At 35.7% G+C, this 72089-nt stretch overlaps 1 protein-coding gene across 1 annotated transcript; it reads right to left on the bottom strand.

Annotated features, from left to right (window-relative positions):
- Window positions 1–57041: 57041 nt before the first annotated feature.
- LOC131072222 (small ribosomal subunit protein uS17) lies at window positions 57042–59827 on the bottom strand. The gene is made up of 8 exons (XM_058008335.2): window positions 59544–59827; window positions 59374–59455; window positions 59193–59238; window positions 59012–59052; window positions 58793–58893; window positions 57580–57724; window positions 57396–57485; window positions 57042–57278 (listed from the first exon to the last, which is right to left on the bottom strand). Exons 3-8 carry the CDS (start codon window positions 59202–59204, stop codon window positions 57185–57187), a joined length of 483 nt encoding a protein of 160 aa, XP_057864318.1. The 5' UTR covers window positions 59205–59238; window positions 59374–59455; window positions 59544–59827; the 3' UTR covers window positions 57042–57184.
- Between the last annotated feature and the right edge of the window lie 12262 nt (window positions 59828–72089).

Genomic DNA, 72089 nt, shown 5'->3' with positions numbered 1-72089 from the left:
CAGTCTTCAACCTGATGCATAATTTCATTGAAACAATGACCAACAATAAAACAAATACCTCAAATACAAAAGAAAAACCTCAAAAATGTAAGAGTGGTATGTGTTACTATGTAATGTCCTCCATTAATACACTTCAAATTGCTCAGTTCTATCATATTATAATGAGTCAACTATGATATAATAAAAATATATGAGAAAATACCAAAACAAAAAAATTATATACCGAAAGTAATCATCAAACAAAAATTCTTGCTTAAAAAAAGAAATAATATGCAATGCAAAAACACTAATGACCATATACATTGAAAACCATGACTTCATACACTTAAAACAAAAGAAAACATTATTTCAAGTATCAAAAAGAAATATCAAGTTGGGATGATGATTCAGGAGAGCAATATAGACCAAGTGACCAATTATGCATCCAAGAAGGAATAAATAAGCTTAATGTGCTTTAATGGTATTTTAAGAGACACTCTTAGACGTCAATTAGTTTAATAAGTCTGAAACTTAACTGGAACAGAACAAATTTATTGACTATATCTGGATGAGAATAAAAATGTCAAAGATAATTTTAGACTAATATGCTTTTAGTGGTTATAGACAATTTTCTTTTAGTTTTGATAGGAAGAAAGACATAATTTCAAATAAGGGTGTTTAACTTAAGAGCCCTGACTGATTTTCTTATGAAGAAGGAAGGAGCTTTTGGTATGTATATATTTAAAGAGAGAAGTAGCACCTCTGAGCATTCAAAATAGCATAGCAATGCAGCTATCTTGAAATTCCTGTTTGCCTATTTCCCTTGCAAATCTGATCTTGAGACTACAAAACATTTATATATTGCCAAGCCAATGTTCTGGTAGTATTCAAATTATAGGTAAGATTACAAGAACAATCTCTACGGAACTTGAGTATGAGTATATTTGAGTAAATCATTTGGAAAATAATATAAAAATATCAAATTCCTCCCAAAATCTGCTTAGATTCTCCGTGAAAACCTTCATTTTTTTCTTTTCTCAAAAGAACACACTCTTTTATGCTTTAGAAAGATTCTTGGTGGAGCACATGATTTTAATAAATCTTGGGCAAACAAATTGATTTTTTTAATTTTTTTCAATCTATCTTTTAAGTGTACCTATGTGTCTTATAAAGATATTTCTCCTAAGAGTTAAGAGACATTCCACTGAGATATGAGATATCTGGAGAATGCCAAAAATGTCTTTGTCATCTTCTAGGAAAAGCCAAATTCGTCTTGCATCTTAATAGATGTCTCTATCATAGGAACATTGCCTAAGAACCATATTAAACATTGACACGAATTTACATAATTATCATGGTACAAACTTGAGATAACTAAATATGAAAATCATTTTAGAATCTTGTCAATTAAAAACACAACAAACTTTTGGCATACCTAAATATCATCATTGAAGAGAAAGTAAGTTGAAGAATACTTCTCCAGCAAGGCAAAGACATTGTAGTTAGTGAAGTCGTCAAACTGTCACAATAGCATAATATAAATTAATTATATAAGGTTCACAAATAATTAACTAACAAATATTATGCAATTTTTTTTTTTTCTTCTAATAGCTAAACATTGTAGATGAGGTCATAGTTGAATATGGAACTATTACAAAAAATTTGTGTTTGTATTCACTATCTCTTGTTTTGGGGAAAGTAAAAGTAAAAATTAGCCATATTCTTAACCCGATTCAAGAAAGAAAATATCAAGTTAAAGATTTAGTTCAATAGAAAATATGAGTTCTCCACCCGACCTGAATAAGGACTTTCTCTTCATAAGCTTGTTTGACAACATACATGAAATAGTGAAGAACATCACCATATTCCTTTAGAACATAATAAAGCTAGAAAACTTGTGCTATGAAGACTTGGACCATAGAATTAGAAAAGTTAAGACGAAACTATTATTTAGTCAAGAGGAAAACCTGGCTTGTAGCATGTCTCTGCCCAAGCCCTATGTAGAATACAACATTCAACAATGTTCATTGTTGGTACCAACATCAGTAGTTACTAGAAGGCACTGCTCACATACAAGTTATTAGACCAAAGTTGGGGATATTAATGGCTATCATGCAACATAATTCAGATCCCCATGACCCAAAATGCATTTTTACTGTAGAAGTCAGTGCCAACATTTTGAAATATACACATGAAAAAGGTAATATTTGGATACATTTTACATGGCATCTCACTAGCTATAATCCAATTAACACAAAATGAATTATGCAAATTTGTGCATGAAAATCAATATAGACAATGCTCCAATAATCAAGTTCTAAAATCAACGTCCTCTACCATATTTTAAGGTTTCATCCCAGGGGATTGCTAGATTTTACCAGTGCTTCGTATGCCCAAAAGAAACAATGCTCAAAGCATTGTAAATGATTTTTGTCTGTGTTTATCTTCTATAGTATCATGGAATTTAGAATAACCAAACTTTGTGATCCTTTGATTAACCTTATTATCTTGACTTTTAAACACTTAATGCAAATGAATGAAAGAAAGATGCAGAAACACAAAATAATCAACAAAAACACCATAACACTAGATTTTATATGTGGAGAACCCAGTTAAGGGAAAAACCATGATGGGAGTGAGACCCACAATATAATTATACTCTATTAGAAGTATAAGAATATTACATTGGGAATGCACATGCATTCAAGCACATTGCTTAGAGCTCACTGCTCAAAGAAAGAAGGGCAACAACCTTGAAAGACTCACTGTCTTACAAAATCTTTTACAAAGATAATTGGAATGTTTGAATTGAAAAATAGCATCTACAAATGCCAAAGTACAGTTTTGGTTAAGCACAAAACACTTAATCTCTTGCTGCTCTGCTACACTGCTTTGTTCCAATGTTTTCTTTATCCCAAAGCACAAATTCTTCACTTACGCACATGAAACTGTGCATAATCAACCACAAACACTTTTCACACACACACACACACACACACACACACACACCTATATAAAAAATGATCATATCCATTGGTCTTTTATATTTGCAACATGGAATTAGATCTTCTACATGTCGGCTTCAAGAGCACTATCCAAAAACGAAACGTGCATACATAGTCGACTCAATCGGAACTCAAATACATACACGAACCCAAAATAATTATCCACACACTTTCCTGATGTTGGTTTAACATCCTCGAACACAAATTTTTTTTACCAAAATTACTCTACCAATTCCGCACAACGATCAATTAACCAAGACATCCATACCACACTATTCAACTCAAAAACCTGTACACCGGATCTTCTATCTCACTCAAGAATCAATACCAGAGGTTAAGATTCTGGAATAAGGTAATCCAAAGATCTAACTATCTTCTAACTCTGTAACACGAGATCTTCAACCAAAATTAAATGCCAACCAAAACACTACATTTTGCCGGATGCACTGTTCTAACTTCACTGGACCTAACCAAATCTTCATTCTGACTTCCGGTAGAAGCAAATCATGAACTGCGGATGGAATTACTGACATGAGTTGCCATCAATGACAACACATAACTACCTGTGTAGTGTCTCTTGCCAACAATCTCCCCCTTTGGCATTGATGGCAACACTTAGTGAAAAATGACTAAGTGTCAGACCAAGTATGAACATAACACTGCAAAACTCAAAATCAGAAAATCCCAAAATTCTGGAACTCCCCCTAAGATAAATGCAACATTTTTCACTACTCTACTCTCCCCCTTTAACATCAATGGCAAAGGTAGGGATCCAGATGCCAAAATTCAAGCTCAAATTCTATATACAAACCGCATATGTACACATACCTTACTATCTTACAAAAACTTAAAAATATTTGCAAAGTGTTCTTCAATGGGTCCAAAGGGTTATCCCAACCCTTCTTAAGGCACTCTAAAATATATATAAGATCACTGAACAGGTAAGCTTGAATTTTTGCTAATTTGAGATCAAAAGGTTCACAGGCAACCTGAGCATCCTTCAGAGCACTGAGAAATGTCTCTAACTTGGGAGTGATTTGACTCCTAAGTTTACCAACTCTTCTAATAATCCTTTCCCTGTCATGGGTCAAACTCTTGATTTTGTCAAGTAAGGATATTACCTGACCTTCTTTACTACTCACAAAAAATGACAATGGATCAAATGACTAAGATATACCAGCTAAATTCTTTTCATGCTCCTTGGATTCCTTTTCAATATTCTTAGTGAACTTAGACAATGATAGACATGATCTATAAATGTTACCTCCTTCGGATAATGCATCTTGAACACTCATAATACAAGTATCCAATGTGACTCTATCATCTACAATCATTCTTTTCAATGTCTAGAGCCTTTTTTGCATTAAACTCACTGCGAACCTTTACCTCAACAAACTTCTCCAATGACTCAAAATGAGTGCTCAACGAATTGATCAAAATATTCAGCTTTTTGGATGGAGAATTAGATGTATCCTTTTGAAATGTAGGCATAATTTTCTCCAGGATACCAGATGCAAGATTCACAAGCTCACTATCCTCAATGTGTGATTTTAAGATCTCCTCTCTTGCCTTAGCTTGAACAACTGATGCTAACTTTAGCTTTTGGATAGGAGAAAGAGAACCTAAATTAATTAGACCTTGTGATAGTGTCGGGTCATCAAAGGTTTGCTTGTTCTTCTTAATAAAATCTTTTACATCATTTGCAGTGTCTCTTGCTGCATCCCTTTTATCATCTGCATCTATTTTTGTCTTGACCTCTTTAAGGCCTGCATCATCAACAACCGAAGCTTGATTCTCAATTAAGGATGTTGTAGCCATGGGTTGTTCTGGAGGATTTTGTGTATCCTCATACTCATTACCATTACCTGCTTCTCTTTCACTCTTGTCCATTGCATCCTCATCTCTGACATCTTCTGTAACATCCACCTCTACTTGATCAATTGTCTGCACTTCTGAAGTAGAGAGAGTATCAACCTTTGTCTAATCACCTTGGGATGGCATGCTCTGAGTTTCCGGACCAGATTTAGGAGTGTCATCTTGAGTTTTCTCAGGGATAACCTCATACTAATTCTAAAGAAATACTTTCTTCAATATTGTCTAAGTATCTTTTATGACTTCATCAGTTTTGCCAATCATTATCTTATTGACTCTGGTTTTGCTCCCGAACTCATTCTTAGCTTCCTTAATAATTCTGTTAATTTATTCCTTAGATATCATGGAGCATATATTGAGTAGCACATATTCTCTTAATCTTTCATCCTCCTTATTTGCAGTTTGTCTTCTCATTTCTAAAATGTCATACAAACTTTTGGGGATTTCGACCATTATTTCTATTAGAGCCTTACTGAATTTATTCAAATATTCTATAGTTGCTTCCTCTAAAGCCCTTTTTCCATTATCATCAAAATTGTCATACCATTCAGACACTGGCTTCAAATTTCCATTCTTTACAACCTCGTCCACAATTTCATCTAATGACATAGGAGGTTTAATTGTGAATCTTAATTGCTTAATTACCTTGTCTATTCTAGAGGTTTTCTGTTTCTTACTTGGCTTGTCTCCACCAAATGGCTTCTCCAAGTAGCAACTTTAGTAGCTTTAGTGCCCTTTTTCTTTACTTCCTTCACAACTTCATTTGACTATTTCTCCTCATCATCCTTCATAGTCACAAATCTTACTTTCTTTTTCTTTTCTTCACCACCGGATGATTTGGCTAGAGATTTTATTGGTTTAGCAGATCCAGAGGAGGGTGCAAAGCTCCATATTTTCTTTGGCTTAGGAACAATGAATTTTGGTTTAGCTTTCTTTTCCTTTATAGACTCATCAATAGATAGATTGTTCCTCTTTCTTGCTTCCTGGACTGCCTCTTTAGAGATTCCAATGCTTTCCACATATGCCTTTAATTCCTTTCTCACTTTTCTTTGGATCTCTGGATTTTTGAACTATTGATGCAGCTTCAAGCTCTTCTCTACATAGGTATTAAATCTTTCCTCAGAAGGATCTACTGGTTGACTTAACAAATATTGTGCATATAGCTTAAGAATGTTCTCTTCAACCTCATACCCCATGGGCATGATCCATTTAGTTCTTGGCTCAACAACCTTCATCATGCATTGGTCAGTATCCACCATGAAGCAAATAGTGTCCTCATACTTCTCCACCACCGACTTGGGGATCTTCTCCCTATCATGCATTTCACTCTAAAAATTCTTAAAATAACCCCATAAGATATCTCTCCAGGCCTTAGTGTCACCAACCTTGTATAATAATTCTCTAATTTGTACTCCCACGGGTATGTCATAAGCCCATTGGACTTGGCCTACACCCAAAACTTCACTCATGAAATAGAAAAACAAACACAGGATCAAGGTGCCATACTTGAATGGATGTTTCTTGTCCTCCTTGATCTTCTTCAGGTTCTTCATGAGCTCACTCTGGAGAAAATCACATAGATCATAGTTCTTATCCTCCCCCACCATCTTGTAGGAAGCATATATAGCAATTTTGGATACGGAGTTTGTTGGCAACAATAATGAAGGAAAACTGAGAGAGAGGGGGGGGGGGGGGGCCTGAATCAGTTTTCTACCAGATCTACAAACTCAACCAAAAATACAATTCTGATAAACTGTAGCAACAACAAAAATAAGAAAATTGATAACACAACACACAACACCAATATTTTGACGTGGAAAACTCGGTTAAGAGAAAAGCCATGGTAGGAACCTACCCACAATAAGATGATAATCTACAGTAGTATGTGAAAATATTACAATGGGGAATGCACCAGCATTTGGGCACACTATCTAGAGCTCAAAACTCAAGATACAATAACCTGGAAGGCTACAACCCTCAGGGAAGTCTCACTGACTTACAACAAGATTCAGACTACAATACAAAAGAATTGAACTATAATAATAGCATCTGCTAATGCCTTATGACAGTTCCAGTTAAGCACATATGTCTTCTCTGCAACACCAATCTCTGCTCAATACACCACACCAAAAGATGAATCCTTTTGTTCACACATACACCACTTTCTGATAATGCAGACACAACCTCGATACCTAAATTACATGACAATATCACCTATTTATACAACTCGTCAACCTTGACAACAAGGTCGACTAAACCATCAACTTATAATTATAAAATTGCATCACATGATACAAAGATCGATCACCAGACCAATATAATGATATACATGACATAACATGGACCCAAATCAAATTTCCAAACTCTCATCACCACCGGTAATCACGACAAGATCAACTGCAACACGCTACACCACCAGGAAAATCACATAACACGAAGAACATCACCGGATCAACAAAATCACCAAAAACTCACGCAACAAAAAATGTAGATCATCAAAACAAATAGGACACAATTAGGAAACACCAAAAAACATGTTAGAATCAACATTAACAACTGCACCAACACCACAACAAATATTCATTGATCAACATCTAAAACTCAAGAATACTCAAACCACAACAACTGTCACGAAGAAAGATAACTTGCGTAGCACCAAATCATGAACCATCTAAAATGAAGATACACAAGACCATCCCAAACAATCTCCCAAAATATTAGCTCAAGGTTTGATCACACCGGAATATACCAGAGGAAATACTGAACTCTGCAAAGCACTGATCAAAAAAACAAATTGCAAGCCAAATCATATGATATGATCAATTAAGCTTTTCAGATCACCAAAACCAATACAAAAAGATGTAATAACACTAGAAATACTCCATATGCCAAACCATGATCCCAATAAACTAATCTGCAAACACCAGAACAATAAATCACAGGAATATGTTGACATCAATGACAACAACATATCCTAGCAGCAACAATGTCCAACAATCTCCCCCTTTGGCATTGATGGCAACATATGAATGTGAAAAACAATCAATGCAAAGAAAGAAAACATCTCCAACAGACTCCCCCTAAGATCAAGCATATAAAATAGTTTTTCAACAATTTTTCACATGCTTCTCTCCCCCTTTGATAGTAATGCCAAAGATTCAGAAAATAGAAAACCAAACTCTCCCCCTTAGATAAGAAAATCATGATTCTCTCCACCATAAACACACTGACTACTCTAGCAGAGTAACAACACCAACTCATCAATCAAGACAAAAAAATAAGACTGTGAAGTCCACCAGATTGATGCAACTCAATGCATCTAGTTCTCATCAGGAGGGGTGGATACCCCTAATTTGTCTCTCAAATAGACAAATGTATCTACATGTAAAGGCTTAGTGAAAATATCAGCAATTTGTTCCTTTGTAGACACATATTCCAGCTTCACTTCCTCTTCACTGTCTTTTTCTCTGAAGAAATGATATTTAATTAATACATGTTTATTCTTTGAATGTTACACCAGATTCTTTGACATATTAATAGCATTGGAATTATCATAGTATATGATAGTAGACTCATCATAGATAACTCTGATATCCTTCAACATTTGCTTCATCCAAACCACCTAAGTGCAGTTACTAGCAGCAACAATGTACTCAACTTCAGCAGTAGATAGGGACACTGACTCTTGTTTCTTACTCGCCCAAGAAACCAATTTCTTACCTAAAAATAATGCACCATCGGAGGTACTATTCCAGTCATCAACATCAGCAACCCAATCAACATCAGTGTAAGCACGCAACATGAAATCATCATTCCTCGGATACCACAAACCATAATCCACAGTCCCTTTCAAGTATCTGAATATCCTCTTAACAACAGTGACATGACTCTTTTAGATCAACTTGATATGTAGCATCCATGCATACAACATGCATAATGTCAGGTCTAGTCTGAGTAAGATATAGCAGTCCACAAACCATAGATTTGTAGAAAGACTGATTAGCTTTTAGAGATTCATCATTTTTAGATAATTTGCAGCCAGTCGCCATAGAAGTTCCAACCAGTTTGGATTCATCTAACCCAAACTTCTTCAGCAATTCCTTCACATATTTAGTTTGAGATATAAAAATACCTTTTCCAGTCTATGAAATCTGCAAACCTAAGAAAAAATTCATCTCTCCTATCATAGACATCTCAAATTCTTTTTGCATATCACTGAAAAACTTCATACTTAAGTTATCATCTCCTCCAAAGATAATATCATCAACAAAGACTTCAACAATCAAAATGTTATCATTCTTAATTTTGAAATATAGATTACTATCAGCAATACCTTTATTAAATCCCAATTTCAACAAATACTTATCCAATCTAGCACATTGGGCTCTAGGGGCTTGTTTCAATCCATAAAAAGCTTTCTTCAGTTTGCATACCATGTCAACATTATCTGATAATGAAAAATCCATTAGGTTGTTAAATGTAAACTTCCTCCTCAAAATCACCATTCAGAAAAGATGACTTGACATCCATCTGATATACCTTGAAATGTTTATAGGCAAGATAAGCAAGCAATAGTCTAACAACTTCAAGTCTAGCTACCAGAGAAAAAGTCTCCCCATAATCAATCCCTTCTTTTTGTGAATATCCTTTGCATACCAATCTTGCTTTATTTCTGACAACTTCACCGACTTCATTCAATTTGTTCCTGAATACCCATTTAGTACCAATCACATTCTTATCTCTAGGTCTAGGCACAAGTTCCCATGTATTATTCTTTTCAATCTGATTCAATTATTCTTCCATAGCCCTTATCCAATTGTCATCTATGCAAGCCTCAACAACATCTTTAGGTTAAATTTTAGAAATCAAACATACCTCTTCAACAACTAACCTTATTCTAGTCATCACACCTTTATTTTTATCACCAATAATCTGATTTTCAGAATGATTCAATTGTACATACCTCAAAGTCTTTTGATTATTTTGACTTTCAGGTTCCTGCACCTCTCCACTGGTAGCAGTAATATCTAGATTAATTGTCTCTACCAGATCATTCTGCTTCAATTCTTCAGTTTGAATGTGTGTTAGAAGAACATGTTGATCATCATCATACCCACATGCTCTGATCTCCTTTCCAAGGTTCTCATCAACCTTCACATTTGCACTTTCTACTATCTCGAAGGTAATTTTCCTTACTTCATCAATTGAAATGGGATTAAAGAGAGTTGCATTTGACTATAAGATATTATGGATGGGATTGAGTTAAGAAGTCTGACTCTTGCTTCATGATCATTCTGGTGACCATCATTCATCAAAGATTCAAAGAATCTTACAGCCTCCTGCACAGTGTCCTTATAGTTCCTTACTATGTATCCATCCGGTCTCTTAATCTTTGATATTTTGTTTCTATTGCGAATGGCAATGACCGATCTATGGAATAATTTGGTGTTTCTGTCACCTTCCTTAAGCCATAACTCCCTTGATTTTTGTCGCCAATGGATTTTCTCACATCGAAGGATTTCATTTAGATCAGATTTGAGGGATTTTTCTTTGTTAAATAAATCCTCATTCAATCCTGAAGTAATAAAAGAATTGGTGATTTCTTCCAACTCAGCCTTAATTCTTAATTCTCCATATGAATATTCTTGAAATGGCTCATATTCCATTCTTTGATCTTAACCTTAATATACTTGAGCTTCTTATTGAGAATGAATAATCTTGAATTATTCCCTAGAACCAGTTCATTCCACCAAACAGATATAAGATCATATAGCTCAGGCACTTTGAACCATATTTTCTCAAACCGAAAAGGGGTACCTCCCTCCGATTGTCCCTTGGCGACCTCTAGACAGATCGGGTAGTGATTTGATCCAATGAGTGGGAGAATTGATGACTCTAATACAAGATTTTGTCCTAGCCAATCACCAGTAACAAGAAACCGGTCTAGCCGTTCAGCAATATTAGTAAAGCCTGATCTCCTGTTCGTCCATGTGAAAATTCCATTTTTAGGAACAATGTCTATTAGGTGATTCTTCTCAACAAATTCCAAAAAATCCTTCTAGGACGTACCAGTCCTCTAAATGCCGCCACTTTTTTCATTGTCAGAAAGGATCGCATTGAACTCCCCAACAACCACGCAACTACCTTTGGTAATATTGCAGAGTCTGATGGCTAAAAGATCCCAGAGAGCACGTTTACCACCAACAGAAGATGGTTCGTAAACATTAAAAAGATTGAAATTCTCATTTCGTCCAAGGATAGTTACCAGACAATGTTGCCAATACTTATCTTCCCCAACAAGAGAGATCCTAACATTCATGGGATTCCAGATGATTCCCAAGCCAAATAATGAAAGATAGACAGTGAAAGAGCAACAAAGTATCCATCAACAATCACATAGGAGATTATGTGATTGAGAGAGAACCAGTTAGAAGAAGTGAACCGAAAAGAGTGAGGGAACTGGTAGTCTGCCATTATGTCTGAGAGAGGAGTGCACCAGTGGTGATTGAACCGCCATAGAAGATTGTATAAATATCTAGCATATGAGCTAGAGGCCAAGGATAAAGAGTATCAACAACAAGAAGGAGAAATGGAGAATCTCCTAAATGACCTTGAGAAATGTTAGGATGAGCTCAAGGTGATAATCCGGTTGATAGTAGTAGTAATGCCTTGGACAAGATGTTGAAAAAGCAAAAACACTCCAAGGACACCGAAGGATAAGGAAGTGGTGCCAGTGAATGCTCCACCAACAAGAATGTCCCCCACAATGACATTCTGTTTGTCTCCTCTAATGGAGATAACAAAGGACAAGTCTTCATAGTCCAGAATACTCCTAGGAAGAAGGTTGATCTAACCACAATCGGTGAAGACATGGAGTCAAGGATGAAGACCGGTGCCGCCAGAAGGAGAAACAATAAAGATCCCAAAGGAAAAGGAAAGATGGGAGAAGGCAGCTTTACCAGAAGCAAGAACAAAATAAGACAACATAGAAGACCTCCTACCAGTAGAAGACAAGGAAATGCTACCGCCCACAAGACAAAGAAAGTGTGGGAAAAGAAGAGATCGGATGGAAGAGCTGCAGAGCGTGGACAATCCAAGATCTATCCTCGAAGAAGCAGAAATGGAGATACTAAACCGGTAAGATCTCCTCAACCATGGCAAAACAAATTTATAAATTATGTGCCCCCTTTCTCCGGTTACTGTTTTGCATGCAAAAATATGGCCATAGGGCAGATGAATGTAGAATGAAGTCTAGGAATAAACAATATGCTCTTCCTAGAAACAATAATGTTGTATGTTGGAGGTGTAATGGCTCTGGCCATAAATGTCATAATTGTAGAAGGATGAACTTGCAATCATATGACAACCAGTATAGTAGCTATGCTCAACATGGAATGAATGTAGAGCATATGGAAGTTAGAGACCTGCATGGAACCAAAGGAGAAATGTCCTTGCAAGATCAAGAGGTCTACCGGTTCTGGTAGCCGATTACAACAACATGACCAGAAGAAGATGGTCTAACCAGTTTGACAGAAGGTCCCCCAATCATGTGTATGGCATGAACATTGTTTTCTTCTACAGAAATGCTTCCAGTCATGATCTTGAATCCGATAAAGCATGGACAAATCAGGAGAAGAAAGTAAAACCTGCTCCCAAGATTGAAAATGGGAATAAAAGCGAAGTCATGTAGGTATGGAGGAAGAAAGAAGATGCAACCATGGACCGACACTGTGCATTCAATGCACAAATGATATATCCTAAGGCTTAAAGGAGATGCAGAACAAAGGGGGAGCTAAATATTAATCAGATCGTTCACCCCCATGTTTGATAAGGACAAAGGAGAAGACAATTTGTTGTCGGTAAGAAGTAAGAAAATGAGATGACAAGTGTGTGTAGTGTCTGCCCTGGCTACACACCTTCAGATGAGAGATGGATCACTGTTGCATGTGTCAATGGATGGAAAATTTGCAATTAGGATCATAAGAAAATTGACACAAGAAGACAGGAGTTAGAGGAAGGTACTCTGGTAGAGATGATGGACCGGTGCAGGAAACCGGTATGTGCAATATGTTACCGATATGTATACTAATTGGTATCTGCAAGTTATGTAAGACAATGAGGTCCAAGATCATTGCATTAACTATGGTAGTATGGATTGAGGTGTTTATATCTTAGGCGGTACTAAAAAAGTCCTGAATGACATATGGCCCAATAATTGATCATGTATGCATGCATGTTTTTGGGCTAACCGATTTGATATGTGGCATGATAGTGATATTGTATGGCATTGTGTACACCTAGGATCATGTCATATGTTGTGGTGTAAATTGTGGAGCTAATAGATCATCATATTGATCACATATGCACAACTCAACTGGTATAAGGGGCAGGTTGGCTCCGGTTTAGAATCTAACAGGCAAATGAAGACCTAAGATGTATGACTCAGGGGGATTTCATAGCCATGTGTTCTGATTTGTATCAGACTTGCTAGACATAGGTGGAGTGAAATGTCTATGGCTATACCGGTATGATTGTGTTTTTGGAAGTGTCCAGGGTTGTGAGATATTTCAATGTCTATCCAACTGAAATCACAATTGGACCACCGAGAGTGTTTCTTGCAAAGAGGGAAAGTTACCTGCACAGGAGAACATGCATTTGGTATCGAAAGATATACAATTGGTATCAGTGTCAAGTTCAACATTTGGTATCAACAATTTGGGGTCAGAATGGCTTTTCATATCAAGGGGAGATGATGCAGTCCGACCGACAGGTATGTTGTATTCACTGACACATGTGCCTTCAATTGGTTTCAAACTTGTATATGGAATAGAGTTCTGGTTTGTAAATACACTTGGTTGTTGAGCAATTAGTGTTAGTTGGTGGTTGAGCCCTCCAACCCAAGTGCTGTGAATTGAGAGGATGAAATGCATGATGCCCAAAGGAGGAGAAACATCTGGTAGAGAAAAAGGACGAGAGAAAACTTTGTCAGCACCCTTTGCCATTGTAGTCAAAGGGGGAGAGAGAATTTGTAGTATTTTGCATACTACATGTGTGAGAATCCATGGAGAACACAAAGGGGGAGAGAGAATCTATAGTATGTCGGATACTACATGTGTTGATATCAATGCCAAAGGAGGAGAATGTTGGTATTGTGTTGTCATTGATGTCAACTAGTATAGGATGGCAACCGATATGGGGTATTGATGAGCAATGTTGTTATTGATACATACCGGAAATGGTGTCTTTGATGTCAAATAGCATAGCAGGTCATCGGTAAGAAAGAGAATGTCGTTCTGCATTATGTTAAGTGGACTCACCGGTACACAATCTAGTATTGGCTTGTGTTGAAGACATAAGGACTAGAGACTAGTATGGTATAACCACTAGTGAAGTGACATGTTGATGGTTGAAAAGGAAAAATGATTACATCTGTAAGAGAGAAAGATGCTGGGATGTTGATTGTGATGAAGAGAGAATATTACAAAAATCACATCAACACTGGAGGGGAAGTGTGTGCAAAAGTGCCAACCGGTATGATGGTTGGATGTGAAACAACAAGACTCCCACCAGATAAAGATGCAGTCACCAAATGAAGAGATGACTAACAGAAAGTGTGCCCAACTGGATCACGTGTGCCTGTTTGAAGATAATCTTGCTCAAATAGGGAAGCCATATTGGTGCAATGACGGATGCAAATGACAAGTATCCACTCCCACCGGTAAGTAGAGCTTATCTCCTATTATGCATGAAATGCATCATAGTTCTCCAAGATAAGACATAAGAGTGGATGGTAGGTGATAGAAGGCTCACACCAAATCACCTGGTGAAACACTAAGTTAACTTAGGTGCATGAGATTAGGGATTTGTACCGGATCTGCAAGGGCATACATGATATGTTGCCAGTACAAAGAAATAAGGATATGTTTGTCACTTTGACAAACCAGTTGATAGTAGAACTGGTCAAATGACGAAGAAGGCAAAGTTGAAGCAGTTGTAGACAGGAAGAGCAACTGGATTGAAGATGGAGAAAGGTGTTTCCACAAATGCAAACAGATGGAGATTGTTGAATATTGATGACATGGTGTCATCAAGGTGGCTACCGGTAAGTATATCCACCAGTAAAGCTGACAAGGTGCAGAAGTGAAAGGCTCACATCTGTTGAAGGTGTGCCTGAGGTAGGTTGGGAAGTGTGTTGACCGGTTTAGGTGTTCCATCGGAAGGGAAGCAAAGTGCAAGGGTGAAGACAGACCGGTTAGGGTATAACCAGTAGGTTTTGTGAACCGGTAGATGAACCCGGTTGTGTGGTTGGTTGGTGATCTTGTTTGGACCAACCCAAAAGACTTAGTAGAGGTGGATGTCGACTATGATGACATGTAGAAGATAGGTGTCATGCACATTGTGGATGATAGGTGTCATGCAATTGCTATTGAATTTGAAGTCCATCAAACAGGACAATTCTCTAAGGTTCAGGTTTGGCCAACTTCTGGTCGGCTTATTCTTTTATTTTCAAGGTTATTTCCCTGGAATAGGTAATGTGCAATGGTCTACTGACCTACCGATCTCTAAACAAATTAAGGAAATTCTACAAGTAGTGGGAACTACATATCCTGAGGTTCTGAATAAATATTTTGATGAATTCAACCGGAAGATGAGCCAGAGAATAAGGATATCTGGTGATATTGTGAAGAAGTATGAAGATGACATCTGCTTCACAATAAGGATAGATGACTGCATAATGAAGCGGTGGAACCGAGAAAGGAAGTAGTTGGCCCTATGGGGTATGAAGTGATGTATGACATGTTGATCGGGTATGCCTCTACCCTACTTGCCTCTCCACTGGATGCTAAGAAAAAGAGAACCGGTACCTACTTAGAAAGGGTCACACCGGTTGAAGAACCAAAACAGAAAAAGGACAACGCAGTGCCATCGGTATCTGCACTGGTTACCTCTGCCAGTTCGAAAGTGACCAAGCGATCACCAGCTAAGAAGAAACCTGAGAAGGTATTTGAGAGGAAGAGGAAAACCAAAACCAACTCACCGGAGTTAGAGGACACTGAACCGAAGATTCAAACAAAGAAGACAAGGGAATCAAGAAAGAAGGCGAAGTCTACCGGTAATGTACCTGCAACTTTAGCACCAGTAAATATAGATATTTCTTCTTATAAGCCAATGACACATTGTTAGAGGACAATTAAGAATATTAAGAGGAAAGTGCTTGATGATTTAAAGGAATATTTTGATGATTTTATAGATAGTGAGAAAGAAGAAGTAGAACATGAAGTCATCAAATATTTATGTGTTAATGATCGGTCGCAATATGAGATTAGATCAGTTACAACAGATTCTTTGTATAATTCTTTAGATAACAAATGGCGCACTGCCATTGAGAAAGAAAAGGAGATCAGGGAGAAAATTTTTGCAAATACTTTCCTGATGCTTCTAATTCAGAGTTATTTGAAATAGTGGATATGAACAAAGGCATCTTCTTCATGAGGAGAAGACTCAGGCTACTAGAAGGAAAATCTTCTGAAGTGGAAAGGGACACACATATACATGTCAAAGCTGTTGTCAGAATACACCAAGTATCTAAAGCTAATAAGAAGGCTGAACAAGAACCTGACCTATCCTCAGGCAAACCAGATGAGGCATTTGACAGTGAAGGTGAAAGAGTGATAGAACAAACTGATCCTATTGATGTTGATGCATTAGATAATAGGATGTCATTCCTGACAAAGAGAAAGAGACACATGATAAAGAAAAAGCAGAGAAAGAGAAACAAGACAAAGCAGAGAAAGAGAAATAGGACAAGGAAAAAGCTGAAAAAGAGGAACAAGACAAAGAGAAAGTGGAGAAAGAGAAAGAGGAAAAAGCAAGGCAGGAAGAAAACAAGTGGAAAGAGGAAGAGAAGAAGAAAGAAGAGGAGAAGAGGAAAGAAGAGGAGAAGAGAAAAGAAGAGGAGAAGAGGAAAGAAGAGGAGAAGAGGAAGGAAGAAATGGATAAGAAGAAACAAGAAGAGGAGCAAAAGAAGAAAGAAGAGGATAAGAAAAAAGCAGAAGAGGAGAAGGAAGTGGAGAAGAACAAACAAGCGGAGACTCCTAAGGCAACCGGTGATCAAACCAAACAGGTTGATACCACTAGTCCTATTGATCTTCAAACAACAGATGAGTATGAGTTGCTTCAAAGCATCAAACTTGCATAGGAGAGACTGGAAGCATTGTGGAGGAAGAAGGAACATGATGTCATACAAACTGTGGTTGACACCCTTACCGGTCTGATTCTCAGTACCAACCTCCCCAGTACCGATTCATCTTTGTCCAAGCTTAAACTTCTTTGTACCGTAGTGGAGGACCAAGTACAATGCTTGGAAGATGTTGTTGAAGCCACTGCAAAGAAGAACCATGAAAAGGCACTCAATACTGCCTTAGTCAAGCAAATGAATGAAATGAGGACACAACTACTGAAGCAGCAAAATGATATTAGTGTTGCTATGGGTGAAGGTAAATTATTGTTGAGTAAAATCTGCCAACCCTATCTATTTTGTGACGATGTCCTTAACCAGAAAGCTAAACTCCAATCAGAGTTACAGACATATATCAGCAATTTCAAGATGCCATATGACTCATTCAATACCTATGGACAAACCGTTCATCATTATCAACATCAAACTACCAAGATGGACTTAGAGATCAACAACCGGTCTAAATATTTGCAGGAGCTTCAACTGCTCTTATTGCCAAGATTGCAGATTCTTCAGAAATGTTTTCTCAACCTGGAAGCTATCACAGTAACTCAAGAGATGAGTACCATTGATGCAATGGAAGAACTAGTATTCCAGATGAAGACTGAAAGTGAGGTTTCTACCTCATTACTTGAGTCATGGACATTGGCCATGAAAACTTTTATGCAGGACTTTAAATCCGTTTTTGATAAATTTCATTCCTTATTGTCATGAACATCTACTCTATTTTATTATATATGCAAAAAGGGGTTACTTTGCATTACTTTGTCATTATTGGCAAAGGGGGAGTAGTGTACATTAAAATTTTGGTGAATGTTACCATTTCATGTATACTTTCATGTTACCATTTTGGGAAGTAGTGTACATTGTAATTTCTGCAAAAGGGATAGTGTATATGCTTAGGGGGAGTAATTTTGATTGTAGCATCATTTTGTTAAAACACTTAGATGTCAAAATTTTCCTAAGTGTTGCCATCAATGCCAAAGGGGGAGATTGTTGGCATTTTGATGATGTTTTGATTGTCATTGATGGACACACACTTTCTTGATGATGGACACACACTTTCTTGATGTATGAGTTATGCTCAACTGGTAATTGTTCCAACCGATATTGTGTATTATTGAATGTATAGTCTTTAGACTATCAGTATTTTGCTGAAGATGTTTACCGGTCACAGATTGTCTGAAGACCTCAAGCTGTTCGAGGATCACAAGCGGTACGAAGGACCCAAGTGGTAGTTAACTTTTGATCGGAACACTGCGATCTACCAGTCTTCATTTTTGACAACCGGTAATCGGTATATTGTATTAACCGGTATTACTCTGTGATGAGTTACCAACTGGTATTACTCTGTGATGAGTTACCAACCGGTATTTCTATAATGTGTGATGAGTAATCATCCACCAACACATTGGCAGTGATTTTGTGTCGTGTTACCAAATGTGTCTAGATGCACTGAACCTAGGAACTTGTAGTCTAATCCTATTGGACCGACATGAAATCAGTTTCCTTTATAAGGACATCATGTCTAGGGTTTGCATGTATGAGAGAGAGCATGAAAGATAGAATAGTAAAGGTTATGTGCGATCAAAGTAGAGAAGATTAAGTCTGTGTGAAGAGACATAGTGTGGAGATATTGAAGACTGAAGTAACGTTGAAATGCATTAGCAATGAGTTGTCAAGGATCTAACTAAGCATACTGTGCTATTATCTAGGTCATTCACTTGTTGATTACTAATATCTTTGACAAGTCTGAAACCCTTACCCGGGTAGGCCCAGCAAAGCCTTTGTAAATCCTCTAACAAGGTGGTTCACAACTGTGGATCTGAAATCCTTTAACAAGGTAGTCTTTAACATGACTTATCTCCTAACAGAGATCTAGATTGCTAACAGGATCTATTTTGGTGAAGAACATTGTATGACCTTAACCGGTCTGGTTTCTATTCTATAGATAGTTACTTGTGAGTTTCTGCTCACTGTGGTTTTTCCCATTTGGGTTTCCACGTCAAATATCTTGTGTTATGGTGATTGTGATCTTGTGGGTGAATGCTTTGTTTGCTATTTGGTTTGCATTTATCTTAACCAGTTTATTAGTGAATCTGTTGTACCGGTTATCTGCTAAACTGTTTAAAAGTTTGTTTACAGTATTTTTTGGTATACTAATTCACCCCCCCCCTCTTAGTATTCATCATTGTTTTGTGATTATTTTTGTCACAAGTTGGACGAAATTTTCATCAATTTACAAACGAAAAACCACCTCCAATGTCCATCCCACTGTCCAACGATAATTTTTCAAAGGTTCGACGTATTTATGTTCGTCAAAAATCTTTTGGGCATTTCGTTGATAATTTGACAAAAGTTTGTCGATATATCAACAAACATTCATTGGAATTTGGAGTCAAATACATTAGTGTTAGTAGAGGACTTCAGGAAAGGTAGAAGATTTGTGTGGGATATGAACAACACGGTGATAGTGTTGAACCTGAAGGAGGTGTACGAAACAATGGCAGACTACAGACCTATTTCCTTATGCAACTCAATCTACAAAATCATCTCGAAGGCCTTGGAAAATATATTGAAAAAATTGTTGAATAAACTTATCTCAAAAGAGAAAAATGGATTTACTCCTAGTAGCGATATAGCGGACAGTATCATCTTAGCTTCAAAAACTATTCATTCTATCAAATTCGGGTGTATAAAAGGTATGGCCATAAAGTTGGATGTTAGTAAGGCTTATGATAAAGTTTCTTGGGACTTTTTTATTGTTGTTCTTAGTAGGTTTAGATTCTCTAATTTTTGGATTGAAATTATCTGGTCTTGTATCACGTCTCCGAGATTCTCTATTGCGGTGAATGGTTCTTTGTTTGGTTTTTTTGAAGCTACTAATGGTCTTTGATAGGGAGATCATATTTCCCCTTTCCTTTTTGTCATCATGGCAGAAGCTTTGAGTTGGAAAATAAAGGCCAAAAGAGAAGCTAGAATTTGGAAAGGCATTTCAATTAATGAAGAAGTGGAGCCAATTACCCACTCCTAGTTTGTCGATGATACTATTCTTTTTGGGGAGGCATCGATAACTGGAGAAAAAGAAATCAACTCCACTCTAGAGGATTATTCCACAGCTTCAAGACAGAGTATGAACAAAAAAAAGCCATAGATCTTTTTCTTCAATACCAATAGATAATTGTAAAGGAGAATTGCAGAGGTTTTTGGATTCAAGATTTTGATTCTTCCCTCAAAATATCTAGGGGCCTCGCTATTTGTGGGACCTCATAAAAATTGTTATTGGGAGGATACTGTCAGCAAATGTTAGGCTAAGGAAGCCTCTTGGAAGAACAAATGGTTATCACGGGAAGAAAGAATTATCATGATCAAGGTGGTTTTGTTTTGTATTCTTGTTTATGTGATGTCATGTTTCAAATTGACTCACAATGTCTCATCAAGGATTGAGAGCCCACTGAAGTGATTTTTATGGTTAGGAGACAAGGAGGACATAAAACTTCTGCTAGTGAAATGGGATGTGGCTTGTCTATCTAAGGCAGGCGATGAGGTTAGTTTCAAAACATTAGACTTACAAAACAAGGCAATGGGAACCAAATTGTCATGGAAGATGTTCAAACATCCCAATAAACAATGGTGTAAGGTGATGTGGTATAAGTATTTGGATAAAAATGATCTAGCAAGGATATTTACAATAGAAAATTTAGGAGGAGGCTCTTCTATCTATAAATTTATTTGGGAGAGCAGATACATATTAACCAATCACCTTACGTGGAAGATTTGCAATGGAAAGAAAGCTAAGTTCTCGCGTGACTAGTGGAACAAGGAAAAGACTCTGGCATCATTCATAGAAAGTCGAGATGGGTTGGCTGAGATGGAAAGGATGTTTGTATTATATGTTGCAGATTATGTGGTCTGTAAGGACATCAAAAGGTCCTTGTACGATTGGATTCCATCTGACCGCTTTCTTTCACAAGATATGAATTCAAGTACATTGAAAATAAAGGTCAAAGAGAAGAATTTTTTTATTACAAGAAGAGGATGAAATAGTCTGGTGTGTCGCTTCCTCTGGTATGTATAGTGTCGAATTGGGTTATGAGTTTCTCAGGAGAAAATTAGATAGTACTCATTGGCCAGTGATTCTTTGTTGGCATAAATCTGTCACTCTACAGGTAGGAGCATTCCTATGGGTTGCATTACACGAGAGCATATTAACAGGAGAAAGGTTGAAAGTATTTGGTATCACTGGCACGAGTCTTTGTCTTATATGTAAGGAGGATGAAGAAACTTTGAACCATTTTCTTTTGGGATGCCCTTTTGCTAGTGCTTGTTGGGACTTTATGCAGTCGATTTGTTGGCAAATTCCCAAGCAAGATATTTTATTTGATTTTCTTTCTAGATGGTTGATATTTCTTAAAAAATCTTAGTGGGGAGATATTTGGCTAGTACGCCCTTCCATGGTAGTGTGAAAGATATAGAAGAGGAACAAAATAATCTATAATGAATTAAGCAACCCTCTACAACAGATTATTGTCGATATAAAACAGAGTATTTGTGAGTTTGTAATGGCAAAAATACACTCAAAGAAGATTTTGGTCTTTTCCAAATGAGATGAGAATATGCTGAATATTTGGGGTTTGCTCAAGGTTCCTTAAGGGATTGGACCTAAAAAATTTAACAAAAGAGAAGAGGCTCAATGAGCTCTTGCAGAGGAAGGGTGGGTCAAACTCAATTTTGGTAGGGCTGCAAGAGGCAACCCAAGAGAAGCAGGGGTTGGCTGCATTATTTGGGATAGCTCAATAAAATGTTTGTGGGCCTTGTATGGATGCATTGGTGTAGCCTCTAACATTGCAGCCGAGATGGAAGCTCTTCTGAGAGGAGTCAAACTATATATTTCAAAAGGCTTTCAAAAAGTCAATATAGAGGGTGACTCCCAAATTTATATTAATGTTATTTCCAAAGTGCAGATATCCAATTGGAAATTGAGGCAATGGATACCTTTAGTTGAATAATGGTTGAAACACTTTGAAGAGTATAGCATATCTCATGTTTACAGGGAAGACAACAAGGTGGCAGATTGTCTGGCTAATAAGGGAATAGACAATCAGGTGAAGGAGGTTGTTGTTGAATCTTCCAATTTGTGGCCGCAATTGGAAGACATGTTAAGTGAAGACTCTACAAGAGTATGGTTAGGGGGCTGAGAGGGGATTAGATAAAGAAGTAGGATCCTAAGTTGGCTTTGCTCACAGGATGCTCATAATTTCAAAGGAGATTATTCCAGGTACCATGGCAGCTAGATAGGACGGGAGTAAGGAGATTCAGGGTATCACGGGCCTCATCTTTATGTGAAATTTACTAGAAGTTGTAAAGCAATTCTAGACAATATAGGTAGTACTCTAAAGATGTTGGTAGGTGTGGTATTTTTAGGTCATAGAAACAAGTTTAAATCTCTACATCTTAGATTTGGAAATCATGAATCGAATCTCAGAAGATTGAGGTGAGTCTTTTCGGGATTTGTAGTGTTCGGAGATCTTTTTCCTTGGTTTGGGTGATAGGCGGCTTTTGAGTAGTGTCTATTTTGGTGATAGGCAGTTTTTGAGTTCACAACAACATGGCCTTTGATGCTTTCAAATGTGTCTGCAACCTAGAGTCAAGAGGAGCACAATGTCGTAGGCTTTTCTTAATTGGGGACGACCACACTATGAAAACCATGGATTTGATTTTGGATGCCAACCCTGGTGGTAATTGCATGCATGATGGAGCAATTTTCAAATCTTTCTTCTTTCCTATTGTGTAGACCATGGGATCGCAAGAGGATTGGGAATGATCTTGTTGTTGAGGCATACTGGCCAAAGGTGGCCAACCAGATCTTTAAGATTGGTCTAGGGAATCTGGGCCAACCACTGTCAATTTACTTTGGTAGTGAAATTCAAGAAGTGGGAGATTCAGAGGATCCACTTGCTAATGAACCTAAAGATGAAATAATTTCAGTAAAGATAATTTGGAGGGAGTCCCAGGAAGGGGCTAGAAAGAATGAGTTTGGAAAACTACACAAAATGGTGTACTCAAATGCTTCTCCATTCACTAATAATGTAGCAAAGAAGCTCATGAACTTATGTAGGGGAATAGGATTCTTCTATAGGAATTTCTAAAGGGGTATGGTTGGATAACATACTCTCTCTTTGTTTGTGATTTCTATTTCTATGATATTAATAGAGGGCTCTACCCCCATAAAGGTAGAACTTGCCAGAAAAAAAAAAACCATTAATTTTATTTGGGAGACTGCCACATTGAAAGAGGGATGGACCTAATAGATGTGGGCTTAATCCCAATGGAGAAAAGACTTAAAATTTTGATTAGGTTCGCCTGGTTTATTTGCCCCTCTTTCTATGTTGAAGGGTGTATTTGTGAAATGTTGAAATTAGGATAAAACAAAGAATTTCTCATGTAAATTGACAAAAACAGTGAGCTACAGATGTCGCATGGAGCCACCAACCTGGACCTAAGCAAAATAATATGTTTCGAATCTATTCCTAGAAGTTTAGACTAATTTTTTGAGACCAAGTAGTATCAATTCACCATGGTCCTCTGAATTTTCTACCATTGAAAGATGAACTTGTTCGTCTCTATGAATTATGTTCATCCTTTCTATTACAACTTTGTACCTATTCCTGCACAGAGAGAAAAGGGGAAATATATTGGGAATAGGGATTTGCTTAAGTCAAACCCTGGTTTGGAATCAACCTTGAATGAAATAATGCAAATATTGAAATAATTGTTTAAGGAAATATACCTCAGATCTGCAATTGTTGATAATGATGCAATGCACTTTGAATGTTACCACAAATGTTGTATGAAATGGCATGAACATGAAAAAACCCTAATAACACACAAATACTTGCATTAAAATTGACATGACTTTGCTCCACAATGCTTGATGATGAATATGAAACCTTGAAGATCTTTGAAAATGTTTGCTAATGAATGCTTCACAAATGCATGAATACTTTAGGTAAGGTCTGGATGGAGACTTAGATCTAAAATGAATTGATAGGATGTCTTTATATAAGAGTTTCTAGGTAAATTATCGATTAGGCCAACCTCCAACTATCATGTATAGCCCTGGGGGTCAAATCTTGGCGAGGAGACATAACACCTATCCCACTTCAAATTGGGGCCCCTTTGAGGGGGACCATGGCACTAAACTAGGACGTACCAAGCCCTGGTCCCACTACAAAGGAGACCAATATAAGGTGTTGGGTACCCCTTTGTGGGACCCACAAAAAGTTGTGCATGACATAAAATTTGGTTAATAAGTACAAATCAAACCTAGAGAGGGGATGCAGATAGAACACACTGAAGTAGGAGCACAAACATGAAGTGTAAATTGTACCTGTGACAATTTATGATGTTACAATAGTTATTCAAATTAATTTAACAATCATGTTATGCACACAAGCAATGCAAATTTACTCTCTTGGAAGACGAATTTTTCAACACAATAGAATCAAAAAGAAAATACAATTTTACACTACATTGAGGGCTTTCTAAAAAAACAAATAAAAGCAATACAATTTATTAATCTTAGCAAGGGTTCATAAACACCCTAGAATCCAAATAAGAATATAAAGAGAGACCAAGGAAAGGATAGTGTTAGCCTCAATTGTACAACTACGAAGTGTGAAGCTCATAAGTTGCATGTGTCTCTACTTGTGGTGAACCTGTGGCAAGCTTTCTAACTAATAAGGCAACAACCTTCATAATGGTACCCTCATTGTGAGGTGAAAGGGCACATTGAATGAAATGGATTTGAACACAAGACGTAGAGGATACAGTATTTGAAGACAAGATGTAGAGGATAAAGACATCAACACTAAAAAAGTTATCCTTATCTCAAAAATTTAGAATTTACAAGGAAAAAAAATCTTAACTAATTATAAGAGAGAAACTTGCCATCATTACAAGATAAAATGAAACATTTGTATTTTACATTCTAAAATCATCCATGTTTTTCTTTCTCGAATATGTCCATTGTAATATAAAAAGTGGATGGACGTCAATTTAAATCTCATGGAGTTTTTATTGACGGAGGCTCTTCAATTCATTTTGTGAATGTCTCAGCATATATATTTGTTGTAGTTCTTATTCTTAATAAGTTATTTAATTTAATTTTTTATTTTTTTTTTAAATTGAAATTTCTTTAAATATTAAGTTTATTAAAAATTTGAAGTTTCCTTTTAGTTATTTAATTTAATTTCATTGGGAGTATTTTGACATTCATATGTGAGTGTAAGTTATTTAATTTTATTTAAATTTTTTATTCTTTAAAAAATTAAGTTCTTAAAAAAAATTCTTACAAGATTGAAGTTTCTTAAATTAGTAATTTAAGTTATTTTAATTAGTTTTAGTTATTTTATTTAATTTTATAGACACTCACAAACACGTCAAATTAAATGTCTTTAATTTTTATTAACACATATTTTAACATATGTATGTGAATGTAATATGCCTCTCGACGTAAAGAACAAATATTCCAATATCAATATGATGAAACATAATTTTGTAAAATTTATAATAAATATTTAGACAATATATTAAAATATTTAACAAATAAACAAAAATGTGTCACAACTTCAATTAATCTTCATAGTGATATCAATTGTCTTATCATGGATTTGTTAGCGAATAAAGAGTTATTAGCATTCAAGCTGGAAGTATGGAGTTTGTCATGAACAAACTAAACTAGTCTTCCAACTTAGTTTCGAGATTGTACGTCATCCCATTTTAAAGGTTATCTTGAGAATTAAATATATATTTGTAGTTAGAACTTTTAGAAAATAATAATCATTAATAGAAAATCTTATGTGATATATAAATATTATGTTTTTAAATATGAATTTTATTTTAGAAAATATTTTAACAAAAAATTCAAACAACAATTTAGTCAAAGCATAAATAAAAAAATGTAATGTCGCGGAGACTATTAGTATACTATCTTCTCACAATTTAAACATTTGAGTGGTTAAAAATAATAAAGCTTAATATTTTTATAAATAGTGAATAGTTTCACGTGTAAAGGGACCATCAACAAATTTTGTTAACATGTTTTTTTTTCCTTTTGAAAAAAGAAGATTTTTAAAGTAAATTGCAAATACCATTATATTGATTTTTGTTAAATAATAATGATAAAAAAACATAATTCTAACTTATTATTATTCCCAAACACTATTCACCATTGAAAACACTATTCACTTGGTGTACAACTTGTGGACTAAAATAGAGCAAAATTTATATAAAAATTGGTATTCTCAACCTTCTAGAGCCAATGGTTAAGTTCATTTATCTTGAAAGTTTACAATTTGTGAGTAGTTTGTTTGATTTATCCTTCACCCCTTGTTTGCTACTATATCATAATCTCCAAATCTAGAAAAACAAAGGTCTTTTCTAACTTCCTTAAACCTCCTAGATCCATTAGAACAACTAAAAATAGTTCTAGTATAATGAATAGTGCTACAATCACTAAGATTATAGAAGAACACATGCAAAAATTTAGAGGTTAAAAAAAATATTAATTTTTTCTTTCTTTTTATATTTGAAGGTGCAAGAGAAAACGAAATAGGTTTTCAAGAAACCCGCATGCAAAGATTATTACCTTCTCAAATCTCTCAAATATGTAAATTATAAAAATTGTCCTAACACTTATTATTCTAATACCATGCTAAAATATGTGAATATATGCATAACCCAAAATCTTAGTGTAACAAATAGAGTCGATTAAGTTATAAATGGAAATGATTAAGTCTACAAGGATTTCTTTGAATGCTCAACATGAAGGAAAGAGGGATACAAACATATAGCCTAATAGTTTCCAAATTCAATGAGGATAAGGATAAGAAAAAATAAAATAAAAAAATCAAGGGGTTTCTTATCTACGTTTTGAAATCTAAGGATTAAAAAAACAATATCTGATCTAATGGAAGAAGGAATCTGCAACTCATTATCCCATCTTACTTAAGTAATAACACAAATTATCAAAGTAAACTTAGATAAACATGTGCATAAAATTGTACATTGGATTTCATTGTATTGACATCTTTTGGTGTTGTCTGAGTCTTTTTCAGTTGGCTACTCAATGATTATTCTTTGAGTTCAGGTTGAGGTTAGTTTGTTGGTTGTCTTTGTTGTATCTTTTAGCAGTGTTCTTCTTTGGGTTCCAGATCCTTGCAAAATCCGAGGGTTTCGGGTCCCTTGAAAATTTGTTGTACGGGGTTTCAGGTCCTCTCAAAACCTATTTGTTCCTTAATCAAAAACCAATATCATACATAGGACAAACATATTCAAAATAATAAAAATTATACACTAACACTTTCTACAATGCATATGATTGAGGAGAAGTTAGATGACAACAATTCACATTGACTTATTGGTTGTGGGAAGGTATAATTGTGTTTTTCGTAATGGGGTTGTGAAACCCCTTACTATTGTTTACATATTCTTCAATTTGCTAGAAATTTAATTTTTGTAGCCAAGTTAATGATTCAAGGATGTATTTTACATTTGATAAGTTTGGTTCCAGGTTGGTGAGATGATGTTTGGTGGTTTCTAAATGATCCTGTGTAGGCACTTCATTTAGGTTGCATACTTCTTCTTTTTTCAACTCTATTAATGGCACAAAAAATATATGTATGTTGTGGTACTAATGTTCGGGACAAATTAGTAAAAAAAGGGCTTATGGCATTGATTAATAAAAATCAAGGTTGATGATTATTCTTGTTACAATGAGCATTTTTATTTATGTGAACATTGTGTGTTTGGAAAGCAAAGTAGAGCATATTTTCCTTCAAGAAGTTACAAAGCTAAGAGATTGCTAGAGATTAATTCATTTAGACGTATTTGGTATAATAGATGTTAAATATATGTGAGATCTCATTATTTCATTTCATTCATTGATGATGACTCAAGATGCACTTGAATTTAATTTATGCACTCTAAATTTGAATTTTTTACGAAGTTGAAGGAATTTAGAGCTTTGTTTGAAAATCTTTGGTTGTTGATATCTAACAATAGGAATTAATGTTGTTCTAAAAGATTTGATGATCTTTATAAGTATGTCGCTATTATTTGGAAAAATACTACACCATACACACCTTGTGAGATTTTGCCAAGATCAAGAGCTCAATGAAATGTACAAATAGAGACAAAATATAGGACAAGAATAAACTGTATTCTCATCAATAGATAAAAAAGATTGTTCTTACATACAATGTAGATGAGCCTGCATATATAGGCAAGGATATATGGATATGTGAGCACACAAACATGACATGTGGCTCAATAAGAAACAAGGGTATGTAGGAAATAGGTGTGGGTAGGTAGGAGAAACAATAAAATATTCCACATGAGGTGGATCACCCACCGAAGGTAGAATTATAACTCCACAATAAGTGGATATGATAAAGTAGTAACAAGATTAACACCATAAAAGCTGGAAATTCTCTTACACACTATCCCAATGTGGCACAAACACCCAAGTGTCTCATACCCAACTACTATGAAATGCATTTCCTAAGTAAACTTAAGTAAGGTGTAATAATATCCAACATGAATAATTATTTACACCAACACCCCCCCTTAAGTGAAAATTAGGGGAATGCACTTAAGTCTACAATGCAACTAAGCAATGCAATATGGGTCCCGGCTACGAGGCCATGTTAGGTACCCAAGGACAAGTGCAAATGCAGGCAAACCAATGCAATGAAATCTCTCACAAAGTGGGGAAAGAGAGAAAAACCCAATGGGAAAAAACCCTCCCCCAAAAGAGAGATGAAAACTAGATACAAAGAAATCTCATAGAAATATGTGAGGAACAAAACCCCATGTGAGGAAAAAGTCCACCCCATATGAGAGAAGAAGAGAAGTGAGGAAGCCCCCCCTCAATGTAGAATCTACACCAATGATAGAAGCTCGAGAATGAATGAAGAAATTGCTCCAAGAACGTCGAACAATATTCCTCCCCTTAGGAAGAAACAAAACCAAAGGTGGATCCATGAAGTCTCCCCAATCATGAAGGGGAGATGTATGAAAAAAACTCATGATGAAAGGAATCTTTGAAAACTACTCAAGTGTCTCCATGTCAATGCTGAAAGATACCCCCTCCAAAGGTGGTAAACTGCCCCACACTACTGAAAAAGGTACTCCAAGATCTAGTGGAGATGAATGTAGAACAATAGCCAAAGACTCACATGTCTCCTCAAAGGATAAAGAGACTTCCTCCAACTGTTGTACATAAGAATCCACAATCATGTCAACCTCGAAAGAATGATCATGTAGAGAATGAACAAGAGGGTCAAAGTGTTCCCTCACAACAATTGAAGAAGGATCATCTTCATCAAAGAGAAGACGAATATCATCAATGATGTATCCCAAATCTGTAATGTAGGATTCCACAAACAAACCTGCAATGTCTGCCAAGTACTCATCCCAAGAAATTGAAGCTGGAAGACAATGAATCCTTCTGCACTAAATCACATGAAGGCAAAACTGTCGCACTATCTGCACCATCGGGTGCAATAGGTGATGTGATATCAATAGGAGGAGATGAAACACAAGTCTCAAGAATGGGGTCACATGTGAGAATCCCCAAGTTCAAGTACCCAAAGCTCTCAAAATCTGAACCATCACAAGAAGTGTGATCATCATGTGAAGAATCATTATATGTGAAATCATGATCATCAACAAAATTTGAAAAGGAGTATAACCGAGATGCATGATCAACCACCCCAATCGCAATGATAGCTCTAGTCTCCAAGTCTCTAATGAAAACTGACTCAGGTGTGAACCCCACAATTCTCTTTGTTGCCTCATGTGTGATTTGATAGATGGAAAAGAGATTGTTTGTCAAATGGGGTACACACAACACATCATTTAAGGAGTTATCCCCAATGAAAATATATCATTTCCCAATCACATCCATGTATGTATGATTTCCCATCAAAATTTGCGGCATGGTACAAGGCTCAAATGTAGAGAACATAGACTACGAAGATGCCATATGATGAGAAGCCTTTGAATCTAGAAGCCATCTCCCTGAATCATGACTTGTAGTCGCACAAAGAGCTTTTCCTTTTCTTGTCTCAAAAGAGTGAGTCTTCCCACTTGTAGAAGCCATGAATGCTTGCCCTTTTCCTTTTGAATGTGAGGAAGTAGAAGTTGATGAATCATCCTTCTTGTAGACATTAGGCAAATCAATGTTGTTCTTTTTGAGGATGTGTGTGAGCTCATCAATCTTCTTAGAATGGCAACGACGCTCCTCATGAACAAAAATTTTACAATAGGCACAAGTAGGTCTCTCCCTCTTTGGTGAATTGTCCCTCTTGGAAGAGGATGAATCTCCTTGTTGTGGAGAAGGTGATGCTTTGTCCTTAGGCTTTGATTGCCATTTCTTCTTGTTGGAGTTGTCCTTTCCTTGATTTCCTTTGTTCCCTTGATTTGCCACTAATGCTTGAGACTTAGAAGCCTTAAGAATGCCCATGCTTATCAACTTAGTTTGTTCCATCATCAACATTTCAGCGAAAGCATCAAATGTAGGCATTGTGTAGCTTGAACCCATTGTCATCCTATGGGTTTGGAAACTAGAAACAAATGTTGCATATTCTTATGGAAGTTTGCCCATCAAATTGAAGATCAATTGAGTATCCTTCTTATCAAAGCCACAATCCTTGAGTTGTGCCCTCAACTATTTTGCCTTAGTGACATAATCTTGTATAGTATCAAAGTTCTTGGGATCTAACAGGGTAAGATCACTATCAATCGGATATCCCCTAATCTCATCAACTCGACCATACAACTCTTGAAACTTTGCCAAGCATCCTTGATTAGAGTATATTTCTCAATATGAAAAATGAGATCCTTTGATACATACTTTCTTAAGGTACCAATTGCCATGATATTTTTAGTGATCCAATCCAAGTGACCATCAGGATCAGCCTTAGGATCAGTGGGAACAACAATAGTTCCATCAATGTAATGAGTTAGTCATTTTTCCATAAGTTTACTCCATGCATCAATTTTCCAAGTAGCATAATTATGAGGAGTTAAGAGAGGAAACTTAGAAGAACCCATAGCAGCAAAAATGAAGGAATGCAAGAGCACAAAAGCACAAGAGACACCTCCCCCCAAATTAAATCAATCAAAGTACCCTCCCAAAAATGATGATTTTGGCACTTTATATGTAGTGCGTGTACAATAGTCCACTTGCAAATAATGGCAAGGTGGACTTCTGATTTTGTTTTACAACTGCCCCAATAGGCTGAGAACTAAATGCAAAAGACCAGCAAGATAGATCTATGCAATACAAGTGCCAAATTGGCCAAAAAAAACCATATGCTGAAAGTAAAATTTCTACCCAAAATTACTACAAACTGATAGCATATTATGAGAGTAGACAAAAAATCATGCACTTTAAAAAAAAAACAGCACTTGAAAAAGAGTTTGTATGAGCCCAAACGGAGTCTTGGAAGTTGCAGAAATGGGGATTGGACAGGTACAGTCACCAAAAACTGAGATTTATGAAAAATTTGTCCATCAAAATCAGAAAATAATGCCACCACGAGAAAGTACACGAAATTCTAGCCCATTTCAAAAATAATTGCACCAAAAAAGGAGCAAAAATGAGCAAGATATGGCCATTTAAAGTTGAACTACAAAATCAAAAAGCTCAATGAGAGGGGCCTACAAAAATTTCAAAAAATTGATGACGTCAGCAAACTGCGAGCCTAAATTTGACAGTTGTCTAGTTGTCGCAAAAACTTTGCCTCCCTACCTATGTGGCGTTAGTACCATACAGATGGATTACATGGCGATGACGTGGCAGACGGGTGGCACTGTTGGCATGGCATAGGTCATTTGCCCTGCATGGTTGTACGACAGGGTGATGTGTCTCGAGGTCCGAGTGGAGGTGACACGTGGCAGCCGTCGGAAGATTCCCAACGGGAGCAGTGGAGTGCAGTTGTCGAGGAGGTGCAGGTTTCGGTTGGAAGGTCGCCACGGTCAGCAGGCGGCCATGGTCGATCGGCGAAAGGAAGATCACAACCAGCGGGGGCTGGCGGGGTCGAACGTGATGCCGCCAGCGGAATGAACAGTGGTGAGCGCCGAGGGAAACAGTTGAGAACCGATGTTGAACAACGTCTGCGACAGGAGGTACACGGCCGGAGTCGGTGGGGATGGTTGGCGTCGGAGGTGTAGCGGTCGACGGGAGAGGGCAACAAGGAGCGGTGATCGGCACGGGACCGCGGTTCGACATAGTTCACGGTGGCTAGCAGGGATGATGGAAGACCACGGCGGGAGATGCAACGGTGGCCAAAGCTACCGGAAAGACCACGGTGCGGACCTGCAGTTCAGAGTAGAAGGAGGTACGATGGCAGCTGAAGCACACGGGACCTGCAGTACGATGGTCACAACAGGGGGGGGGGTCTTCAGACTTTTTATTGTTATTTTTTTTTTCCAAAATTTTTTTTCCTGTGGAAAATAAAATAAATGTTTTGCAAAAAAATTTAAAAAAATAAATTGAAATCCGTACTATACTGCCCAAATTGGGCAAAAAAATTCCTCCAAGCCCGAAATTTGACTTTCACCAAAATATGCCAAATTTATACTCCAAATTCATGGAAACGGCCACCTGGACGCAATGGTGAGGTTGGATCTGGTCTAGGACGCCTCCAAAATATGTTGCTCCTCAAATCTTCCTCTTGACGTTGCAATAATGCCTCTCAAAGACGAATCAAGGACACTCTAATAGATCTAATACCATGTGAGATTTTGCCAAGATCAAGAGCTCAATGAAATGTACAAATAGAGACAAAATATAGGACAAGAATAAACTGTATTCTCATCGATAGATAAAAAAAGATTGTTCTTACATACAATGTAGATGAGCTTGCATATATAGGAAAGGCTATATGGATATGTGAGCACACAAACATGACATGTGGCTCAATAAGAAACAAGGGTAGGTAGGAAATATGTGTGGGTAGGTAGGAGAAACAATAAAACATTCCACTGGATCTTTTGCTATCCTTGCCTCTGTTGTCCCTACCTCTCTAGATGTTGGCTCTGTTCCTCCTGATGATGGGAGGTCCTCTATTCTGGATCCATCCTCTTGGCAAAAGGCTACTGCTAGGGTTGAGGAGGGATGGATTACTGTTAAAAGTAAAAAATCTAAATTGTCCAAGTCCTCTTTTGATATGACCCTTCGATCCCACAAGGGTAGGACAAATTCTTGATCCTTCCTGGTTGGGTTAGGGCTGCTGGTTTTTGGTGGGGGTATTTGTTGTTCCCCTTCTTTTGATTGGTTGTGTCGAGTCTCTTTTATGTTCTGTTTCTTTGAGTGGACTTTCAAGTTTATCTTTCGGTTCGGGTTATAGGTCCTAAAACCTGTCTTGTAAAGGGTTTTTGGTCCCTTAAAAACTTGTTTTTCCTTAATCAAAAACAATAAAACATTCCACATGAGGTGGATCACCTACCGAAGGTGGAATTATCACTCCATAATAAGTGGATATGATAAAGTAGTAACAAAATCAACACCATAAAAGGTGGAAATTCTCTTACACACACTATCCCAATGTGGCATAAACACCCAAGTGTCTCATACCCAAACTACTATGAAATTCATTTCCTAAGTAAACTTAAGTAAGGTGTAATAATATCCAACGTGAATAATTATTTACACAAACACACCTCAACAAAATGGTGCAGTAGAGGGAATGAACCAAACTTTGTTACAAAGAGTCGGGCATATGCGAAGTGGTATGCAACTAGATGAGTGCTTTTGGGTAGATGTTTGAAGTACTGTCTTTTATTTGGTTAAAAAAATACTTGTTCGACTTTTGTTGATAAACTCCTACTGTTGATTTTAAGTAATCAGATTAGCAATATAGACTAAAAATCAGAATGCAAGATAAATCATACACATAGCACACATGTACCCTGGTAAAACCTCCCTATTGGAAGTGAAAAACCCAGCAACAAGATCTCAGTTTATATTAGACAATATCAGTATACAAATTTGCTTCAACACTTGAAGCAACATATAAATAAGAACATCAGAATGAAGATTCCAAACTAGGGCACAAGCTAGGAATAGCTTGATAAACTTATCTGCAATATGAAGATTTACTATTTGTTGTCATGCAGATCATTTGCAGAGCATAGGAGTGAATTTGTTGACTATGAATGTAATTCGCTGCTACTGAGATAATTTGTTGTTCCTAGGAATGAATCGTTGCCTCAAGAACATAGTTCGTTTCTCTTGGAAGGATGATTTGCTAATAGTTTGTTGTAGAACTTTGTTGATCTTAGGCAGAGATAATTTTCTTGATTGAATGTGTGTAAATGACATTAGCATAATATATATATATATATATATATATATATATATATATATATATATATATATATATATATATATATATATATATATATATATATATATATATATATATATATATATATATATGAGACTCTAGCCATTAATTTGCTTTAGGTCGGCTAGGAGTCTAATTACAATTCAAGACATGTAGTGGCGCCAAAACCCCACATGTTAGGATAGGGTAGGGTTAATCCACATGTTACATGAATCGCCTTACTTAGGGCACGTTAAACACAAGATGAATAAGCCTTCTAAAGGTCGGTAGGGTTATACAAATGCTAGGTGTGCTAGGTCAGCCCTAGAAAGGGCTCTGACCTGGCTACTTATAACAACACTCCCTCTTAATTGGGGAGGAGACCTTCACAAGATCTGATATTCATGGCTGCTCCCACAAACAATTTAAATGAATACAATCATCATGACTACTCCCATGGATGACGTTCACCATAGCTACTCCCAGAGGGTGAACAAGCACAGGTGCATCATGGAATTTCTTCCATGACATCCATCATGCCTACTCGCAGAGGATGGAGGAGGGCTTTCACCTCAAACTTCTCCCAGAGAAGAGTGCATCACCACCATGCCTACTCGTAGAGGGTGGAATGAGGGCTCTAACCTCAGACTTCTCCCAGAGAAGAATGTACCACCACCATTCCTACTCACAAAGGGTGGATCCACCATACCTACTCGCAGAGGGTGGAACGAGGGCTTTCACCTCAAACTTCTCCCAGAGAAGAATGCATTGCCCAAAAGATGTAGCTTCTTCTAAAGCTGAAAGAGACCAGCTCCCTTTGAGCTTGACAAGCTCCCTCTGAAGCTAAAGATGTCAAGCTCCCTCTAGCATTTCCTCTTTTTAGAAAAGGAAGTCTTCATTTGACCTTTGCTCTTCTTGAGATGTCCCTATAGCAACTTCGGCAAAAGAAGCAAGAGGAGTAGACCTGAATTTGCAATCCTGAGCAAAATGACCATACTTGTCACACTTAAAGCACTGAATGTGAGACAATTGTTTCTTCCTTTTTGATTTAGGGGCAGGATCTGAGTCTCTGTCTCTATCCCACTTCCTTCCTTTGCCTTTAACCATATGTGAAGCAAGGACTTGATTTTCTACATCATAATGATCATGCTCAATTCTTCTTGCTATCAACTATGACTCTTCTTGTATGTAATCTTCTCTCAAATGATCAAACTTGGGAAGTTCTGATCTTGCACTAATTCCTTGAATGTAAGACTCCCAAGATGTCGGAGGACCATTGAGAGCAAGCATGGTCAAGTCACTATCATCAACAACCTTCCCAATGGATGAGAGATGATCTCTCAAATCAGAAATCCTCATGAAGTATGCTATTATGGATTCACCTTTCATCATCTTGATGTGATGGAGTTGTTGCTTCAAGGCAAGGGCACGACTGGTGTTGTTTCCGTACATCTCTTCCAATGTCTTGAACATTTCGCTGGCAGTCTTCAGCTTGGAGATGATAGGTACGATATGATCCTTCACGGAGTCAACCAACATTCTCTAAGATTTAAAATCTTTCTTCCTCCATGAAGACTTTTCCTCTTCTGCCTTAGGTTCAATGGATGTTCTCTCCACAAAGTATGCAAGATCACTTCCATTCAATGCAAGCACAATTTAGAATCTCCATGACGTGAAGTTGGATGCACCATCCAATCTATCTTCAACCTTGAGACAGTTCAACATTTCAAGTGGAGTGAAGAGAGAAAATATGAAGAGGAGGGACAGCTACAATTAATCTGATTAATCATAATTCGAACTAAGCTCTGATACCATGTTGATTTTAAGTAATCAGATTAGCAATATAGAATGAAAATCAGAATGCAAGATAAATCATACACATAGCACACATGTACCCTGGGAAAACCTCCCTCTTGGAGGTGAAAACCCTAGCAACAAGAACTTAGTTTATATTAGACAATATCAGTATACAACTTTGCTTCAACACTTGAAGCAACATATAAATAAGAACAACAGAATGAATATTCCAAACTAGGGCACAAGGAAAAGCTTGATAAACTTATCTGCAATATGAAAATTTACTATTTGTTGTCATGCAAATCATTTGCAGAGCATAGGAGTGAATTCGCTGACTATAAATGTAATTTGTTGCTACTGTTACATGAACCGTCTTACTTAGGACGCGTTAAACACAAGATGACTAAGCCTTCTAAAGGTCGGCAGGGTTATACAAATGCCAGGTGTGCTAGGTCGACCCTAGAAAGGGCTCCGACCTGGCTACTTATAACAACACCTACAATGTAAAAGGTTATAACATTTAAATCCACTAACCTAGAAATTGATAAGATGTGGTTCTCCAATAATTTAGAGCATTTTTAGATTTTAAAAGGCTAAAGGAAAAACAAGAAAAAAAAAAAAATTTGAGACAAAGATGGAAAAGCAAGAAGAAGCACGTGTTGAACAAGATTATGGATTAGAGGATGGAGATGAAGAAGAGGGTTCAAATATGAGTTGTGAGTAGGTTGAGTAGGTTGAGCATGTCAAAGAACATGCATAAATGCTTAATCCTACCTTGAGATGATACATAAAACAACATAAGTTGAAATGTACAACTTGCCAAGTTTCTATTGTGTATTTGCTTCGTTGTGTACTGATGATAAACTAAGATATTTTAGGGAATCTCACTCTTTAGAGGATAGTGAGCCTTGGATAAGGCCATGCAACAGGAGACAAGTGTGACACATTGCGTCTTATTAGTTTTTTTGAGGGAAGAAAGACCATTGGTTGCAAGTGGGCATATAAATATTAGATCAATGTAGATGAAAAGTGGGAGCAACACAAAGCCAAACTAGTAAGAGGGAGTTGAATTTGGTAAAAAATTGTCTCTTGTTACTAAGTTGCCCTCTATTATACTTGTTAGAGTTATCTTGTATTAGCTAATAATTATTTATTTAATTATTAGTCTATTATACTCTACACTTAAGCTAAACTTAGGCATTTAATAATATTGTAGGTATTTAATAATTATTCTAACTATTAAATACACTTTATCCCTTTAGGGTTTCTTTAGGGTTGAACATATTTAGGGTTGCACACCTTTAGGGTTGCTAATATCCTTTTATAAGGATTGTATTGTACTTTTTTTATTTAACAAATTCCCTCTCTGAATGATAATCTTTTTCTTTAGAGCCATTATTGTGTTTTTGCCTCCAATCTTCTCTTGTGACAGGTATTTTGCTTGCAGGTGTTCTTGGGATCTCTGAAGTTGTATTTTCTCAACTTCTTCATGGTATTAGAGCCTATATCTGCTGATGCTTGTTCCTGATTTTTCAAAAGATTTTTTGGAGGGTTTTAAGCTTTTTCAGAGCTTTTTTATTGGAGTTGTGGTAGTTGTTTTGTTTCTGATCATTTTGGGCTCAAACAAACCTCAATGTTGAGCTCAGAAAGCACAAAAACCCCCCATTTCCATATAAAATTTGTTAAATTTTGACAAATTTGGGTTCTAGACTTTTTTTGTTTTCTTTTTTTGCACGAATTTCGAGAAATTCATCAGAAAAATCATTAAAAAAAATTTTTAGCAGCTTGGGAAAAAAAATACCTCATCGTTGGCTTCTGAAGGGTGTTTGTAGTCATTTTGATATATAATTTGACCTATTTCGACGACAAGGGCATCTGGGCCATGATTTTTTCATTGGCACACTTTACGATGCACAAAAATTCGTACAGTTGTACCTGCAAATGCGTCAGAAATTTTTTGTCAATATATATATATATATATATATATATATATATAGATAATAAATTTTTATTTTACCCTTTATGCCCTAAAAGAGGGGTTTTTTTCTTTTGGTCATACGGAGGCGCTCTTTCAAAAAATTTATATCATCAAAAAGCTATTTTCGAGCTCTCTTCAGATCTGGAAGTTTTATCTTCTGATTTTTCTTTTTTGATGGTTTTTTTTGTTGTCAAAGCCAGAAGTTCTCTTTTGCACTCCAGGAGACATAACTTTAGCATCCGAACTCCATTTTTTGAAAATTTTATATCATCAGAAAGCTTGTTCTGTGCACTTTCCAATCATATGAGTTTTCTTTCCAGATTTTGCCCCATGTACATTTTATTCAATTTTTTTGTTTTTTAGCACTTTAGTGAATATCTTGAATGTTTCAGGTAATGGGATCTCTTTCTTTCAGTAGGATGTCTCGTCTTTGGCTATTTTTTCTGTCTTTCTAGCCTTCTGTCTCTTCTGATCATTGTAAACATTTTTTTTGTAAGCATTTTCTTTATGCAAACGCACTGAGATAAAGTGTCACTATGCATTGTATACTTGGGGTCTTGCACATCTTGTGCCTTATTGTACATGCATTACATTATAAAGTGTCATGGGGGGTTGATGTTTGCCTTTTTTTTCCATCTGTCTTTGTCACGTGAGTGTTCCTTCCGCAACATTAGCCTCACGATGTGTGTCAAGTGAGTGTTCCTTCCACGACACTATTGTTAGGACCCGGAAGGCAACTGAGAGGGGGGGGGGGGGGGGGGGGTAAATCAGTTGTCTATTAATTTCAACCCAATTATAACTTATTCAAACTTGATACTTAATATCGGTAAACCAAACTTAATGTCGGTTAACAAATTAACAATTAATATCAATACCGATGAAACTTAATGCATGAAACAGAAAGAGAAACAACATCCACAACACATAACACAAAGATTTTGACGTGGAAACCCTATAAGGGGAAAAACCACAGTGGGAAACCTTACCCACAATCATATGATACTACTGCATATAGTATGTGTATACAAATGGGGTTTGCACATGTAGAAAGGCCAACCGCCTAGAGCACACTGCTCAAATGGGAGTCGCAATGACTACAGTAGGATGGTTAAATCCTAGAATAATGTACTGCTCAAAATAACATCTCCAATGTTGGATTAAGTACCGGTTAAGCTCTGACAAACACCTTCAAACCTTCCTTGAACCTTCTCTTATGGTCTGCTCATATGATCTTCAATATTCGCACATACCATCTTACATTACCATACCATATCCTATCCTGTCTCATCTCAAATGAGATCTTACATATATACAAAACCTAAGATCAAATGTGTAGGTCGGCTCAATAAGAATATTACAATTAAATCAATTACAAACAAGTCTAGATGTGATGCATCATGTCGGCTCAATACATTTACAACAATATCCAATCAATAAATCATATCCATAACGTATCGTGTTGATCTGAAATAGATAATGCATACCGGTCCATAATCTTGACCAATCTGTTGGTAACAATAAATATGTCAACCCGATTAGACCATTAACCAAAATACCAAAACCAAGTATCCAAACCATGTCTTTGACATAATCAAGTGATCTCCAGATGATAACAAGTCATCCTCAGTGTCGATGAACAATATAACTTATCGGTGAACAATATAACTTGTGACTGTTCATAAGTCACTGAACTTGCCGGTGAACACAATGTGTCGGTTCAACATAACCAAAGATCTCCAGAAGGATAAGTGTTGACATCAATGACAAAACTGATGCAACACATCCATAATACCAACAATCTCCCCCTTTGGCATTGATGGCAACACTAGATGGAAAAACATCTAAGTGCCAAAACAGAATGCCAAAAACCAAAAACCAACAATCTCCAAAATAGATCAGTACCAGAAATCAAAATCAAAATGCAGAGAGTATATATCTCTCCCCCAATGAATAATGTCTCCAAAGAATAATCTCTCTCCCTAGGATAATGTTTTTCCATAGATCTCTCTCCCCCTTTGACATCAAAATCCAAAGCAAATAAATACCAGAACACATGACCAATTAATATAACCAACTACTCCCCCTGTGAAGTAGCTCTCCTCCATCAAAGCTAGAAAAAGGTTTCTTTGTTAGTTTTTGTCGGTTTCATGTCAATCTTCAATTGTCTAAGTCTCTACTAGTGAGGGTATTACCCCAAGCTGCTCTCTAAAATATTCAAAAGTTTCCTTAGGCAAAGGCTTCGTAAAGATATCTACAATCTGTTCTTTAGTATTCACATAAACCAATCTCACTTCTTTTGCTTCAACATTCTCTTTCAGAAATTTATATTTGATAGAAACATGTTTAGTCTTAGAATGAAATATCAGATTCTTTGATATATCAATTGTTGTTGAATTATCACAATAAATGATTATAGGTTCTTTTCATTTCACCTTTATGTCCTTCAACATTTGCTTAATCCATAATACCTATGTACAGTTAGTTGTTGCTGCAACATATTCTGATTCTGTTGTTGATAATGATGTATAACTCTGCTTCTTGCTTAACCATGAAATCAATCTGCTACCAAGAAAGAATGCTTCACCAGTGGTGCTCTTTCTGTCATCTACATCTCCTGCCCAATTTGCATCGGTGTATGCACATAAATCAAAATTTTCATCTTTAGGGTACCATAAACCAAGATTTGTTGTGCCTTGTAGATGCCGGAAAATCCTTTTTACTGTTGATTCATGATTTTCTTTAAGATTACTTTGAAATTTTAAAACAATACATACTGCATTCATTATATCAGGTCTTGTTTGTGTCAAATATAGTAAACCTCCAATCATAGATTTGTATCTTGTCGGATTAACAGGAGCTGAATCATCCTTCGATGTCAATTTATCAGTTGTAGTCATAGGAATACTTACCGGTTTAGAGTTTTTCATACCAAATTTCTTCAATAATTCCTTCAAGTATTTTGTTTAATATATGAATATACCTTTATCAGTCTATGAAATCTGCAATCCTAAAAAGAATTTTATCTCTCCAATCATAGACATTTCAAATTCTTCCTGCATCTTGTTAGCAAAGTCTTTACACAATCCATCTTCTCCTCCAAAAATCATATCATCAACAAAAACTTCAATAACAAAGATGTCATCATTAGTCACTTTGAAATATAAGTTGATGTCAGCATTACCTTTAGTGTGACCAAACTTCAAAAGATATTTGTCCAATCTAGCATACCAAGCTCTAGGAGCTTGCCTCAATCCATATAAAGTTTTCCTTAATCTACAAACCATATCTTTATCATTTGTCAATGAAAATACATCAGGTTGTTCAATGTAGACTTCCTCTTCAAGATCTCCATTCAGAAATGCACATTTTACATCCATCTGATATACTTTATAGTTCTTATGAGCTGCAAATGCAAGAAATAATCTGACTGCCTCAATTTTGGCTACCGGTGCAAAGGTTTCATTATAATCAATTCCCTTTTTCTATGAATATCCTTCACACACTAATCTTGCTTTGTTCTTGATTACCTCTCCATCTTCATTAAGTTTATTCCTATATACCCATTTAGTTCCAATTACATTTTTGTCTTTAGGTCGGGGAACTAATGTCCATGTATTGTTCTTTTCAATCTGTTCTAATTCATCTTCCATTGCTTTTATCCAATGTTCATCTTGACAAGCTTCAATAATAGATTTTAGTTCAATCTGAGAAATTAAGCATACCTCTTCATTTGCCAGTCTCCCTCTTGTCATAACACCTTAATACTTATCCCCAATTATCTGATTTTCTGAGTGATTCAGTCTTACATACCTGGGTTTATTCACATGATGTTCTTCAGTCACTATAGAATTCTCTGATGATGTCGGTGTGATTGGATCCACATTCTGTACCGGTGCACTCTGTATAGGTTCATTTATGATTATCTCAATTGTCGGTTCAGAATCTACAGAGCTTGAATTTCCTCGAAGGTGTTCATCTATTTTCACATTAGTACTCTCAATGATCTTCTGCAATCTTTTATTAATACATCTATATGCCTCGCTCTTAGACGAATAACCAAGAAATATTCCTTCATCACTTCTAAGATCAAATTTACCAACATACTCATCTCTGAAGTATTTAAGAGTAGGAGTATTATCAGACCATAGTTCATAAGGGGTCTTACTAGTTTCACTTTTGATGTGAACTCTGTTGAAAGTGTAAACCGTTGTATTCACCACTACTCTCCAATACACATGAGGTAGATTTTCTTCCAATATCATGCTTCTAGCTGCTTCCAAAATAGTTATGTTCTTCCTTTCCACAATTCCATTCTGCTGAGGTGTCTGAGGTGCTGAAAGTTATCTTTCGATTCCATTCACTTCACAGAATGTATTAAATTCCTTTGATGTAAATTCCCCTCCTTGATCTGATCTCAAACATTTTATTTTCTTGTCGATTTCATTTTCTACCATTGCCTTCAACAATTTGAATTTCTCAAAAGCTTCTGATTTTTCCGTGAGAAAAGTAACCCAACACATTCTATAATAATCATCAATAATTAGCATAAAATATCTATCTTCGTGTAGACTTCTTATTCTTGTCGAAACACACAAGTCAGTATGAATTAAATCAAGAACATTATTGGATTTCTCAGAAATACTCTTAAAATTTGTTCTAACTTGCTTTACCATTTGACATTCCTTACATACCGGATTACGAGGTTTCACAATCTTAGGTAAATCCCTTACTACCTTAGTTGAACTGATTTTTACAATGCAGTCAAAATTTACATGACAAAGTCTCTTATGCCATAACCAACTTTCATCAATATGTGCAATCAAGCATGTCTTATCATTGTTGTTCAAATGAAAGATATTACCTTTAGTCTGATTACCGATTGCAATCTCCAATCCAGTTCTGTTTCTGATTTTGCATTTACTATTCTTGAGCTGTAACTGAAATCTCTTTTCAACTAATTGACCAACACTCAAAAGATTATGATTCAAACCTTCAACATAGTAAATATTGTTAGTATTGTGCTTACCATCCAAGGATATAGTGTCTTTTCCTTTGATTAAACAAGTTTTATCATCGCCAAACCTTACTAGACCTTTCTTGAAAAGACAAGAATTTACTCTTATCACCAATCATATGATGTGAACATCCGAAATCTATGATCCATTCTTTTCTTCAATTTTAGCTGCCAGGGCCTGCTCTACCGATGGAACAGTAGGTGTCAGTTGATCTTCTTTTATTGCAAAAAAAGCCCATCCATTGTCTGTTGGTTCTTCATCAGAATCATCAGTGACTCCTTCATCAGCATAGTAACAAGATTTGTCTCTATTCTTCTTAAATATGTATCTCTGATATTCAGGGTTAGGCTTGTATGTTCTTTTAGCTTCCTCTCTCAATCTTGCATGTCTATCAGGACACCTAGATGCCATATGACCAACTTTATTGCAATTAAAACATTTCAACGGTGCTTTACCTTCATACTTACTTCCAACTGGACCTTTAGGCATTTTCCTTGCAAATAGTGCTTCAAGTTCTTCCAGTTCTTCATTCTCCCTTCTGATATCTTTAAGTTCTTTTGCATAAAGTGTTTTCCAATCAGATTTGTCAGATGATGTTGATGATGTTGCAGATGATGATGCTCTGAAGGCTAAATCTGTCTTAATAGTAGCAAAAGGACCAAATTCTTCAAGCTCAAATGCTGAAAGTTTTCCAACCAAGGTATCTCTAGATACTGATGTATTAGGCATTGTTCTCAGCTCATTAATAGCAGTTGTTTTAGAAACAATTGCATTTTCACTTAAAGATCCTCCACAACATTGTATTCCTAAAACAATTTCATTAACTCTTTCCATAAGCAGAAATTCTTTCATCTTCTTCCATTTTCAAATTTTCATACCCGACCCGAAAACATTCCAGTTTTGCAATTTTGACAGTGGTATCTCCTTCATTCAATGTCTCCAATTTATCCCAAAGCTTTAGCAGTAGATTGGTCTGATAATCCCATGATTTGTTGATCTGATAATGCGCTCAGAAGTGCTTCTCTTGCTTTGCAATCATTCTCCTGATCCTTGCCCAATGTAGGTGGATTAGGTTGATTCTGAGTAGGACCAACATAGTCATTCTTTGTAACTTCCCATATGTCTCTTCCAATGCAATTCAGATGTGTCTCCATTCTGATCTTCCATATGCCATAGTTAGTTCCATCAAGTTTCAGACTGTCCCTCCTGAAAATGTTAGTTGCCATAAGATCTCCTCAAGCTGTTAGGCTTCTGCAAAAAGAGGACTTAGCTCTGATACCAATTGTTAGGACCTGGAAGGCAACTGAGAGGGGGGGGTGAATTAGTTGTCTATTAATTTCAACCCAATTATAACTTATTCAAACTTGATACTTAATATCGGTAAACCAAACTTAATGTCGGTTAACAAATTAACAATTAATATCAATACCGATGAAACTTAATGCATGAAACAGAAAGAGAAACAACATCCACAACACATAACACAAAGATTTTGACGTGGAAACCCTATAAGGGGAAAAACCACAGTGGGAAACCTTACCCACAATCATATGATACTACTGCATATAGTATGTGTATACAAATGGGGTTTGCACATGTAGAAAGGCCAACCGCCTAGAGCACACTACTCAAATGGGAGTCGCAATGACTACAGTAGGATGGTTAAATCCTAGAATAATGTAATGCTCAAAATAGCATCTCCAATGTTGGATTCAGTAGCGGTTAAGCTCTGACAAACACCTTCAAACCTTCCTTGAACCTTCTCTTATGGTCTGTTCATATGATCTTCAATATTCACACATACCATGTTACATTACCATACCATATCCTATCTTGTTTCATCTCAAATGAGATCTTACATATATACAAAACCTAAGATCAAATGTGTAGGTTGGCTCACTAAGAATATTACAATTAAATCAATCACAAACAAGTCTAGATGTGATGCATCATGTCGGCTCAATACATTTACAACAATATCCAATCAATAAATCATCTCCATAATGTGTTGTGTTGATGTGGAATATATAATGCATACTAGTCCATAATCTTGACCAATCTGTCGGTAACAGCAAATATGTCAACCCGATTAGACCATTAACCAAAATACCAAAACCAAGTATCCAAACCATGTATTTGACATAATCAAGTGATCTCCAGATGATAACAAGTCATCCTCAGTGCCGGTGACCAATATAACCTGTCGGTGAACAATATAACCTGTGACTGTGCATAAGTCACTGAACTTGCCGGTGAACACAATGTGTCGGTTCAACATAACCAAAGATCTCCAGAAGGATAAGTGTTGACATCAATGACAAAACTAATGCAACACATCCATAATACCAACAACTATGTACTTTTTCTCTGCACTCTCGATGTTCCTGGTTCTTCGTCATGCAGTTTTTCTTAGCATTAAGTTTTAGTGTACCTATCACCTCTCCCTTGTCACCATTATGGGGGGGTTTCTCATGTTGTTCTATACTGGGGGAGATGGAATGGATGGACGGATGGGAGATTCATCAGACTGGGAGATGGAATGGATGGAAGGATGGGAGATTCATCTTAAGAGGGGGTGTTAGAGTTATCTTATACTAGCTAATAATTATTTGTTTAATTATTAGTCTATTACTCTACGCTTAAGCTAAACTTAGGCATTTAATAATATTGTAGGTATTCTAATTATTAAATACATTTTATCCCTTTAGGGTTTCTTTAGGGTTGCACACCTTTAGGGTTGCTAATATCCTTTTATAAGGATTGTATTGTACTTTTTCATTTAACATATTCCCTCTCTGAATGATAATCTTTTTCTTCAGAGCCATTATTGTGTTTTTGCCTCCAATCTTCTCTCGTGACAGGTATTTCGCTTGCAAGTGTTCCTGGGATCTCTAAAGTTGTATTTTCTCAACTTCTTCAATACTAATATTATCTATTACTATAATTTATGATTTTGAGATTGAGCAAATAAATAACAACACGACTTTCTTTCATGAGTATCTTATAGAGTTTGTATTTGACAAATTAATGGTTTTTTTATGAAGGGAAGAAAACATTTGGTTTTTGCATTAAAATATTGATTATATGGTTTGAAATAGTCACCAAAGGTATGGTACCAAAAGTTTGATGTATTTGCATTAAGTTTGGGTTTTGTTAAGAGGGAGAAAGAGTATTGCGTTAATGTTGAAATTTATTTTAATCATTAACTTGTATGTGGATGCCATGTTGTTCATTGGTAACAAGAACCTATTAATTAGGGATCTCCAAACTCAAATTTCTAGCACATTGATATGAAAAATTTGGGTGATACAAACTACATTCTTGGTATGCAGATCAAAATGGATTAAGTACGTAGAAAAAAAAGAGTAATGATAAGTACTTTGATACTATCTTGTAGTAATATAATATGCATGATTACAAACTTGTGAGTATTTTTTTTCCTATTGGCACTAAACTTTCTTTAAATGTGTGTGAAATCAAATGATGATTTTGAGGATATGTCTAAGGTTCCTTATAACAATGTTGTTGGTAGTCTTATGTATGTAATAGTTTGAACTAGACTAGATATTGCCCAAAAAGTGGGAGTTTTGAACAGGTTTAAGTCTAACCCTAATAAGGAGCATTAGACTAATGTTAAAAGGGTGCTTAGATATTTGAGAGGGTCATTTGATAATTATTTTTGTCATGTTATAAATGATGTAGATAAGGCATTAGACATATATGGGTTTGTTAAGCGAATTCAAAAGGTGACTTGGGCAATCAAAGGTCCACTAGTATTTGATTGTGTTAGAAAATTAAAGGTGAATAACAATAACAGAAACTTAAATTTACTATAAATTTGGAGACTAAATCAGCAATAACAATGAAAACTTTGCAATGATAACCGAACACATAACAGTGTTTAACATGGAGAAACATTTTCAAGAAAAAAAAACTCCACAAAAGAAGAGATGAATAGCTTGTATTATCGGCAAAATCTAACACAATATATTTACTCCAACTCCTATTCAAGCTAGCAGCACAACCCCTAGAAAACAAAAATTGAACAAACCTTATGCAACTCCACTTCTAAGCACTTGTCAAACAAAAAACTAATACACTTGTAAATAATGGCATCCAAGTTTGAAAACCCAATGCCTCCTACCTTGGAATCATCAATTTATAGATCATTATGATCTCTTATTGATGCTCTTACAACTATCATAAGGCATCTTCCATGCATGGACACCTAGGGACCAAGCTAGCAATGTTTTGTCATATATGTTATCATAGAATCTTATGACAAATATTTTAATTGGCATAGATCATCTTATAACTTATCGCAAGTTTTTATGCACCTCAAATTGGTTGATTCCCAAGGTAGACACCAATATTTACCATTATTATCCATTCATAGTCACCATGATGCCTATCCAATGAAAGTAACTCTAACTCCTTGTCTAAAAGGACAAATTACGAAAGCCAATAATGAATATTTCTCAAGTACACGAAGGGCAAGTTTTAGAAGACATTTGAGTGTTGAATTATGAGTCAAATCTTTACTAGTTTGACAAACTCAAATCAAACACAAAATAGATAGAAGACATTGCTAATATTAGTTTAGTAGCAAATTGTAACATTTTTTATGGACATGAACTATGGATCACTTTAATTAGTGTGTAATCTAAATGTTTTATGGAAGGATAGCCTCTATCTCTTTCACCTCCTCCTAGTGTACATAATGGCAACTAGTTAGCATCATAAAGATGCATTACATAAGAGGAAGGCAAGTAGGGTATCTATATTATTATATTTGTGTGCAATGAGTGTTTCTTCATATGGTGATGCAAAGCATTATAATTTCATGTATTGATTTTTTTATTTTTTAAATTGTTGATCTAGATCATTATGCATTTCGAAGAAATGGTTAGAAATTAGTGTGGGAAGTGAATCAAAGCTATCAATAGCAATAATGCTGGAGACTATATATGAGCAATAAATTTAATTCTTTTGTTAGGAAAATGTGATCATTCCTCGGTTTTGTCTATGGGTGGGATCATTTGCACCACCCCCATAGTGTAATTATAAGTGTAGACTTATAAATACACTATGGGGTCGGTGCAAATGATCCCTCCCATAGACGGCGTCGCATTCCTCAGACTACATGTCTCATACACAATAAACAACATATTGATGTTTTTTATATGGATAAGGGATCTTGAGATGGAGGAGATGGAATGGTAGGATCTTGACTTGGATCAATAATGCTTTGAACATGCTCTGGAACAAGATCTTGGCATGAGGGGATAGGTGTGGATGGTGCGACAAGGGGTGAGTGGATAGACTCTTCAAATGGAATGGATGGAATGATAGAATGGTCAATGACTTGGGTGGATGGACTGGATGGGAGGATGGGAGATTCTTGAATTGGGATAGATGGAGTGGATGGAAGGATGGGAAGTTCCTCAACTAGGATAGATGGAGTGGATGAAAGGATGGTAAGTTTCTCAACTGGGATAAATAGAGTGGATGGAAGGATGAGAGGTTCCTCAATGTGGATAGATGGAGTGGATATAAGGATGAGAATTTCATCAACTGGGAGAAATGGAGTGGATGGAAGGACGAGAGGTTCTTCAACTGGGATAGTTGGAATGGATAGAAGGATGGGAGATTCATCAACTGGGGGAGATGGAATGGATGGACGGATGGGAGATTCATCAGACTGGGAGATGGAATGGATGGAAGGATGGGAGATTCATCAACTGGGAGAGATGGAATGGATGGACGGATGGGAGATTTATCAGACTAGGAGAGATGGAATGGATGGAAGGATGGGAGATTCATCAACTGGGAGAGATGGAATGGATGGAAGGACGGGAGATTCATCCACTGGGAGAGATGGAATGGATGGAAGGATGGGAGATTCATCCACTGGGAGAGATGGAATGGATGGAAGGATAGGAGATTCGGGAGAGATGGAATGGATAGAAGGATGGGAGATTTATCAACTAGGAGAGATGGAATGGATGGATGGGAGATTCATCCATTGGGAGAGATGGAATGGATGGAAGGATGGGAGATTCATCAGACTAGGTTTGGATGATGATAGGAGTAGGTGATGGTGATTGCGATGGAAGAATCTCGATGGATGGAAGGTTTTAAATGGTGTAAGGAGGTGGGAGAGGAATGATAGGTGCAAGAGTTGGAAGGGAAGCTGATGGATTGAGATAAGATGCGATGGATGGTGGACTGAGATAGGAGGAAGTAGGTGGTGGGGGATTGATGTGAGATAAAGGATTGTGACTAGTGACACGTGCTTGTTCATTAATATTTATCACAACAATGTGTGAAGGTGGTGCCTATAGATAACTGAATCGTGGTTTTGAAACAAGAAGTTGTGATGTTACTTGAGATTGATATTGTGGAGCACTGACCAATTGTGGGATTGATTGGACAGATGGGGGCACATATGATAATGGCATTGTGTAATTCATGCCCCCAATCACAACTTGTGTGACAAATGATGTCGGATTAGGATTAAACAGGGGATTGAGATAGGATGGAAGATTTGTCCTTTATAACGAACATCAAATCAATCATCAAATAAATAGATGTCTTATACATAGTCAACAAGATGGTGTCGTTTTAAAAAATAATAAAAGATTGCTAGTTGAGATGGCAAGATTTAGGTTACATTGCATAAATCTAGACTCAACTCGAGATTATGTTGTCGAGTATTTAATTATGCTTTATCATATATTAATCATTCACATACTTGGGATTATGGAAACATAGTTCTAGGAGAGAAAATGAGTGGATAAGTCCTTGTGTAGAAACTCAAATTCAAGATGTCCAAGTATCTTCTTACACTACATTCAATATAAGTTCCCAACATAGATGTAGAGTTAGCATTATATTTTCAAAGCAATAAATAAATATGAAATGTGCATTTCATTCAAGATACATTAAAAAATTCCAAATAGAAGAGGAACAAGACAAGCTATGATGGAAATTTTAGTCCTTTCAAATTGAAATATATAAAAATAAGTAAAGCAGCAATTAACTTCGCTCGAGTATGTTGCCATACCTTTGGAGTTTATTTCAAAAAATTGTTCGGCTTTTGCACTTTAACATCTCTCTTCCCACATTCACTTGTATGGTGATTTCTTAAAGACAATTTTAATTTGATAGGTCAAACAAGCCTTCCCATATTTTGTTGCCTACAAACCCTTAAATGGCACTACAATACAACTTTGGACGCTTGAAAACAAGGTGCTACTAAGGAATTGTGTGTTGCGTACTGCGTACTTCAAAACAACAATCAATTGTAATTCCTCATTCAACACCGTAAAAACTTATGTTACAATATGCAACACTAGAAGAGGCATATGCCAAGACTTCTAGCTGCATTTCTTCCCTTCTATGAAGATATGCATACACACTGCATCTAATTGTTCTTTGGATAGTTCTTCTTGCATCTTATCCTCATTTACATCGTAATCCCAAAAAATTTGCAAAATGTCGTGCAATCATAAAAAAATTCGAACACACTGCCACCGTGACCTTTTACTGTATTTGCCGCTTTAACAAATTTGTCATTGACGGAATTGGCTTTTGGCTTCCATGACATTTAACCTATTATGCCATTGATTGGTCAAATTCAGTTGCCACTTGACCTAATTTGCCATTGACTGACCAAATTTGCTTCTTGTTAGCTTCCATGCCATTTGTACTGAAGGAGAAGTGAATCAAGTCTACTCGACGACATTTTCAAGTTCAATGTTTATATTTGACAGAATCGGATAAAAGGCAGTTTTATAATAGTTTAGCTTCTGTTCTCACTAATGTTGACTTCAAAATTAGCACACATTCTGGTTAAGATCAATTTATGCATAGTAGTGCAGTTTTAAATCTCGTTTCCATTAACTGCCAGACTTATACTCGGTAGCACAATTATCGCCTATTTAGTTCAGAGAAAGGAATGAAGTTTTTTAGGTTTGGTAAATAGGGCTCCCAACTTATTGGTCCACTTACTGCTTTCATTGAGCAATGGGGCAATGACAGTACATTCAATCGTATAAAAACACTAGAACCTGCTCACCAAACTGTCAACCACGATTGGACAGAAGTACAAGGTATTAGAGTAAAAAGGAAGATACCACTAACCACCACAACATTTGTACTGAAGCTTATATGCACACCATTAAAGGCTTTTAATCAACTCATTAGTCAAGGTCACACGACTTTCAGAAAGGAGATAAATTTTGTCATAAAATAAATAAATAAAGAATTATTGAAGACAATTCTCATGTGACAATTATAAATACATGCGAGATAGCACTTGAAAGTAAATAAGTACTCAAATATAAGGTAGAAGTATTTGCAGCTAATCAACGAAGTTGGGCACACTTAAGGGAGGCATTGGAGCGACAGCACCCTTACAAAGTTTAGTAGTTCAGACATTTATTTAGTAATTTACATTATTAGTTAAAAAACAGTATAATCAATACTTTTTCCAGAATATGAGTTAAACGGACTTTTAACACGAGCATGATAGCTAAATGCTTTTGCATATATAATTTGAACTTATTATGGAGCAATCTAACGTCACCTTCCACTTAAAACTGTGTAAATAGTGACAGCTACAACGTACAACTAATATCTGTGCCAAGTTTATCTTCAACTTTGATAATTACTTTATAGTTCCTGCCATGGAATTAAAGCATTGAAGATGTCTTTAAATAGTGATTAATCAATGCTTTAACAGCCAATCACGATTAAATTTTCTTTCAAGATTTGTTCTCAATTTGTTAGCTGCATCAGTTAAGCTGCACTTTTTTTTACATGAAATATTAAATGAATGTTTTTTGGCACTCTGTGATTCAGGTTTGATTTGTGTCTTAAGGCTCCTGCATATGTTACGTGGCAAGAGAAGGTTCAAATACTGAGCTGTGGGGTCATGAAAACAGAAGTTTTGCAGATTGTCAGAGCCTCCTGTGGACAGTTACAATGTAGAAGAAGGCATGGAAACATAGTCTTACGTTTCTGTTTTGAAATGTGTGCCATTGCATGGTTCTAGTGCAAGATGCAGATACAGGTAATCGGTGATTTGGACAGGTGGCAATTAAAGTTTAAAATGTGTTTGATGGATTGACGTACTAGGAGTCTCTGCATGCTGGACTATGGGACATCCATTGCCAGAAGTCTATCGCGGTATTAAAAAGAAGGGCATTAGAAAATACAGCTGCAAAACATTCTTCTTGCAGATTACAGTAGCATGTTGGTGGCATTTTCATGATGCAGAGGTGGGGAATCGTGTCCAAGGCTGACTGTGGTGAGCTGTGGCTGGTGGCATTTTCGTATTGGCCAAGGCATCAATGCTAGTAAAGGTAGAATCTTCAGAGTCTCTTACGTACTTATGACATACAGGCCATGCAAAGACTGCTCATGTTGCTTTTCTTGTGCATTAGGACTTCATGCCCAGAAAAATATAATCCCACAGATTCTTCTTTCTGCTTGCAATTATCTGGGAAATCAAAGAGAAGCTCAGATGGAACCGCATATGAGCCATTGTTGCTAGTAGCACTGGGAGAACTAGTAGGAGTGCTGGTCATGTTCATTGTCTAACATAGAAGAGGAGGAATTATTAGGAAACAAATCATAGTTAGTGAATATGTTTGGTGAGGATGTGATGGATATAAGGGCTGGTAAAGACTCTGAATCAGTCTTGGACATTGTATACAAGTTTTCTTCAGGCCAAAGTAGTGGGTTTGAGGTCCTGGCTTTTCATGAAAAGCTACTGTGGCAAAATTAAGGAAGAAGAGTTCACCATATTATCATAGGCCTCACTTGTGTTGAATTCATTTCAGGAACATTGTCAGCTGAGTGAAAGCCTAGCCTAATCATGGGATGCATCATTGGTAATAATACCTTGGTTTTCCAGTTTCATATTTTTGCACCTATTTTTTCAGATAAAACTGAGACTCAAAATGAATGCAATCAGCCATATCATTCTCACAGAGTCTCACAAGTATAGTGAAAACTGCCTGTGAAATTGCATAGAATTCCAACTATCATTGAAATATTGTTACTTCTAATTTCCATAAATATACTTGGCACTTTTCAGCAACCAGATAGCAGTCTGAAGTCACACCATCAGCCTAATTTAGAAGACTCTACATGGATATAATCCAGGTAGCTGAAAAAATTTAAGAATAAATGTGTCCCTGTTCATCATATAGAAAATCAAATAACTTCAGAAGTGAATTAACCAGGGATGAATTACTATGAGTTAGAATATTTTCCTATATTTACTTTTGGCTGGGTATTGGGAAAGGTGGAGGAGCATTAAAAAATGTTACACAATACAACCAGAGATGAACAGATCTCCAGCTTGAAAGAGAACACCCACAGCCAAAGAGCTAAGTTACCAGGACATGAATATGGAAGTTTTTACACCAGTATATTCTTTTGTTTGTTTCTTTGCAATATTATACGGTGTTCCCAAGGGTTGCATCCCTGGGGTCTAGCTACCTCTCCTGAACATTCAGAACATTACACTTTGTCCTCCTTTTTTAGAAACTCACTGGGAGGTCCCCTTTTCTTAGAGGAAAATAGCAATGCCCTGTTACCCCAAACATTAGACACACAAAACACCAAAAAGATAGGAATATGAAAAATTGAAAGAGTAAAGCAATGCTGCTTGACATAACTATCACTGATGTAAATTTGTGATAATAGAATTTTGGAATTGTTAATTTATGATAGTTTGGTTTCATCTTTTGATACACTGCAAAAATAGGATGATATTTTCTGATTTTGAAAAAAAAAATTCTGATTCATTTTTGCTTCTGACTTGGAAAGCATCCAATTTGTTAACTGTTCTTAGGTATTGTTATTTTCCCTAGTTAGCATACTGTTAAGTCTTTAGTTTGAATCTGCATTGCATGTTATTCTTGAGACTGGCAATCTAAAATACATAAATTAGTTCTTCAGCCATACAGTTGGTCTTAATTTGAAATCTGCTTGATTTTGTGTTATCATGTGATTGATAAGATTTTGGTTGCTGGTTAGTGTTATACCACTCTTACTGAGTCTCACATGTATAGTAAAAACTGCCTGTGAAAGCGTAGAGAATTATAGATTCAAAGTCAAGGTACCATCATAAAATTGCTGTAAAAACTTCTAATTTCCATAAATATACTAGGCATTTTTATGCAATCAGATAGCAGTCTGAAGTCAACCATCAGCCTGATTTAGAAGACTCAACATCTGTACAACCCATGTAGCAAAAAAAAGATTAGAATAAATGTCCCTGTTCATCATATGGAAAATAAAATAATCACTTCAGAAGTGAATTAACCAGGGATGAATTACTAGGAGTCAAGAATATTTTCAGTATTTACTTTTATTGGGGAATTGGAAAAGATAGTATTAGAAAATGGTCCACAATACAACCAAAGATGAACAGATCTCAAGCTCAGAAGAGAACACCCACAGCCAAAGAGCTAAGTTACCAGGACATGAATATGGAAGTTTTCTACACCACTATACTTCTGTTTGTTTCTTTGCAATATTATACAGTGTTCCCCAGGTGCAAATCCCTGGGGCCTAGCTATTTCTCCCGAACATCCTGAATATTAAACTTTGTCCTCCTTTTTTAGAAATTAGACACTCACTGGGATGTCCTCTTTTCTTAGAGGAAAATGGCAATGCTCTGTTATCCCCCACATTAGACACAAAATACCAGAGACGGGAATATGAATATTAGAAATACAGTAAAGCAATGCTGCTTGACATAACTATCACTTAGACTTCTAAGTCTTTTGCCATTTTCAGTGTTTATGATAGTTCGGTTTATACAGTGATGATAGAATTTTAGAATTGTTAATTTATGAATCTATGGTAGTCTGGTTATACACTGTAAAAATAGGATGAAATTTTGTTGATTTTGAAAGTGTGTTTTGACTTTGACAAACGCATTGATAAGCTTATATAGTTATATTGCAAATACTAGTTTATGTCCAAGCTAGAATTACACTGTTTCTTATAATCGCTAATAATAAGCTTGGGTATAGATTCATGGCTAATAATCCACCTGTCACAAGACCAATATCTTGAAACATACATGGATACATGGTTATCATTTATATTTTAATTTAACTTTTCCAGTGGCGAACAGAAAAAAGAACATAGTTCTGTTTTCTTATCAATATAAAGTTATGCAAATGAGCATAATTCATGTTTAGTAATTGCATAGTCCTATTATTGGGTGAAAGCCTCACATGAGGCTGCACATATACCATCTTACTTTTCAGGAAAATGCTACACCTCAGCTATTGCTGCCGTGGAGGGCATATATAAACTTGTGACCAAGGATTTGATTTCACTGTCCGAGCATGAACTGTCGGACAGTGATATTTCCCACAATGAGGGCTGAAAATGGTGGCCTCATGGATTATGCTTTTGCATTTATCATAAGCAATGCAGGAATAGACCCTGACAAGGATTATCTTAAAACAGCATATGATGGTAGCTGCAAAGATCACTACAGCTTCTGCCCTAGCAACTTTCCTGTTTGAAATGTATACTATGTTTTTGACATGCACTCTGCACAAATATTTATGAAGGACAACTCCATTGATTGTTGCCAGGATTGCACAACTTGACTGCTTTTGAGCTATCTTCATAATGCAATTATAATATTACTTTCATAACTCGGATGGATTGATTTCTGAACTTTTTTAGTTAATGATGATGCCATTGAATACACAGGTGTATCATAGTGCCAGTACTTCTCGAGTGATCAAATAATATTATATCCTGTATATATTAATGCTTTAAAAATTAGTATTACATTATGCTTTAATAATGTCCACACCCTGTTTGTCAAAATCATCCTACCAGCATTTGGCAGGAATTATGCTACATTGCAGCCCTTGTTATAAATATGTGTCTTCAATTTGAAGTTGTATACGTAGGGCCAATCTAATAAACTCTGTCAAAGCACCTTAAATATTATCTTTGAAGTTCTGCCAAAGCAGTTCAACTCTAGTGGGTCTTTTATTTTGCAACTAACTTGTACAACAGCAATGACCAAGATTGTGTAAAATCTTGGAAAACCACAAGTATCTGACTTCAGTTTGTATTTGAAGAATAGACTCGAATATAAAACCCAACTGAACACAAGGCCAGTAGATTCGAGACAATACATACCTGTAACATTCCAAAAGGTGTGTTTTGTTGATGCAAAATCATCTTTTGTCCAGACAGACGAAATGGGAAAATCTATCCCTTGTAATTAGGACATGCATAGTAAAAATCAAACCCCATGTTTGAAAATAAACTTGGACATCCAAGCAGTGCGCATTATTCAATCATTAATAGAACATAAAATGTGGGACATCTTTCAACAAGAATCTTAAGCCACATGAATTCTTTTCAAGTGCCTCTGCCTCACGCAACCATTTTCTAAAGTGCCTCTAATGGAAAATATATCACAAGAATGACTTACTAACATTTCCCACACATTTTACAGGCACGTGCCTAACTAACATCCTTACAGTTTTAAATTTTGCTTCTATAGACCCAAAACCTTACTCTTTTCTGTAACTTGACCTTGCTTAAAAAATACTCATAAAACACAAAGAATTATCCACATTCACACAACATTCAGACACATTAACACTTGAAATTGTACCCAAGCACAGAACATAAAAACAATCAAAATTGTCTTCATCCCTACACTCAACAAGGTTTAGGAATGACTAGACAAATCACCCATTTCAAAAATGATTTCAAATTAAACAAGAAAATATTCAACAAACTAGAATCAAATATTTCTCTCCCCAAAAGACTGCCATAAAGCATTTCTTAGTGCTACTTAACAAAATCATAAAGTAAGCCATAGTTTTATATAGGTATAATCAGATTGCTGCGAAACCTTTCTTCGCTGACCCACTGCTAGAACCTGCTGGTATCACCTTCAAGACATTGAATCTAACAGTCTTGGACAAAGGTCTGAAAATAGAAAGAGAGATGATTTATTTACTCAGATCACAAAAAAGAAAATCAGCACTCCATGATATATAAAAAAATATTTTTTAATGATAAACAAGACACAGATTCCTTCCACACCTGCACTGCCCAACTATAACATGATCCCCTTCCTTCACACGGAAACAAGGTGAAATATGCGCTGGTATGTTTGAATGCCTCTTCTCATACCTGCACCCAACACACATATTAATTACCTTCCCCTCTGTTTAAACTTGATGATTAAAACAAACTGTGGAAATCAGCAGTTAATGTTGATTCCTGCCTTTGATACTTCTTGACAAAATGGAGGTAATTGCGGCGAACAATGATTGTGCGATTCATTTTTGCACTGTGGCATGTTCCAGTTAGAATACGACCTCTGATTGACACATTTCCAGTGAATGGGCATTTTTTGTCAATGTATGTCCCTGGCATTCAAAATACATGCATTGGATCCCAAAAAGGCAAAGTTACATAACTCTAATCAGTAATCACCCAAACTAATCCAAAAGCTTTATAAATTTGATAACTAGAAAGAGAAAATTACAGGATTTCGCAAGTATAATTCTGCACCACTAAGTTTATAATTATCAGACAGACCAGGTCTATTTTCGGACAGCTTCCACAATAACCTAATGAATATGAATAAATGATGAGATCTATATTGGATTTTCATTTAATTAATGTTTCCAGGCCATTAAATTAAACTTCTGGTTAAATTAGATAAACTTCTGAAACTTAAACACATTTTTATATCTACTTACCTGGAGCTCACTTAAGCTAGTTAACAAAGCATTACAATATGAATAAAGATTTAATCCTCTTATCTATACGTGACCTAACACCTTCTGCTTGTCCTATCATGAGTAAGATTCTTTTCAAGGTGAAAATTTTCTAACATCTCAATAAATTCAGCAGAATTCTAACGAAGCATGTTATTCAAAGAATGACAAGTGAAAGCGTATAGCTATATCACATGTCACAGAATAGTCTACAAGCATTTTTCAGGTTTGTTTACATTAGGCATTTCTCATGTATTATTTGGTCTGTTACTTTTGATTACTTGGACTTCGATATCCTTACTGATACTGGGGCTTGTGGTGGTCAAGTTCCTAACCTATCTCACAAGGTTCATGTTCATGTTGAAGTTTGACAATGAAAAAACAAGGAAAAAATTTATGAGAATTCTATCAAAATGTGACATGCTTCATAACCCCTAAATGAGTCATTTTATCCATATAACAGGATCTCGAGGTTGTTACTGGATTTACCTTGTATATAGCATAGATATTACTTATTGTCTCTTTTATAAACTCAAGTTGGAAATTATTTAGTAAAGAAGCTTCAAATTATTAAACTGAGGTTTGCTCATCAAGATAGAAATCTAAAACTACTTTATTTTATGAGGGCAAAAAGAAGATGACAAATTTGAGTTTGCTACTTATAGTAAAAACATAAATTAACAAATAAGGTAGCTAGCAGGATCTGAAAAATACCTTGAACGGCTTCTTTAGGAGTTTTAAAGCCAAGTCCAATATTCTTAAAGAACCTATTGCCTCCTTTACCGGGCCTCTTCCCTTTCCCAGACTTCTTAGAACTGCAATTACACAATTTGAGAAATAATATTTTAGATTTTAGATGTTGGTGATAAGATTCGAAAAAAAATAGCTGACCAAAAACAAATGAAACCGCTCTAGGCTAGGCTAGGTTATTACCAGAGGAAAACTTTAGGCTGCTTCAAAAAAGCTTTCTCCGTCTATTGATACAATATGTGAAGAACTGTTAGCCGTCGTCGACTTTAAACATAGAAAAGCATACAATCCGCAAGGAGATAGAGTAAAGGAAAACTTTCAAAAGCAACACTAAATGCCGGAGCTCTATAGGACGATTGCAGACCTGTTCAGCCATCGCTGCGAACCTTAGCCCCAATCCTCCTTCAACCCTGAACAAAACAAATTAACTCTCAAAACAAAACAAAAACATTTTTAATGCTAATACTGGCCGCCATTCACACAATCAGCGCCATAAAATACAACACATCTCTCAAAAAATAAATAAGAGATGAAATTATGCTAGCCTTCTTGAAGGTGCGGACGTGAGGAATTATCGTGCTTTCCAAACTGCAACGAGCAAATAAAAACAAAATTTCCCCCAAAACCCTGCACAAAAAGAAAATGCAGATTTAAATCGACAATACAAGAAATAGGAAAAGGCATGTAAGAGGTTAGGACGTGTAAAAAGCCTCACTTTAGTACGCTGTGCACGCACACTTGCTGAGCAAGAGCCGCCGCCACCACTCTGGTTCTCTCCTTGCTCAGAATTGTCTAAATCTTTATATAAGGGTTTAAATCGTGCGATGAGTAGGGCAAAGAGGTGTGAAAGGGGAACTAGGGAAACATTTGATCTATTTTTCATACATCTGTGTAGTACACGAGTTAATCCAGAGGGTTATTCAGAAAAAAATGAAATCAACGCATCAACTTAAAGGGCTTCAAATATGATGATTAAAAAATCTTTAAGCAAGAAGATAATAAGGTTTTATTATTCATAGGTTTATATTATGTTTGTAATAGTTAGAGATGTAGAAGAGATATACATATAGAGAGAGGGAGAGAAAGATTTAGATAAAGGTAAGAGTGATATATAGAGAGTAGGGGAGAGGGGATACATTTCTAGATGTAGAGGGAGAGAGAGGAAGCTAGAGGGAGATAGGGAGAGGGTGACAAATAAATCGAAAGGAGAAATAAAGAGCAGGAAGAGGAAGAAGGGGAGAAAGATACAGATGGTGAGATAAAGTGATGGATATATAGATATTTGAGTGAGATAAAGTGATGGATATATAGATATTTGAGTGAGATAAAGTGATGGATATATAGATATTTGAGGAGATATAGAGAAGGGGAGGGGGAGAGAGATGGAAAAATAGAAAAATAGAGAGAAGTAGAGATAAACAACTAGAGATGGAGAGGGAGAGAAATAAGGGAAATATAGATAGAAAGAGAGAGAGAGAGTGAGGGAGGGAAAGAGAGAGGAGGGGGGTGGAAGGAGAAATAAAGATAGAAAGTGTAGAGACCTAAAAATTTCTCATTATTAATTATTCATCTAATTGATTAAATAATTTTTTAATAATTTAATTAATTTAATTAATCTTATTCTTCTAAATACATATTTCTTCACCATCTTACTAATTATTCTATTTCTATTTCTATCCTAATCAACTAATCATTTAAACCCTTTTCTAAATATTAATTAAATATTTATTATTTAATTAATTACGATTTAATCCTTTAATTGAATAATCTTTATTATTTAATTAAATTTAATTTCTAAATAATTAAATAGTTTTAATTTAATTATTTAATTAACTAATTCATTCCTCAAATTCAAATTCAAATTTCTCCAAATTCTAATTTCGTTTAATTTCATTAATTCTTTTAATTCATATTCTTCCAATTTCATCTAACTTGGTTACATGTGTATTTCAATTTCATGATTTCAAAAATCAAACAAGTTCAAAAGCATGCAAGATGGAATTGAATTTCAATAAAATATCCTACAGCACATGTCAAAATAATAATTAATTGATTAATTAAATCATTCCTTCAAATTCTTTCCAATCATTTATTTCTATCTTCTAATTTGCTTTTTCCCTAAAAACTTTTAATTAGTCGTCTCTAGTTAACAATTCCATCTATTTTAATTGATCATTTCAATTAATTGATTAATTGCATCATTCTTTAATTCTCCTCTAATCATATTTTTTTTCTATCTTCGAGATAGTTTTTTCTCAATCAATTAACTCATTTATCTATTCAATCTATTCAATTAACAATTCAATCAATTGAGTTCCACCTCCTAATCAGCAGTTCAACTATCAATCAGCATGTGAGCTCACTTGAGTTCCACCTCTTATTCAATCTTCTCCAAAAATCTATAAATTCAGGATCAATTCTCAATTTTCAACAACCATGAACAATCACGAACAATCACGAACAATCACAATCTTTGAAATCTTGTCTCACTTGCAGGTTATACATCCTTATTGCTTTGTTTGCATTATTTCATTGATATTTGTTAGAATTATTTAATTAGATAGGGATTCATGATTTCCCTTTGATTCTAGTTAAGCAATGATGAATTTTACGCATATACGCTTGGTGAACTCGACATAAAACTACAACCTTCTGATTTGTAATTTTGTGTATGTCTGCAGGTATAGGTCTTGGATCTTGCAACTACACCTCTCTTTTAAATTCATATTTTAAGAGGTTTTCTGATCTCAATTAGTGTTTTAATTCAAAAATTTCAAGACTAACATTGTGCAAATCAGGTTCCAGGCAAGAGTACAGGTTGTTGAAAGATTTTATCATATCTTCCAAACGATTGACAATTTCTTCATGCTTTTTTTACTATAGGTTAATGATAATCTCACGACTCTACACTAAAAAAAATAGCCTTAGATAGTCATTTTTGAGTGAGATATGGTATTTTCAATATTTTTCATAAATCTTTGATTTTTTGAGCAAATAAATGAATTTCTCTAAGATTTTTTACAGAAGGTTAAGGATCCCAAGGCATGCCTACAGTAAAAAAAAATCGGATCTGTAGCATCTGTTTTGACCAAGATATGGTCATTTTAATTTTTTTAATAAATTCTGAATTTTGGGCGTAAATCAAAGAATTTTTCTAAAATTCTTACATTTTTTGAAAGCTCTTGAAATTTCACAAGGGGTATCTTTTTTACACTTTTGATTTTCATGTCAAAAAATTAGCGTAAAGCTAGATCTTTAAAAATTCATATTTTTCCATAAATTTGCTCTCCAGGGTGTAAATTAATGTTTTTTTCTAAAATTCTTACATTTTGGGAAAGCTCTCAGAAATTCATCAGGGGTATCTTCTTTGTAATTTTATTTTGGGGTTGAAAAAAAAAATGATTTCTACTACTAATATCCTACTGCAGCGTGTGGTGAGGAAGAACAAAGAAGGCATGATCAGTCAAAGATTTTTCATCAAACTACTAATTTGTGTTTGCAGGATTTCTAGATCTAGCTAATCTTTGGATTTGAGTTTTAAAATGAACATGCATGGTTGAACATTTCAATTTGGTGCTTAAAAAGAACATGAAACACACTCTTGAATGACTGGGCTTAAAATTGAACTAGACAAACTCATCTTTGGATTTGGGTTTAAAATGGACATGAAAATGCGGATCTCATATTTTGATTTTGGGTTTAAAATGGACATGTGTCTGCTTTATGCTTAGTATAGCTCACATACTGCAATCTTAAAGGAAAAATAACTTTTTTGTGTCTCTAGTGGACCCACTATTGCATTAAGTACCTTTCCACCCGCTTTCGAGGTCTTAGGAGAGAGGGAAAGGTGATAACAACACCCACTTTTTCTTTTAGTGGTTAAGGGATATCTTTGACTGGGGATTTCGTCACCCCATAGAGGTATTTTGAATTGGGATGCGTTGGGGATATCATCTCTCCCCGCATACTCTCGAGCGGGTTTTTCGAGTCGCTATATAAATATATTGGTCAAGCGACTAGAGTGTTGAGTGAATTTGACATATGTGGAGGCCTTCTCTGAACCAATAAGCTCAACTAAAGCCTTAAATGGCTTGCTCTAAGAATCTGTCGTTGGATCGGGACCCCTCAAAATTACACTAAGAACCAATTTAGTAGCCAAAACTCCCACATTCATGATTCAGGGAGTGTGGATCGTACCCCATAGATACCCTTCATGTACCTTGCATTATGAGACAAAAATCCCTTGGTGATAAGATCTCAGGATCTTCGGGGTAAGAGAGACTGGCATGCCCGAGAAGTGTGTGACGTGGAGTGGAGCCAGTGCTGCCAAACTCTCTAATTGTTCATCTTGTTTTGATATTTTATTGTAAGCGCCTCATTGAATGGTTTCCAATATCTAGCCTAGGAATTGTTTGCTATGTTTTTGTATGTATCGTTGTATTAAACCAGTATCGAGTCACTATTGATCTTGGGCTATTTTATGTCCTTCCTTGCGTGGCTCTGAATTCTCATAGTTTGTCAGAACATAATTCATCTAGCTATACTTATCTTCAGACAGTGTGCTCAAAATTGGAAAAATATTTTGTCCCACAAACAAAGTTACTCAAACAAAGTCCATTTTAAAACTTCAACAATTCAACAAGGTCCAAAACTTTCACAACGGTAAAACATCTTACATATTTGTGATCATAGGTCTTCCTAGAATCCATAGGTTTTGCATTAGTCTTTGCATTTTAGTCCTCATTACAGTCCTCATTTAGTCTTGCATCAATCCTTATATAGTCTTCATCTACATCCTTATAGATTCCCCATATATGTCGTCATAATCTTCACATAAGTCCTTACATTGTCTTGCATAGTCCTTATAAAGTTCTCATTTGTATCCCATTAGTGTCCTCATAATCTTTGCATATAGTCCTTGCAAGGTCGTCATAATGTTCGCACAACTCCTTGCATAGTCATCATAATCTATGCATATAGTCCTTGCACAGTCGTCATAATCTTCACATAACTCCTTGCATAGTCATCATAATCTTTGCATAAGTCATTGCACAATCGTCATAATTCAAGTTTTAGTCCTGGCATAGTCTTCATCCTCATAAGGCATAGGGTCAAATCATTATCTCCATTTTGCATTATCTTCAAAATTAGTTTGTTCCCTAATCCAAGTCCAAAGTTGCATTGTCATTCTTTAGGATTTCATCTTGTCATTCCTTAATCCAATTTGTCAAAAACAACAAAAACATAGGTTGCATTTGTCATTCTCAGTTGTATTTGTCCATTTTCAAAATTCTCAAAATCCAAAAAGAAAAAAGGGTTGCACTTTCATCCCTTAGTAGCATTGCATTTCATCCCCAAACTTCAAAAATCCAAAAAAAAATGGCATATAGTGCAATGGTTGAAACAAGCTCTCAAACTTCTAGGAGACGACATTACCCTTATCAAACTTCCAACTTTCGTGGGACCATGTCATTGCAAACAAACAATCAATCATCTCAATCCAACATATACATGTCCCAGAACGTGCATCAAACTTATTAGAAACAAACAAGTGTCATTACCTGTTTCTCCACCACTTGAAGAGAAACTAGCTCGATAAATAGATATCTTGGAACAAAAAGTTAAAAAAAGTGAGGAGACTAGATCTCAGATGTCCAAACTATTTCAAAAATTCAAAGATCCCAATACAAACTTGGTGTCAATTGATGTGTGAGCTCTTATTATGCAATCAAACATACCAGCTATTCTCACACCAATAAACATGAGAAACCAATATCAATAGCAAACACATCCAACAATGCAAGTCCAACAACCAATACAACAAACAACACAACTCTCAACACCATAAATTGTGCAAACAAGTCAACCACTACCAAGGTCACACACAATTACACAATCAATTTTGTCTTCAGTCACATCACATGTCTGTGAATATCCTCCTATGTCTTCAAATACACCACCAAGGGTGTCTAAAATGAATGCAAGTGTATTTACAAACATGTCACCCTTTGGACATCAATCGAACATGGTCAATGTGTCACCTATCATGCAACAAGGTCATCTACACATGTCTAGCAATGACTCTTCCCATCAAGACTTTGCACCTCAAGTAGCCTTCATATCTTCCACCATTTCCTCATACCCTGAAGTCATACAAGCGCATTCCACACCATCTTTATCCAATAATGCAACCTCCCAAGGCCTATTCACAATAATTTTCCAAGCTAATACAATGCATGATGCTAGTCCCTTCCGTGCTTCAGAAATTCAAGACCCAATCACACCATATACTCCTATTGTAGTGAGTATTATTCAAAATCCTTTCTCGTCAGGCCAAAGTGTTGAAACCTTCCAAGAGTCTCCCATGCATATCCAAACTCCTACCCCATGTCAAGAGGATAATCCAAAGTCAGAATAAATGAGTCCTAAAATAAATCAACATCAAGAACAAACCCTTCCATCCTACCCAGTTTTTGATCAAGATCCCACCTATGAAGAATCTCATGAAGATCCCCTCATCCTTCTATATTCCATTCATGATGGTCCCCTTCCATCTCAAGAGCAAAGAGCCTTTCCAAGTCCCATTCAACATCCAATTCCTAAACAAGATCATGATATCCCTTCCATTCACAACGATCCAATTCAGAATCGAGAGCAAAGTGTAAAATCTAATGATCCAGTTCAAAATCAAGAGCAAACCGCAAACTCCAATGATCCATTTCAAAATCAAGAGAAAAGCGCAAACTCCAATGATCCAATTCAAAATCAAGAGTAAAGCACAAACTCCAATGATCCTATTCAAAGTCAAGATCATAGATTCCCTTCATCTTCATGTCATAATCCTCCTAATCTTCCACAAGATCCCATCACCCTTATCAAAGATATTCATGAACCACTTACCTATCAAATGGGTTCTTTACTTTCATTCAAGCAAGTCTTCTTCATGATCCTCTTCCATGTCAAAATCCAAGTGTCTCTTCTTCTAAATTCCAACTTAAACATATCTATTCATCCTTCAAATCCATTTTGGGACCTTTTATTTCAAAATCAAAGTTTTCCTCCCTTCCATCCATCTTAGGACCCTACATTCCTCCATCACCTATCCATATGCCCCCTAGCTCACAATCAAGTTACCCTATCATTAATCAAGATCAATAAAGGTACACATCTTAGAGCACCTTCCAACCATCTTCCTACATCAACCCATCTAAAATACCTCCATATCATTTATATTCATCCAAGAATCCCATTCCCTCTTAAAGCAATTCAGATGTCAAGCATAAATTCCAAAAGTCCAAAAATTCATATCCATCAAAAGATCAACATGTCCCATCTAAAAGACATGTAAAATCAAAGAAAAATTTGATCCAAAAGAGAAAATCAATATTCAAAAGGCTACAAAGGCCCATTATGAGAAAAGAAAAATCAAAAACTATGTGGGTTCCTAAATTGTTCATAGAAGCAATGTGTTCTAAAGAACCAGAAGCAAAAGAAAAATCAAAATCAATGTGGATTCCCATAAAAGATTGCAATTCAAAGAAAAATCAAAATTGGCATCTATTGCTATTCCAAAAGCTTCTCTCAATCGTCCATCTACACATCTCCCATTTTCCAAATCTACTCTTCCATCATTTCATTCATCCATTTTGGGTCCTTATGTCCTGAATTCCACATCCACTTCTCCCTCAAAATCTAAAAATCCAAGATCCACTTTTCTTTCATCTCTCCATCACCTCTCAAGGTGTGTGCCAACATTGATCTTGAAAACATTTCCATCCATTCTCGCTCAAATCTTCCAACATCTTATCTATCATCCAACACCTCTTTTCCATCCGTGCATCCTTGCATCCTTCCCATTCAATCCTTTGCATAAATTCTTCATCGATGAAATAGGCATTTGTGTCATTTTGTCACATGCTTGCCCACACTCAATCCTATGTTCAATCCATTTCCTGGATATCTATTCGTGAAATGCTTTAAAATCTGAGGTTGTTCCTCTTTAACACTATCTTTTGGTTGAGATGCATACTCGATCTGAAAAGAGAATCACTTGTTGTATCTTGATACTAACATCTTTAGATTACTATATCTCATACTCAATCAATCGCTCTATATCATTGTGATCTCTTAGGTGAAGACAAGACTAGTGAAAAATCTAAAATCCTACTTCAGTTCCACTGTAATTCTCGAACCTATGTGAGCTTCATTGCTTACGATCCAATGCACAAAAGAATCAATGATGAGAGAAAAATCAATATCAAAGGATCAAAAGAAAAAAAATGAGCAAGAAAAAAAAATGCAATGAAATGCAATATCAAAATGCTTGGCTTTGAGAACATGCGAGTAACTCCATTGAGGCTATGGATGCCTGGCTGGCAATGGAGCAATATTCATAAGATTACAATGATAACCTCGTCGGAGCTATGAACACTTCTTGGCAATGAGGCTCTATCCGAGATGCTTTTGAAGTTAGGATAACTCACATAGCTAGTCATGTCGAATTCTAACAATTACAATAATTATATGAGTCGAAATAAACCCTCTTCCACACACATGGGTAATCAAAAAATAAGTACCTTGATCCAGTTTGGGATTTTTCTTCCCTTTTAAGTATGATTCCTAGTCGCTAGATATGTTCGGTTGAATTTTCTGAAGGTTCTAAGTGTGGGTTGGCTCTCTATCTTTGAAATGTTCAGGAACACTTATTTGGGTGGCACTAGATATTGTGACAATTTTACACATTGCCCTTTTTACAAATGGAGACCTCTACACTTGGGGGCAAGTTTCATCCACTCTATCCTTTCTGTCACATATCCCATTATCCTTCCTCCAATGTCCATTACCCTATATACATCCATCTTTTATTTCCATCTTTGATCTTGACAAAGCTAAAAATCTTCATAAACATCATCCATCACTATCTATGATCTTATTTCACCTTATCCATACCTTATAGTCCATATCCCTTATCATATCTATTCCTTGCTTCCATCACCCATCACTATCTACGATCTTGCTTCTTCTATCCATATCCTATCTCTATCCATATCCCCTTTCTATCCCTTGATCTTGATCAAAACTAAGGACAAAAAAAACAAAAACAAAAACATGGTTTCAAAAAGCTCTTGACATGTCCCTTCATGTTCCATAATAAGCTACCTCCATCTTTCTCTTATCTATCTTCACCTCAATAGTTCATTCATCCATTCATAATAATCATTGCCTTGCTAGACACTAGGGGCATAGCTAAAAAAAAAATCCAAAAGAATCATATAATGTCCCGAAAAAAAAATTCATAAAATGTCCTTTAAAAAGGCCTAAAAATTGAAAAATAAAAAATTGAAAATCAAAGAAAGAAATCATAGACCATCCATCAAAATAGATCAAAACATTAAGCTTAACAAATCATGTATCAACGGACAAACTCCCAAGCTAGTCTACAACTTAATTGATCAATTGCCTATCAGTTTTCAACATCTTTATTAGACAACATGCCTTTATGGATACATCATTCCTAAAATAGGCATCCTATCAAATATCATGTCCTAACAGATACATCTTTCCTATAATGGGAATCCTATCAAACAAACATCCAATCAAGAAACACTTATCCTTGGCAAGAAAATCAGTATGGTTGTTGACTCATTTGGTCAATTTAATCTTATCTTTTATTTGAGTTACCTTTATCAATTGATGGCAGGTCATGTTTCATCTCTCAAAAAAAAAATCAATAAAAAAAAATATTAAAACATCGAAAAAGATCTTGGAAAAAGAACTAAAAATAAAAAATAAAATAAAAATCAATCAGAAAAAATACAAAAACATTAAAAAAGATCCTGAAAAATAACTAAAAATTAAAAAACAATCAAAAATCAATCAAAAAACTTGCAATAAAATATCTCGCAAGAATCAAACACCCTATCAGATATCCAGCAAACACTTCACACGAAGTTAACAAAGGATACAACTATCTAATCAACATCTGCAATCAACTGATCAATTTGTCTAATCAATCATATCAACTATCCATGTCAAGTGATCATTATCTTGTCTTAAACAGAAGAGGATACACTCAAAATTAGATAGGTCAGTCTTAAACATGGTCCAAACATTATGAGATCGGACATTATCAACCATCACATCAAACAATCAAAGCAAATGCACATATCAGTATGGCTGCTAAATCTTGTCCTAGTCACTCTTTATCTTTTATCATTTGGCAACATGTCATGTTTTTATGCTACTCAAGGATGTCCACAAGTGACTAGAGGAGTCGCGATGGGCATGATCCTTTTCTTTGTTTGTTATTTCTGGTGTGAACCAATGAAGTTCTGGGGCAATAGCTCTAGTGGGTGTCTGTGATTGGTACGTTCATTCGACAAGTATCCCATGAAGGATAACTATGCTTGTGACTACCCCACATACCTCGACCCCTGGCATTATTCCCAAATGGAGGTTTCACTTCTTAACTGCTATGCGTTTGTTTCTGCAATGAGATATCTTTACATCTTGGTTCGTTATACTCTGATGTGCAAAGCTCCATTGTTACATAATAAGGCTCAGTGATGAGCATATATTGCGCTATGAATAAAGCATAAAAGTTCATGAAAACCATCATCTTCATTTTCAGTATATCATTTCAATCTATCATCTCATATCAATTATCCTCAATTGCTTCATATTTCATTCTATTTCATTCTAAGGTTCATTCTCTCATATTATATCTCAATATCATCTTCACATCACCTATCTCTATCTCTAATCAACAAACTATTCTTCTATCTCACATTCTTCTTCATTCGAGAGATCATTCATATCTTTAATACATAAACAATCTCTCGAGGGGGCATTACACGCTAAGTATCATTGGGGCATACTGGGGCAAAAAAATATTCGTTTTCTTTGAAACAATGTCGTTCCGACATTGTCTCAAAGAGGGGCAAATGTAGATACCTAAAAATGTCTCATTAATTGCATACTAATTATTCCTCTAATTGATTAAATAGCTCTTTAATTATTTAATTAATCTTATTCTTCTAAATTCATATTTCTTCATTATCTTACTAGTTATTCTATTTCTATTTCTATCCTAATCAATTAATCATTTAAACCCGTTTCTAAATATTAATTACGATTTAATCTTTTAATTGAATAATCTTTATTATTTAATTAAATTCAATTTCTAAATAATTAAATAGTTTTTTTTATTTAACTAACTAATTCATTCCTCAAATTCTAATTCTAATTTCCCCAAATTCTAATTTAGTTTAATTCATTGATTCTTTTAATTCAAATTCAAATTCACATTCTTCCAATTTCATCCAACTTCGTTACATGTGCATTTCAATTTCATGATTTCAAAAATCAAATCGAATTCCTAAATCAAGTTTGCATGAATTCAAAGATCAAGTTGAATTTAAATAAAATCAAAATTCAATTAGCATTCAAAAATCAAATTGAATATCTAAGTCCAGTTCTAAATATATTCAGATATTAAATTGAATTATGTGAATTCATTATCATGCAAAGATTAAATATATTTTCTAAATCAAGTTTAGAAGCATGCAAGATGGAATTGAATTTCAATAAAATATCCTACAACACATGTCAAATTAATAATTAATTGATTAATGTAATCATTCCTTCAAATTCTCTCCAATCATTTATTTCTATCTTCTAATTTTCTTTTTCCCAAAAAGCTTTCAATCAGTCATCTCTAGTTAAGAATTCCATCTATTTTAATTGATCATTTCAATTAATTGATTGATTGCGTCATTATTTAATTCTCCTCCAACCATTCTTTTTCTATCTTCCAGATAGATTTTTCTCAATCAATTAACTCATTTATCTATTCGATCTATTCAATGAACAATTCAATCAATTGAGTTCCATCTCCAAATCAGTAGTTCAACTATCAATCAACATGTGAGGTCACTTGAGTTTCACCTCTTATTCAATCTTCTCCAAAAAACTATAAATTCAGGATCAATTCCCTATTTTCAACAATCATGAACAATCACGAACAATCACGATCAATCATGATCTTCAAAATCTCGTGTCACTTGTAGGTTAGTAGCCCAATCTGAGAGCCATCATACCACAAGAAGTAGAAGAACAATGGAAGCTACATGCGATCATGGAATAGGAAGTTTTGATTAATATTATACATCCTTATTTCTTTATTTGCATTATTTCATTGATATTTGTTAGAATTCTTTAATTAGATAGGGATTCGTGGTTTCCCTTTGATTCTAGTTAAGCAATGATGAATTTTACGCATATACAAAAAGCATAAGACAATAAAATAGGGGGAGATGGAGAGATAGAAAGATATAGGAAATGTTATCTAAATAGATAGAGATAGGGATATATAGAGAGAGTAGGAGAGATGGGTTGAATGAGGGGGGGAGAAAGTGGAAGACAATGAAAGAGGGGGAGATGGAGAGATAGAAAGATATAGGAAGTGATACATAAAGAGACAAAGAGGGATATGGAGAGATATTAGGAGAGATGAACCGAATGAGAGAAATAGAGAGAGATAATGAAATATAGATAGTGAGGGAGAGGGAGAGATGGGGAGAGAATGAGAAATAAAGGAGGTGATAAGAAACAAGTGATAGAAAGGAGAGATATAGATACTAAGGTGAGAGATAGAGATAGGGATAGGGAGGGAGAAACGAGAGAGATATCTATAATAGAGAGAGAGGGGGTAAGGAGATGATTCATCACGGGCCTTAAGGTTAATAATAAAATATACCTCTTACATGCATCATATGTAATATTAAGGAGAGAGATGTAGAGATAGAAAAATATAGAGAAGTAAAGAAACAAATAGAGATGGGGAGAGAGAGGGGGGGGAGGGAGATAGCGAGAGAAATTGAGATAGAGATATAGAGTGCGAGAGATGGAGAGGAATGAAAAGAGGGGGGGAGAGGGAGTTATATAGATGGAAAGAGATATTGATAAAGAGGCATAGGGAGAGAGACATGCAGATATGGAGATAGAGGTAGAGATATTAATAGAAATAGATAGGGATAATTGAGAGAGAGATATAGAAAAAAACAAAGTGATAAAGACATAGAGCAAGAGAGATGGAGTAAATAAGACAAAGGTAGAGATAATGAGATATAGATAGCAAGCGGGAGGGAGAGATAAAGAAGGTGACCAAGATAAGTAATGGAGAGAGGTATAGAGAGAATGGGGGGTCAAGATAGAGAAATATAGATAAAAATAGGGATAAAAAAGGAGTGTATGCGTGTAC

The sequence above is a fragment of the Cryptomeria japonica genome, chromosome 6, assembly GCF_030272615.1.
Source record: "Cryptomeria japonica chromosome 6, Sugi_1.0, whole genome shotgun sequence".
Taxonomy (NCBI): domain Eukaryota; kingdom Viridiplantae; phylum Streptophyta; class Pinopsida; order Cupressales; family Cupressaceae; genus Cryptomeria; species Cryptomeria japonica.
This window is presented reverse-complemented; position numbering and strand designations above follow the sequence as displayed.

Excerpts from the sequence above, each read along its gene's own strand:
- LOC131072222 (XM_058008335.2), bottom strand. Across the intron at positions 58,894-59,011 it reads CAGCCTAAAGTTTTCCTCTG|TTCTAAGAAGTCTGGGAAAG; the intron begins GTAATAACCTAG and ends GTGTAATTGCAG. Across the intron at positions 57,279-57,395 it reads GTTATAGTTGGGCAGTGCAG|ACCTTTGTCCAAGACTGTTA; the intron begins GTGTGGAAGGAA and ends TTCTATTTTCAG.